Source organism: Pongo abelii, chromosome 3 (assembly GCF_028885655.2).
Source record: "Pongo abelii isolate AG06213 chromosome 3, NHGRI_mPonAbe1-v2.0_pri, whole genome shotgun sequence".
Lineage (NCBI taxonomy): Eukaryota > Metazoa > Chordata > Mammalia > Primates > Hominidae > Pongo > Pongo abelii.
Genome location: NC_071988.2, coordinates 161,433,894 through 161,505,982, shown reverse-complemented (window position 1 = coordinate 161,505,982; position 72,089 = coordinate 161,433,894). Strand labels below are relative to the sequence as shown.

The following is a 72,089-nucleotide window of genomic DNA, read 5'->3' as shown; positions in this document are numbered from 1 at the left end:
ACTCCAGCCTGGGTGACAGAGCGAGATGCTGTCTCGAAAAATAAAAATAAAAATAAAAATAAAAAATAGAGCAGTGGTTCTCAAAGTGTGGTCTCTGAACAAGCAGCATCAGCACATTTTTGGGCCATTCGCTACTGTAATGGACTGAATATCTGTGTCTCCCACAAAATTCATATGACAAAATCGTAATCCTCAAGGTGATGATAGTACTAAGAGGTGGGGCCTTTGGGAGGTGATTGGGTCATGAGGGACGAATTGTCATGAATAGGATCAGTGCCCTTATAAAAGAGGCCCTAGGGAGCTCCCATACCCCTTCTGCCATGTCAGAACATAGTGAGAAGGCATTGCCTATAAACCAGAAAACAGGCCCTCACCAGGCACCAAATCTGCCAGCACTTTGACCCTGGACATCCCAACCTCCAGAACTGTGCGAAATAAATGTTTGTTGTTTAAGCCACCCCATCTATGGTACTTTTTTACAGCAGCCCGACTGGCTAAGATACAGGGTGAATCAGGAACTCTGGGGGTGGAGCCCCGCAATCTGTCTTTCAACAAGCACCTCCAGGTGATTCTGAAACACGCTCGAGTATGATAAGTACTGTAATAAGCTATATTCATGTGATCTCCTTTGGTATCCACCAGAGCCCACTTCCTGTTGGTTGCATCAACCCTACTCAGAAGGAAAAAATTCCATTCCTTTGCAGCCCCCCTCCCGCTATAAATAGTGAACACTTGCTCACCAGCAGCTGGAGTTCCGGCCCATCCTTGCTGGAGCTCTCCAGGCTCTGTGAGGCAGCTGCTGCAGAATACCAATAGCTGAAAGAACAAGGATATTCACATGTGCTGAAAATTTGACAATCTCTTAGGCCTTGCTCAGTAGAGTTATAAGATAGTTTTGCCGTATAGGAAAGCAAGTATTCCACACCCCCTTTTTTTAAGTGATGGAGCCAATTCACAGATATGGCTCCCAATTCTAGCTAAATGTGGGATTTAAAGAGGCAGCAAGATCCAAAGCTGAGGCAACAAAACTAGAAGGACCAGAAACTAGAATCCTTTCTCTGTCTCTGTTCCTAATTCACCATATGACCTTGGGAACATTAGTTTAGCTTTTAATTGTTTAATATTCCTGGATGTGAAATATGAGAGATAATGACCCTTTTTCCTTTTTCACAGACCAGTATTTAGATTCATTACATGATCTAGAAAAACAGGTTTTAAAAAGAGCCACGGGCAGAGCTGGCCCTTGGTCTAGTCTCTACCCACCTTCTCCCAAACTCAGGGAAAGATTGGGAAGGGCTAGTAATTTAAAGACTCCCTCACTCATACACACACATGCATGACATGAGCCATTAACCCAGCACCAAAGTCACCATCAAGACAAATTGGGCCACTGCAGCCCTTGGCTTGTCTCTCTGATTTCAGCGGTATGAGGGAGGTATAGGGTGCATTTTCATGATTATCTTACCCTATGTTCACCCTGATCAAAATTTTGGAGCCCAAAATAGGGACACATAGCCTAACAAATTGAGGCTACCTATGGGGAAACTAGGCAGGATTTTTAAAATCAAAGGACATAGATTGCAATCCTCTCACCACCTGGAAAAATCTCCCAGCACTCACCCTTCCAAGGGGTCTTGTGATCTGCCTCTACCTGCCTCGCCTTGGGAGCACTTTCAGAACCCGAGCCTTTTCTTTGCTGTTCCTTCATGCATTCCAGGTGCTCAATGATTGTTTGTTGAATGAAAGATAAGAGTGTCTGGATGGATTCTTCCCCTTTGAGGGAGTACTTGATGCACATTTTAGCCCACTTTCACCTGCTTGTTACAGATGGCTGCATACTGTTCTGTGTTAATCTCCACCACAGACGCCTGGGGCCATTGCTTCTCAAGATGTAGGATTTGATCACAATCAGAAGCCTTAGTTGTTGCTCCTACAACCTTCTTTCACATGATAAACCAAGGCTCTGAGAGAAGAAATGACCTGGATCTATATTTTGTCTAGAAAATTCATTGTTGATACATTAAGTTATTGAGTGACAACTGCTATATCAAAAACTTGGAAATCTTCAGAAGCTAATAATGGATTTGGGATATAAAGGACAGCTGGATATTGTCTTTGAGGGATGAGGAGCATACTTACACACAATTCGGCACTTACCCCTCTGTTACTACAATCAACTAATTCAGCTACAATCACAAAGAGCAAAAGATAACGCTTTTGAAACTAGGGCTGATACATTTGGCTCCTACAGACCTGCCTGAGTCCTTTCCAGGATTATAGACCTCCCAAAGCTCCAGGCAAGAGGGAATGTGCCCTCAGGGGTTTCTTAATATGTCCCTCAAGGAACACAACCAAGACTTTTATAGTTGCTCTTGATCTATTGCTTACTGTGCCAATCAGTTTATGAGGGAGGCCTTGGGTTTTAAGCATCTTTGTGTTGAAGAAGCTGGCATTTGGAGAGGAGTTTCTGCCCGAGTAGAGGAATCATAATTAGGGAAAGAATTCAAAATTCAAAAGGAAGGTGCAGGCCGTGCACGGTGGCTCACGCCTGTAATCCCACCATTTTGGGAGGCGGAAGAGGGCAGATCACCTGAGGTCAAAAGTTTGAGACCTGCCTGGCCAACATGGTGCAACTCCGTCTCTACTAAAAATACAAAAATTAGCCGGGCATGGTGGCTGGTGCCTATAATCCCAGCTACTCAGGAGGCTGAGGCAGGAGAATCACTTGAACCTGGAAGGCAGAGGTTGCAGTAAGCCGAGACTGTGCCACTGCACTCCAGCCTGGGTGACAGAGTGAGACTCTGTCTCTGTCTCAAAAACTAAAAATAATAAAGTTTAAAATGAAGTCTACCCAGCAGGGTGGGCTTGGGCAGAATTCTAAGAGGCAGGAGCCTGTCCTGTCTTTAGCATCTCCCCCTTCCTCTGCTCATACTTGCCCTGCTTCCTTCACAGAGGCTGTGTCTCCTCAACCTCACGCCTGCCTAACACCTCAGTGTCCCCCTGGCCCCACCATCCCTGGCCTGACTCCATGGTCCTCTCCAGACCCACCTCTGCCTTTGCACCCCAGGCTCTAAATTTAACCTTCTCTCCCAAATGAAAGTTGCTTCTCTTCTGCATTGATCTTATTTGTGCACAGTAAAGTGTTGCTATTTCAGATCTGCCTATGGTAGATCAGAAAGGCGGGTAGATGGACAGAGACAATACCTCCTCCTTTGATAGCAAAGTGACATTATTGTCTGTTCAAGCCCCAAAGGACAGATTCAAATTATACCTTTTCCTCTGCTGATGTAAGTTACAGGCCCACTGTTCTGCCCTTGGAAGGGTATGTGCAGAAGGCCTCAAATAAGTGATAGAAAAGGTCCCCCAAAGTTCCCCAAACATTATTCTTCCATGATAATAGCACCATGATTTGCAGACTGTCTACCAGGCATTAGGCACTCCAAATCTCACCACCAGCCCACGAGGTGTTACCACCCTCATGTTACAGATGAGAAAACTGAGGCTCAGAGACATTAGTATACTAACTGGCTGTTGGTGATACAGCTTGAATCTGAACCCAGGTCTGCTTGGCTTCAATGAGTAAAACAGGGACTTTGCTCTCTAGTGAAGACCAGGGACCATGAGGATAAATTCTGATGACCATTTGAAATCAAGACCCAGTGAGAAGCTCTGCTGCCAGCAAGAGCGGACAGGAGTGTTGTCTTGTGCTTGTCTGGGTGGAAGGCAGAGAACAGTTCACTGGAAATGAGACAGTTTGTAACACGTTCTTGACAGAGTCCTGCCTGAAAGAATGCTTCCCTCTTTAAACAAAACAAATAATTTGTTTTCAAGTTTACTCACAAACAGAACCAACTTAAGTTTTCATATCCAAACATTCTTGATAAGTAACAAACTCTTTGGTGATAACATCTTGCAGGGAAGAGGCTTTAGACAGCAAAATGTAAAACACTTTTCTTACTTTGGAGAATTTTTGAGAGAAAGAACTGTTACTGTTATGGGTTCCATTGTGTCCAAACCCTAACCCCCAGAACCTCAAAATGTGATTTCATTTAGAAATACAGGCTTTGGCCAAGCACAGTGGCTCATACCTGAAATCCCAGGTGGGAGGACTGCTTGAGGCCAGGAGTTTGAGACCGGCCTAGGCAAGAAAAAATAAGAAATAAAAATTAGCCAGGCATTGTGGCACATGCATCTAGTCCCAGCTACTTGAGAGGCTGAGGTGGGAGGATTGTTTGAGCCCAGGAGTTTGAGGCTGCAGTGAGCCCATATTGTGCCACTGCAGAAGGACGAAGGAAGGAAGGAAGGGACGGAGGGAGGGAGGGGAGAGAGCAGAAGGAAGGAAGGAAGGGACAGAGGGAGGGAGGGGAGAGAGAGGAAGGAAGGAATGGACGGAGGGAGGGAGGGAGACAGAGAGAGAGAGAGAAAGAAGGAAGGAAGGAAGGTAGGAAAGAAAGAAAGAAAGAGAAAGAAAGAAAGAAAGAAAGAAAGAGAGAAAGAGCGAGCGAGCTTGGGAGAGGTAATCAAGTTGAAATCAGATGATCAGGGCGGCCCTTAATCCAATATGACTAGTGTCATATTGCAGAAAGTTAGACACAAAGACCGATGTGCACACAGGGAAGGCAATGTAAAGACACAGAAAGAATGTGGTCGTGTGCCGCCCGTGGCTCACGCCTGTAATCCCAGCACTTTGGGAAGCCAAGGTGGGCTGATCACTTGAGGTCAGGAGTTGGAGGCCAGCCTGGCCAACATGGTGAAACCCCATCTCTATTAAAAATACAAAAATTAGCTGGGCGTGGTGGCATACACCTGCAGTCCCAGCTACTCGGGAGGCTGAGGCAGGAGAATCGCTTGAACCCAGGAGGCGGAGGTTGCACTGAGCCTGAGCCAAGATCACGCCATTGCACTCCAGCCTGAGCCACAGAGAGCGACTCCGGCTCAAAAAAAAAAAAAAAAAAAAAAGAGGAAGAAGAAGAAGGCTGTGTGACTGGAGTGATGCATCTACAAGCCAAGGAAACACTAGAAACTTACAAGAAGCAAGAAAGGATTCTCCGCTATGGGTTTCAGTGGGAGCATGGCCCTGCTGACACCTTGATTTCAAACTTCCAGCCTCTTGACCTGTAAGAAAATACTTTTCCACTATGTAAGTCACTTAGCTTGTGGTACTTTCTTTAGAGCAGCCCTAAGAAACTGATGCAATCACCAACCTAGATTTTAAAATAATAACAACAACAGAAGCAATAGTGGTGTGCAATAACACATGTCCTCATTTAATCCTCTCAATAAACCAGTGAAGTGGGTATTATTATTTTCCCCATTTTAGAAAGAGGCAGGCCGGCACAGCTAAGTAAGGCTGATAAATTTGCTAAAAAGGGATGGGGCTTTGATTTGACTCTGGGCCACCTGACCTGGAAGCCTTCTATGTTATACGCCTGCTGACACTGTAGAGTAGGTTCCATGGAAAACCTCAACTGCCTGGAAAGGAAACCCACACAACTCCCCAACCAGGGAGGCCAATATTTATGGCGTTGTCTTATTATTTCAGTTAAAGTAAAATTGTAAGTAGCTACAAAATGTAAGTGCTCCAAACACATTACTAAGTAAAATGTAAAGTAGTTTTAAATTAGTAATCATCTGGGATTATCTAGACACTGCTTCCCACTATTAGTATAAATTAGTCAATAATTGAGTCTCTGTATTTCTAATACAGATAATAAAAGAAGTTATGTAAGAAGTGTGACTGTTTTCATTTTTTCCATTTGATAAAACTGAAATGCGGAGAAACAACTGACTTGTCCAGAAGACGTGGCTGCAGTAATAAATCCAGAACTAGAGCCTAGATCTTTTTATCATACTTTTTTTTTTTTTTGAGATGGAGTCTCCCTCTGTCACCTAGCCTGGAATGCAGTGGCACAGTCTCCGCTTACTGCAACCTCTGCCTCCTGGGTTCAAGCGATTCTCCTGCCTCAGCCTCCTGAGTAGCTGAGATTACAGGCGCATACCACGTCGCCCAGCTAATTTCTGTATTTTTAGTAGAGTCCGGGTTTCACCATGTTGGCCAGGCCAGTCTTGAACTCCTGACCTCAAGTGATACACCCATCTCAGCCTCCCAAAGTGCTGGGATTACAGGTGTGAGCCACTGTGCCAGGCTTTATCATAGTCTTAGTCCAGTATGCTCTGCCTCTTTTAGAAGCAAACTTGTACTGATGTATTCCACATATGCCTGAATGCAAAGAGAGGACATATGTAATACAATTCTTATTTTTCCAATGAGATTCTCCCTCCCCCAAATTAGCCTAATTGGATATATAAACTATTAGGATGTAGACAAGATTCAAATGTCTATGATATTTCAGAGATTAATTTGGTTGCACATATATATTACTTTTTAATTGACACATAATTGTATATATTTATGGAGGACAGAATATTTTGATACACATACACCATGTGTAATAATCAACTCAGGGTAACTAGCATACCATAACCTCAAATATTTATCATTTATTTGTGTTGGTGACATTCAAAATCTCTCTGATAGTTATGTGAAAATACATAGTAAATTACTGTTAACTATAATCCTACAGTGCTATAAAAAATTGGAACTTATTCCTCCTCTCTAGCTGTAATTTTTTTTTTTTTTTTTTTTTTTTTGAGACAGGGTCTCACTCCGTGACTCAGGCTGGAGTGCAGTGGCATGATCTCGGCTCACAGCAAACTCTGCCTCCCGGGTTGGGGTGATCCTCCTGCCTCAGCCTCCCAAGTAGCTGGTATTACAAGTGTGTGCCACCACACTTGGCTAATTTTTGTATTTTTAGTAGAGATGGGGTTTCACCATGTTGGCCAGGCTAGTCTTGAACTCCTGACCTTAAGTGATCCACCCACCTTGGCCTTCCAAAGTGCTGGGATTACAGGTGTGAGCCACCGCACCCAGCCTCTAGCTGTAATTTTGTATGTTAATCAACCTCTCCCTATTCTCCTGCTCCCTCTACCCTTCCCAACCTCTAGTTACCACTATTCTACTCTCTGCTTCTGTGAGCTCAACGTTTTTAGCTCCCACATAAGAGTGAGAGCATGTGTTCTTTATCCTTCTGTGGTTGCACATATGTTTAAATCACATATTACATAAAACAATACCTTAAGAAATATAGCTTTTTAGGCCGGGCGTGGTGGCTCATGCCTGTAATCCCAGCACTTTGGGAGACCGAGGCGGGTGGATCACCCGAGGTCAGTAGTTCCAGACCAGCCTGGCCAACATGGCAAAACCCCATCTGTACTAAAAATACAAAAATTAGCCGGAAATGGTAACATGTGCCTATAATATCAGCTACTCGGGAGGCTGAGGCAGGAGAATCACTTGAACCCAGGAGGCGGAGGTTGCAGTGAGCTGAGATCGTGCCACTGCACTCCAGCCTAGGTGACAGTGAGGCACCGTATCAAAAAAAAAAAGAAAGAAATACAGCTTTTTAAACATTTGTATTAACTTATGAGGTACAAATGTAATTTTGCTACATGCATAGAAATATAGGTATCTTCAATCCCACATTTCGTGAAACAATTTTATTCAAACTCTTCACATATATCTTTGACACTAATGTCTTCATCACTAGACCCCTTTTCAGAATCATCCCATATAATTTTCAAGAGCATACTCTTTTTCCTGCCTAAGCACTTAACATTCCATATAAGACACTCTTGTTGGAAATATTACCCCATTTTGTAATTTGTCCTCTAAATTTAGATTCATCATCTAAAATATAACTATTTACTGCTATTGCTTTTAAGTGATATTTAGGAGTTCATTTACTTGACATAAAACACTTAATAATTATGAAGTACTCCTTGCAGGAATAATTCCTAACTGTGTCTTCAATTTCTTTGCTTCCTTCTTTACCATTTCTACTGGGGTACTCTTTCTACAAGCTTCCAAAATTAGGGTTGATTTCAGGATAATGGGTCTTTCCCAAATAGAACACTTCCTTATTCAAAATAGGAGAAATTTCAAATTCTGGAAAAACGTGAGAAATTTTAGAAGACCTCCTCTATAAGGAGATGGCCCCTGTTTTGGGGGCCTTTTAGGAGATAAAAAGCTTTTGCCTCAAAGTAGCAGCACAAAGATCAGATATAGGGGGAAAATGCCTGAAATTACCATGTGGTAAACACCAATGAAACTAAAACTGAGCCCATTATTTTTTAAGATGTAGTATCATGTTTATACTCACATAACCCAGGCAGAAGCTCTCTGAGGAACTCCATGAGACCCGGGAGCGACCCCCATCACATATTCCAATTTAGGCCTCATGGAAGACTTTCTATAGGTTGACTCCAGCCTCCAGAATTCACTGGGGAGAAGTGTCTGCGTCAGCCCCGCCTGCCCTCTGCATGCTGTGCATCTGCAGGAATGTTCCTCACACAGGCTCAGACCTGCCCAGGCCCAGCTGCTCCAGGACAGATTCGGCTGTCGTCCACAGCCCTGTCAGATGCAGGACTGTGGCCTGGCCGTGACAGCTGGGCTTCCACTCCGCTCTCTGAATCTTCCACACCCCTGACCCTTGCTGCTTCGTTCTTCTTTGTTGGAAGCTGCTTTTCCCCAAGCACTAATATTCAACATAAACATTTAAATTGTATTTCTTATTCATTTTCCCTGTTGTGTTTCCTAGAATTTAAACACATTTTGTTTTCTACTTAGCATAGTGGGTTAAATAGGCTTTTGTGGGCTAGTCTGGGAACATTGTTTCCGATGAAAAATGCATTCTGTGTTGGAAACAAACAACATACACAATGAAACTTTCGGAACACAACCTCTTTGTAGAGTGGGGACTGCCTGTCCTGCCCCATGTATCAGAATTAAAGTCTGCAAAGGTTCTCTTTTCAAATTTCGGCAGCTTTAAAAAAACAAACAAACAAACAAAAAAAACCAAAACAACGATAACAAAAAAAAAACCCAATCTGGGATGGAAAGGTAGGAATCTAGCCACATCTGAAAGAACATGAGAAACAGATGTGCTTTTTTGTTTGTTTGTTTTGTTTTGTTTTGTTTTGTTTTGAGACAGGGTCTTGCTCTGTGGCCCAGGTTGGAGTGTAGTGGCACGATCTCGGTTCACTGCAACCTCCTCCTCCCGCGTTCAAGCGATTCTCCTGCCTCAGCGTCCTGAGTAGCTGGGATTACAGGTGCCTGCCACCACGCCCAGCTAATTTTTGTATTTTTAGTAGAGACAAGGGTTCACCACGTTGGCCAGGGTGGTCTCGAACTCCTGACTTCAGGTAATCCACCTGCCTCGGCCTCCCAAAGTGCTGGGATTACAGGCATGAGCCACCGCACTCACCATTTTTTGTTTTTTTAAATCATCCTCTTTCTAATTGGGGGCAGTGGTGGAGGGTGGGGGATGTAGAAATAAAGTGACATAATTGCCCTCTGCCTCCTTAGGAAAACACCAGACCTCTGAGAAGGAGGTGATTAAACCGTTCAGTCACTTGACAAAGATAATCTAATTAATTAATGAAAGGATTTAACACCCATGTCTGGAGCATTTGCAATGTGCTAGACACCCTTCTGCATATGCCGTGACAGCTCTGACATGACAAACAAGGTCTGTGGAGAAACGCAGACTAGGTAACAGAATAAACAAGAATGTGTAAGGTGGTGACAAATGCTATGATGAAAATTAACAAAGGGAAGTATTAAACCAGAGAAGTATTCAATAGAAGTGTGGCTGGGTAGCTACCCTTGGTTGGGTGGCCAGGGAAGACATCTTTGAGGAAGTGACTTTTATGCTAAGACCAAAAACCAGCTAAGAGAAGATAAGGGGAGGGGAATCCCAGGTAAGGAGGAATTGTGAATGCAAAGGCCCTGAGACAGGATAGAACAAAGCAGTCTCGGCCTCCCAAAGTGCTAGGATTACAGGCGGGAGCCACCGCTCCTGGCTACACTGGAAGGCTTTAAGCAGGGCAAAGCCTTATGTGATCTGACTTGAAAGGCCACTCTCCTACCCGTGAAGAACAGGCAAGAGTAGAGGCAGAAGCACAAATGAATCAGATGGCAGCGGGGATGCTGGTGGCTACCATGTAGTGTACACTCAACTGTGTGCCTGGAGCTCCTTAAAGCCCTTTATCTGCATTATCCATTAATCCACACAACCTCTCTATAGAATAATTTCTAGAATTTCCATATTAACACATACAGAAAATAAAGTCTAGAAAAGTAATGTGCCTCCAGCTGGTAAGGTTTTTTTTTTTAACAACCTCTTTTTATAATATATATATATATATAATATATATAAGTCAATAATAGTCATCATAAGAAACATTTTTTAATGAGCAAAAAGAAAAAATTAAATCACTTGAGATCACATCATCTGTGATAATTACATTTTGGCTTATTTTTACTAGATGTTGTTCCATGCAAGTATATTATCTACTGTTCTCAAAAGCATATGATTGCTTGCTTCTACACGTTAAATAATTTCTAGATTACAAATGTTTACAATTTTATTATTAATTTTAAGAACACTGCCTACACGTTCATTTTTTTTTTCTTTTAAGTAGAGACAGGATTTCGCCACATTGCCCAGGCTGGTCTCAAACTCCTGGGTTCAAGTTATCCACCCACCTCTGCCTCCCAAAGTGCTAGTATTATAGGCGTGAGCCACCACTTCTGGCCTACAAGTTCATCATGAATGACACTATAAAAAAACGGTGGCTCACACCTGTAATCCCAGCACTTTGGGAGGCCAAAGTGGGTGGATCACGAGGTCAGGAGTTCAAGACCAGCCTGGCCAAGATGGTGAAACCCCATCTCTACTAAAAATATACAAAAATTAGCCGGGCGTGGTAGCGGGCACCTATAATCCCAGCTACTTGGGAGGCTGAGGCAGAGAATTGCTTGAACCCGGGAGGCAGAGGTTGCAGTGAGCTGAGATCACACCACTGCACTCCAGCCTGAGCTACAGAGCGAGACTCTGTCTAAAAAACAAACAAACAAACAAACAAACAAACAAAAAACTGTGGCTGGGTGCAGTGGCTCATGCCTGTAATCCTAGCACTTTGGGAGGCTGAGATGGGTGGATCGCTTGGGCTCAGAATTTCAAGGCCAGCCTGGGCAACATGGCGAAACCCCATCTATATAAAAAAATTTAAAAAATAGCCAGGTGTAGTGATGCATGCCTATAGTCCCAGCTACTAAGAGGACACACTTAATCTATGCATATATATATATATGCATATATATATATATTTTTTTTTTTTTTGAGACAGAGTATCGCTGTGTCACCCAGGCTGGAATGCAGTGGCACAATCTCAGCTCACTGCAATCTCTGCCTCCTGGGTTCAAGCGATTCTTCTGCCTCAGCCTCCCAAGTAGCTGGGACTACAGGTGCACACCACCACGCCCAGCTAATTTTTGTATTTTTAGTAGAGACAGCGTTTCACCATGTTGGCCAGGCTGGTCTCGAACTCCTGACCTCATGATCAGCCTGCCTCAGCCTCCCAAAGTGCTGGGATTACAGGCATGAGCCACCATGCCCGGCTATGCTTATACATTTTTATAAAGTGTCTGAAAGGGCATATACCAGATTGTTTATCGTAGTTACTGTTGGTTGTTAGGATTTTGAGTGATTTTTACATTTTCTTTTTTTTTTTATATTAAGTATTTATTGATCATTCTTGGGCGTTTCTCCGAGAGGGGGATATGGGAGGGTCATAGGATAATAGTGGAGAGAAGGTCAGGAGATAAACACATGAACAAAGGTCTCTGGTTTTCCTAGGCAGAGGTCCCTGCGGCCTTCTGCAGTGTTTGTGTCCCTGGGTACTTGAGATTAGGGAGTGGTGATGACTCTTAAAGAGCATGCTGCCTTCAAGCATCTGTTTAACAAAGCACATCTTGCACCGCCCTTAATCCATTTAACCCTGAGTTGACACAGCACATGTTTCAGAGAGCACGGGGCTGGGGGAAAGGCCATAGATCAACAGCATCCCAAGGCAGAAGAATTTCTCCTAGTCAGAACAAAATGGAGTCTCCTATGCCCACCTCTTTCTACACAGACACAGCAACAATCTGATCTCTCCTTCCTTTCCCCACACATCCTCCCCTTCTTTTCAACAAAACCACCATCGTCCTCATGGCCCGCTCCCGATGGTCGCTGTCTCTTCGGAGCTGTTGGGTACACCTCCCAGACAGGGCGGCTGGGCAGAGGCGCTCCTCACCTCCCAGACGGGGCGGCCGGGCAGAGGCGCTCCTCACTTCCCAGACGGGGTGGCAGCCAGGCAGAGGCGCTCCTCACTTCCCAGACGGGGCGGCCGGGCAGAGGCGCTCTTCACTTCCTCCCAGACGGGGTGGCAGCCAGGCAGAGGCACTCTTCACTTCCTCCCAGACGGGGCGGCCGGGCAGAGGTCCTCCTCACTTCCCACCTCTCCAATGAATGTTTTTCTTCTAAAATTAATAAACTAAACGGTGATTTAAAATTATAGATTAAGACTGGATTTTTAAAAAATTAATGAAGTTCGGCTGGGCTCGGTGGCTCACGCCTGTAATTCCAGCACTTTGGGAGGCCGAGCGGGCGGGTCACCTAAGTTCAAGAGTTCGAGACCAGCCTGGCCAACATGTGAAACCCCGTCTCTACTAAAAATACAAAAAACTTAGCCAGGCATGGTATTGGGCACCTGTAATCCCAGCTACTTGGGAGGCTGAGGCAGGAGAATCGCTTGAATCCAGGAGGCGGATGTTGCACTGAGCTGAGACCGTGCCATTGCACTCCAGCCCAGGCAACAAGCAAACTCCATCTCAAAAATAAATAAGTAAATAAAAATTAATGAAGTTCTTCAAAAAGCATTTTTCTGTCTTCCATTTCCACAGCTCAAAAGTCATCTGTCAGCTGTAACTTGCTCCTAAGATGGTCATCCTTATCCATGGCCAGCCAGCCTGCTCATGGTGAGCTTGTTTGCATTGGGCCCTCAATGGTAGAACAGTTTTTCCTGGCAATATGCTTGCCAAACCTCCTGGACACCTGTACATCCAGCAGCATGCTAGGCACTGTGAAGGATGGCACATTTGCTGCAGAGAGAATCTCTGCCCTCCACTCAGCCACCAGAACCAGAAAAACAAACTGAACAACTTGAACCCAAGAAGTATATTGTCTCATATAAGGGATGGGGGTCACTTGGGACACCTCCACAAAAGCATACCCCCAGAGACAAGGCCAAAGCTCTCCTCTGCCACTAGAGGCCAGCCATGTATATGCTTTTGTGATTTTGTCATTTCCCCTGTGATGCAGTTTGGATGTTGTCCCCTCCCAAATCTCATGTTGAAATGTAATCCCCCATATGGGAGGTGGGGCCTGGTGGGAGGTGGTTGGATCATGGGGATGGATTTCTCATGAACGGTTTAGCACCATCCTTCTGGTGCTGTCCTCATGATAGTGAGTGAGTTTTCAAGAGATGTGGTCGTTTAAGTGTGCAGCACCTTCCGCCTCTCTCTCTTGCTCCTGCTCTGTCCATGTGACTGCCTGCTCCCCCTTCACCTTCTGCCATGATTGTAAGTTTGCTGAGGCCTCCCCAGAAGCTGAGCAGATGCCGTCATGCTTACTGTATAGCCTGCAGAGCCGTGAACCAATTAAATCTCTTTTCTTTCTAAATTACCTGGTCTCAGGTATTTCTTTATAGCAATGTGAGAAGAGATTAATACACTCCATAAGTCCATCTTGTATGGCACCATAAAATTGATGTAGAGCTTCTTTAAGAACTTTTCCTTTACTCAATAATCTTCTAGAATTATTTCTCCAAAACTGTCCTGTTACTTCCATTTCCTCTATCTGTGCCTTTTCATGGTTTGCACAGCTGTGGTTCCAATCCCACTCTCACTACTTATGTGACTCCAGACAAGTTATTTGAACTCACAGTCTCGGGTTTCCTCATCTATAAATGGAGATCATATTCTGTAAGGTCATTTTCAGGATGAAATGAAATGATGTGACTCAGTCTCCTGGGAAACAGCAGACTGTCTCTAAATGCCATCTCTTGTTGCTTCACCTCTGCTCTCCAATGCCCACCCTCTGAGGAGTCTTGTCACTCTGCAGGAAGTGTGAGGTATGGCTGAAGAACCAATGGGCCCTGATTTGAGCCTCATTTGGCCACATTTCAGTTGTGGGATCCTGGGAGAGTCCTTAAACATCTCTGGTCTTGGGGATGAATTATTGTGTGGTGCAAATGAGCTCAGAGATGCCAAACTACATTCCATTCAGGATACATTCCATTCAGGATAAACCTTTCCAAATACTTGAAAGGTATATGTCAGCAATAAAAATAGCCCCTTAGATGAAAATAAGCCTATTAACAAGATGACTCTACTTGGATATAACCAATCCCACAATTCTCAATGCACATTTTCAGAAAGATTATTTTGAAATATTAAGGAAAGTTAGTTGCAGATACTCCAAATTCTATAGGATTGGCAAGAAGGGAGAGATCACTGACTTGCCCCTCTCTCTTATCTTGTCTACAACTGAGAATGAACCTGACCTGGTTCAAATCACAACCTTTGCCACACCATCTTGGGGGAGAGCACAGAGCAGGGGACACAGGTGAGGTCGAGGTGCCAAGACTTTACAGCTGAGTAATAACCAGGCTCCCTGCTCTGCTGAACTCACACTATCTCAGACTTAAGACATTCCCCAGATGCCAGGTTGGGAAGTGATGCTTATAACTTCAGAAGACCTACTCTCAACTGGCATTTTTCTCCAAGGAGACAGTACAAGGCCTACCACAGGGCTGCTTTCTTTTTGGTCCTCTATCTTGAGCACAGGAGCATTTGAGCAGGGCTCTTTAAATTTGTCTGAAAGACATTCCAAAAGTTGGCCACAGCATCTTTTCCCAAGAATTGATCTATGGACTCAGCAAGGAGGATCAATAAGACCTTAAATGACCTGAAAGGACATGCCAGATCCAAAGAGGCTGCAAGACAGGTCTCCAGAAAATACATACAGGAAGGGATGGCTTAGCATCAAGCCCCTCCGGGTGAGGGCTTGCCTGTAGATCGAGGGTTGTCATTTCAATGCCAGGTCCCAGAAACACTTTAATCAATCTGTCTTTGTTTGTGACTGAGTGAAGAGGACCACATGGATATTTTCATTTCTGGATATTGGATTCAAAGCCAGAGAGTCCCATTTGGAAAATGAAGAGGACACTTTGCCCTCCATCTATGTTATAGTAGATGGAATCTGCATCCTCAAGGTGGCGTTCTGTTGCCTAAGCCATCATAGCAAAGAGCCAACCTCTCCACTCCTGCACAGAATAGAAATATCTTTGAGCTGAGTGCCCAGGAAAACTTGGATGACTGTATCACAGGACAGGCCAGATGGGTCTTAATATGTCTCCGGTCTCTTTCTCAGAAATCATGGTAGCCTAAGAAGGTTGGCCCACTGTTGATGGCTCGTGAAGCAGAAATGAGGTGCTTTCCCAAGAACTTGAGAACCAGGTTGCTCTCAGAAAGTTTGACTACCAAAATCTGCACACTCAATGGTTTTGGCTAGAATTCAGTGGGCATAAACCAAGAGAGTGACTCAATTTGTGACTGAAAAGTTTGAGGTTTACCTCAAATTCCCATTAGAGTGACTTGGCTGTAATGCCAGGAAGATAGAGAATGTCATTATGACTTAGAAACTGCATATCTGCCTAGTGGGTTGTATAGGACGCTGCGTGGAGAAACAGGTTTGAAGAAACTATAGCACGGAGAAAGAAGCTTGAAGCCTCAGAAGCCATAGGGCCATCTAAGCAGAGGTGAGTGGGATGGGTGGGCAGGCTCATTCTTTCAGAACACTGTATCAGGAGTATTTGTCTTGTGGACCACACAACTAACGTCCTTCATTCTACTCCAGATAACTAAGCAAACTTTTGGATGGAATTTGTCTTCTCAAGTGCATTTATTTATATAGAGAGATCTTTTGCGCTGACAATGTGAGTGTTCTGATCTGTCCATCATAATTCAGGCATACATCTCAGTCTCTCGGGGTCTAGTTAACGTGAGTCCACTTGAGGAAGGTCAAGAGCTGACCCTTGATGAATGTTATGACATTTGTGGTAAATAGGTCAACTGGAAATACTCCTCTGCCCATCCTGGGTATCGTAGTGTCAAAAGAGTATACCATGTACCTGCCCTCTGCAATGTCTACTTTTGCAGAGGACCAATTGCAGGACCCAATAATCTTAATTTTAGCCTAGTAAAGTAATTTTTCAAAAGCAATTAGAGAAAATAATATCTAAGAAAACACATTTGGTTTTGGTGGTGGTTTATCTTTATTTTTCAAGTTTCTGCAATCCTATTGTTTTTCTAAAGTAATTTCTAAAACAGATGCCCCTTTGAAAACTATTTCCAATTTTTCTTTGTGTGTGTATGTGTGTGTGTGTGTGAGGTTTTTTTTTTGAGATGGAGTCTCACTCTGTGGCCCAGGCTGGAGTGCAGTGCAGTGGTGCCATCTCGGCTCATTGCAACCTCCGCCTCCCAGGTTCAAGTGATTCTCCTTCCTCAGCCTCCCAAGTAGCTGGGACTACAGGCATGCACCACCAATTTTTGAATTTTTGTAATTTTTGTATTTTTAATAGAGACAGGGTTTTACCATGTTGGTCAGGCTGGTCGTGAACTCCTGACCGCAGGTGATCCACCTGCCTCTGTCTCCCAAAGCGCTGGAATTACAGGCGTGAGCCACTGCACCTGGCCTCATTTTTTTTTTTTTTTAAATCATTTCACTCAGCAGCTTCACTAGGCCCAAGCCTGACATAAGAGTTTTCATATACCATAATGCAAAAAACCCTAAGAACTCTGTAAAGGAACAATATTGGCCCAGAGTCGACCCAAACAGGGAGATCTGGGCTGCATCTTCCCTCCCCTCCCCGCCCCAGAAAGTCTAAATTTAGTTTACTGGATACCCTGCAATGACATTAACATGTTGCAAAAACAAGAATCAAGCAAAAGAGAAAGAGGAAGCTTAATGTGGCATGAGGTATTTTAATACCATGGCAACTGTGGTGTCTTCTCTATTATTTAATTCACTTCCTTAGGTCAGGTTATTCTGCCCTCTCTCTCCTGCACTTCCTGTTTCTGTAATCAAATCAGGTCACCCTGAATCTGTAAGTCTTCTTCCTGACTGCAGTCATGTCTATTTCCAGCAGAAGGAATTTTCTCCATTTCTTTCTTTGCTCCCTGGACCTTTATTTGGTGCTCTTGATGTCCCTGCTCTTCCCAGTGCTCCACAAGCTGCAAACGCTTCCCTTTCATCCCCATCTCCTCCCCCACCCATCTCCTCCTCGCTGCTCCTCACCCAGCCCCTCCCTCCAGCTTCTGCAGTTGTCACTAACACAGTTAGCCACTTGATTAGTGACTCAGTGATTCAGAACCCAGGAATCTTGGTTCTCCTAAAACTTCCATGCTTCCCTCCCTAGAGTCAAGATAAAGGTTCTCCCCTCACCTGCCTGGCCAGATAGAGCCATTAACGTAAGAGGACTTGAGTATTCAGTTTGTTAGAGTTGCCCTGGCTTCTTCCCATTTCCTTTTTATGTGCCTTTTCCTGGGGCTTCTCAGGCTCTATTTACCTTTTCTCCAGAAAAGGTGGACAGAGAAGGTTTGAGCTTCGAATTTATGTAGCCCAATTCTTCATTTACAGATGGGAAAACAAAGGCCCCCCAGAACTGAATTGCCCAGTTGCTTGGCTAGTTCTTGGTGGAACCAAAACAGACAAAGTAAAAACTTAATCAAACTGGCTAATTTGGTGGGAAAAAATCTTGTGAAGGAGTGAGCAGTGCCAAAATGAGACTTGATGATTATTTAAAAGCTCTTTCACTAATTCTATCCTTGCCTTCCTGCTGGCGGTGTAAGCAAGTGTTTGGAAACCAGAGCCAGGCCAGCAATCATAAAGCCACCAGGGCATCTGGAGAGGCTCTGATGCGACTTCCTACTGCTGAGGTCTCAGAGGCTCCTCCCTCCCAAATACATGGAGACCCAGAAGACTGCTTGGGCCCCTCCACTCCCTGCCAGCGGGGAGGATGAGGAGTCAGTAACAGCCAACAGTAGTGAATCCCACATAAGTTCCACATTCACTACTTGTTTCACAATTCACTTAGCATGCATAGCAGCAAATTGACAGAATTGTTTCCCCTAAATGTAGGAAGGTGCATAAAATACAAGAAGCTTGTAAAAATATATTTATTGCAAAAGTTATATCAGTCTTGTATGTAAGCACCAGCCTTCTCCAGGGAAAGACAGGGGTGGTAGAATGAATAAAATTAACTCAGTATTTTGACTGCTTGCTGCAATGGAAGAGGGAATTATGTTTCCCAAGCTGGGTATGAAGAGAAGGAATATAGCCTTGGAGGCAATGGAAACTAAGCCAGAGCAGCTTAGAAAAGTCACCCCTCCTGATTCAAGACCAAAGACAGGGGAAAAAAAGTCACTCTTGGTGTGAACATGAAAGCAAGTCTCACCCAGCCTAGATGTTGGATGTCCTGTGCGGTCCCGTTCCTCCCTGGTAGAGCTTGTTCTGTCTCACTGGGATCTGCCAAGTCAGGAGCGGAGCCACACTACTGCTGCTGCTGCTGCTGCTGCAGCACATTGTTTGTGATTAAGAGTTTTATTGATTTTCTAGCCCATGACCACATTGGTGGGGACAGAGTACGACAGGGGAAACTGGTGGAAAGCCAAATAGAAAGAGAGTTTATGAAATCAGCTCTCAATGAAGAAAACTGTGGGAAAGAATGCGATGGAAGCAGATTTGGGGCCAGTCGATGTGGGAAAGTAGAACAACTCAAAAATGCTCTTCAGATTTGAACTGAAACAAAGCACTTTGCCAAAACATAGGAGGAGAATCCAGTCTGTGAGAAAGACTCAGCACTGTTTATATAAAACAGAATATTCCTATCTGCAAAATCATTGCTGACAATGCTTAACCCACATTCTGTACCAGGCACTGTGTTGTGTTCTAGGACCGTAAATAAGAATCAGTCTGTCCAGAGAAGGAGACTCGAAACATACACAACATGATTTGTAAAGATACAAGTGGATCTTAAGAGAGTCATAAAAACATTTTGCCCCAGCTTTGGGCCCAGAGCCAGCAGGAATGAATGGTGGGGGAAGAGGGATGGGACTGTGTCCCTGCTGCTGCCTGCCTCATGTGCAGATCTGGTGAAGGTTCTCTGTAGTTTCACCCCGCATCACTACTGACTTTGCTAGAAAGACCCTGCTCCCTTCCTGTTCCTGCCTCTTGCAGGTCCGGAGGACCCCTGCTTCACCGACAGCGGGGGCGGGGTGGGGGGATGGTGGGGGAGCCGTAGGCAGGGTTTCAGGTGTTCTCAAGGTAGTAGGTAGAAAGGGAGCGCTTGACAGTTTGGGTGCTTAGTACAGGCTGGGAAAACCTCACAGCACCAAGGGGACAGTTGGACACTCTCCTTCCTCCCCTCTCCTTCACTCCCACACGTACCCACCCACCATGAACCTGTGTCTTCTGTGCGTCTGGAGAGGAGATTTCTTCTAGCCTTCCAGCCCTGCCTCACTTACTCCCTTTGAGTAAGAGAATAGTCTTTTTGCTGCTTCCTTCAGCTTTCAGCATTGTTTTTGCCCCTGAAAATCAACTGGAAACTGGGGAAGACGAGTATCTGGTATGTTCTAGTGCACCAGTATAATATGCAAGGGAGGAGGTGACATGTAAAAAGGTTAAATGAGAAAAAAAATCATATAATTCAAAACCAGTGAGTGACCGAGCCCAGTAAATGGCTTTTAAAAAATCAGATATAAAATCCTGTTTCTGTGGTTTATGTTTGAAAATGATGTAAACTAAAGTGACTCTTTCATCTTCCACTGCACGTACACCTTCTCTGTTTAGCCTTGGACTCCCAGTATCTGCACTGGAGGACTTTAAGGAGGTCAAACCTAAGCCAAGAGACTTCAGAGAGGTCTAGACTAAGCTAGAGGGTGTCTTGCTGGAGCCAGAGAACCTCAGAGTGGTCTAGCCTAAGCCCCAAGGACCTTATGTCAATGTAGACTAAGCCTCTAATCTGGAGGAATTCAGGCTGGCTGGCTGGGCTCCCAAGACACCTCTGCAGGTGAGCAGCACCAGGACTCAAGTCTCCCAACTTCTGGTCCAGGGCCCGCCCCTTTCTAAAACAGTCAAAGGGGCTGAAATTCCTGGAAGTGTGTGGGGCTAATGTCCCTAGCATTGTTCTCTTTTTTATAGAGGAAAAGCTGACTTTAAGAAACAAGCCGGCAATACTTGACAAAAATATCTACCATTTAAGCACAGAGCCAAAAGCAAGGAGTAGTCTCCTGGGCGCTGGAAGTATTTTGAAATCCCCAAAGTCTCATTCATTGATCAGAAAACAAAATGGAACTACTTTTTTTGCTCCCTCCTCCCCTCCATGCAGTAGCTGTTCTTGGCAGGTGCCCAGAGCGGCACCCGGTAATTCCACGGTACATTGTGTACATTTGCATCTGTTTAATCGGCTGTTTACAGTCGCCCTTTACCGCCACCTGTAAGAGGCAGCGCCATAACGACACTAAGTGGCGGGGCCGGAAGCCGGGTGCCCAGTGGTTTTCTCCACTTGAGGACGCCTGAATCTGTGAAGTGGTTGGCACTTGGAGAAACAGAGAGACAGCTGGGGACATCACACGTACAGGGCGGGAGGCGCGGGAAAGAGGCGCGCCAGACGGAGGGTCCTTCCTTCCTCTTTAGCTCCACTCGGCGGCTCCTTTTCCATTACCACAGCCGCGAGGAGGAACCTGCCGAGCCTTCGGTGCGGCTTGTTTCCTGCCTGACAGAGAGCCCACTGCCATTTGGATTTGATGAATTTCTGAATCACCCGAGGGCCTGGCGACCCGAAGGAGGGCGGGGAGTGGAGGCGCTGGGGTGGACTCGCCATCCTGCGGAATCCGGGCCAGATAACAGCCCCCGAGCTGGGGAAAACGGCTTGCGGATGTGATGCGGGACCGCGAGGACACCTGCGCTCCCTTGCGTGTCGCACTCGTGCAGCTCCCGGTGGCGAACGGGGTGATGTGGGGGCGAGGGTGAGAGGAAGTCCAGGCGCCAGAGCGTCAGAAACGCTTCCTTAGCTTCCCTGGCACTTTGGAGGTTGTCTCGAGGGAACACGGACAGTGCACGACGGACTTTCAAGTTGCTCCCGGCTCAACGGGAGGTCGGGAGCTCGGAGCCCCCACGGGCGGCCCAAGTGTCCGCGAGAAGCCCGCAGCGCCCAGGACCGCGTTGAGCGCTCGGGGCGCGCCAAGCCGCACCTAAGCAAAAGAGAAACGCTGACGGGCCGGAGGCGGGTTGGCTGGGACGCGGAATACGCGCGGCCCCGGAGCGCCTTTCGTTTTAAGGAGCCTTACTTCTGGAAAGGGACAGGGAACTGTCAATCAGCGAGGGAGGGAGCGCACCGGCGCTGGGTGATGTCAGCGGATCAGCTGCTCGATAACAAAGAGGGGGTATTACAGGAGAAAGTTGCAGCAGCGGCAGCGGCCAAGGCGGCACACCGGAGCCTCCGAGGCGAGGGGCAAGTGGGCGAAGGGAGGGGGGACGACGGCTGCTGCCGCAGCAGCTGAAGGCCAAGGAATTGAAAGGGCTGTAGGGGGAGGCAGTGCGAGCCAGCCCCGACTGCTCCTCCTCTTCCTCCTCCTCCTCCAAACTCGCGAGCCCCAGAGCTCGCTCAGCCGCTGGGAGCACCCGGAGGGACGGGAGGCAGCCGCGCAGTCCCGAGCTGGGCAGGGTCCCCAGCCGCCATGGATAGCGACGACGAGATGGTGGAGGAAGCGGTGGAAGGTACAAGCATTTCTCCGGGGCCGGGGGAGGAGGCGCAGAGGGCCTGGAGCGCGGAAGGAGTGGCGGGCTGCGAGCAGCGCGGCGCCGGGCCCCGCGGCCGCCACTGTCCCCTACACGGGTGGCCGGTTGCCCGGCTCGGGCGGGGGCCCGACAGCCACGGTCACGCCGCCGGGAGCGCGCACTGCGCGGCGGGGCGCAGGCCGAGAATGGGGCTCCGCCAGGCCGGGGGCGCTGGAAAGGCACGGCCGCTCCATCCCGCCCGGCCACAGCCTGCATCCACCCTTGGAGTTGCGAAACCTGCCCCGCGCTCTGGCCTTTCCGCCTTCGGGCGCGGAGGGTGGGTGCACTCCGCAGGGCAGCCCCTTGAGGCCAGCGGACTCCGCGGAGCAACCCCCTAGCCCAGTTTTGGCCACCCCGATCCCCTCCCGGCCGCCAGCTCTTCCCTTCTGCAGCCTCTGCGCCCCGCGGCGGCCGCGGCCGCGGCAGGGTAGGTCCCCCGGCGCAGCGCACGGGGCCAGACCAGGCACGTGGCAGCCGCGGCCCAGGCGGCAGCTCTTCCGAAAAGATGAAATCATTGTCGGGCGACGGACAAGTCTCCCGACCCGGGACTCGAACGTGCGCAGTCCGGGAGGCGGGCAGCCCTCCCCTCCGCTGCCCCCGAACGAACTCAGTCAGGCCTCCCCTTCCCCCTTCCTGCTTGGCTGGGATGCAGCCGCCACGCTGTGCAGGCGCGCCGCGAGTCCGCACCGAAATTGCTGGGTGACACTTAACTTTCTGAATTCCATGCCGTTGGCTGTGGGTGATATCACCGCCTCGGTGTCGTGTTTCTCCGCCCCTTCTCTTCTACCGCCCCTCCCCCGACTTTTCTCGCCACTTTGTTTTGCTGAGTTTCTCCACCTTTTTTTTTTTTTTTTTTTGCTAGTTCTAAAAAAACGATATGGGGACGTTATACAATCTCGTTGTTTGTATCATAGGATGTTATGATTTTGTAACAGCGAATACTGGAAAATACTCTTTAGCGTATTTATTTGGTTCCACTACATACAGTACGTCGTGATGTTTTTCAGTGTGGTGTGGTATGATACCAGGATGTTTTAAACTAAGCATGTGAGTAAATAATTTTTAGCTGTTGGTTGAATCTGGTTTCTGTCTGATTTGTATAAACACAAGTTCTGACGAACGGTAAAGAAAAAAAGTGGCGACACTACAAATGCATAAGGATACATGGTTATTGTTACACTGGGAAAAATCAGTTTTAATGTTTTCATAAACATAACTCCCTTTGCAGTGCTTCTGAGATCTTAAGGGGAGATTAAGCAGACTAATATTTCTGAACTCTTGAAAAGTATCCAATGTAATGCCAATATTAAAACTTATTTCTTCATCTAACTTCGAAGCCAGTTAAAGAGTGTGTGGTTTTTGTTAAGAAAATTTTCACCATGTTGTGAACTCACAGAGCTATTTATCTCTCTAATAAATAAAGCCAATGTTGGGGCTTACTGGAGTAAGGCCCAGATACATTGATTGAGTTGATCCACAGGGAGCCTTCTGAGAAGTTAAAAGTTGTTGACTTCTTGTGCCTCCATGTTGTGAAAGATAAAGGAAAAATGATCTCAGATTGTTAGGGCTTGCTCTCTTTCTTCAACGTTTACTTTTACTTGTAAAAATTAAATACAAACCCTTAATTGCTGGTACTGTTCTCCATGTTAAACCACATCCATTCCCATTTGAAGCTGTTTACAAACATATGTCCAGTTGTCCATAGTCCTCAGGCTCCTTTGCAGACTGTGACCAAGAGCTTTAGAAATGGCAGTATTTTTTTTGAGACCATCCACTGGATTCGAAAACAGGGAAGTTTATATAAACAGGGATGGTTTTGTTTTATAGGGTAATTATGTACATTATTGTCCAAAATCAGAACCCCCTTGAGAATGAGAGGGCACACTATTAATAATGATGCTGGGGCAAGTAGCTTAAGCCTTGAATGTCTGGGGCAATCTGGGACACATGGTCACTCAGTTGTAGCTAACTAAACAATTAGAGCAGCACAGAATCTTTAAAAGCCCCTAGAAGCATCTCAGGCTCTAACTTGCACAGTGCCAGGAGTGTGTGTTTGCACATGCAGTAAACTGTACCTGTGCGTGCGCTCTTGTCCAGCCATTCTTGGCCTTTTTAGTGCTGTTTGCAATAGTCTTTACATAACATCTAACACTTACATAGGGGACTGGTATAAACTGCTTCTGCTCTTTCCCAAAGAGAAGCTAGTCTGAATATCTTAGTGTTTAAGTACCAACTAATCTACCTCTTTCCATAAACAGAGCCTCTGTTCTCAGTAGTTTCATTGTCATAGCTATTATTATCATTGCTATAATTGTTTAGTTCTTATTAAGTGCAGGCTCTGTGCTAAGTGTTTCACAGACATTATCCATTCAGTCATATTCAGTCTTATGAGGTGGGTACTAATATTATCCTAATTTTACAGAGACAGGAACTGAGGCATACAGAAGTTAAGGACTAATCCAAGAACACTCAGTGAGGTGGAGAGACTGGCTTCGACTTCCAAAACGGCCCTCCACCAGACCAAACTGTCTTCCTACATTTTTTATTTTTAATGAGTTAGGCAAATTTATGAAACACTTGATAACTGAGTTTGGAAGCAACAGTTAAATATTATGTCAGTGCCATTTTTTATCAGTGTAACTCTGTAGAGGCTGGTTCTGATAGAGTTCAGTGACTTTCAGAAAAATGTATTTGGGGAAAAAGAACTTAACCTGTGTCCTCTGCAATAGCTATCTTTTTTCTTCTTCATTAGAGATTTACCCTGGGGAAGAAATTAGTCTCTTCAGGATTGAGTTTAAATGTCTTATATATCATGTGCATTTGGTTCTCTGTCAGGGTATGATTGTAACTCTGAGAAAGTTCTGAACTCAGAGTGGACAAATCCCTGAGGTGAGGGGAGTGGCGGAGGCTGTGTGGAGAGAGTGTTCTGTGTACTGTGTTGGCTGTGCTCTTGTGGGAAGAAGGCAGCAAGCCCTGGGCCTCAGAGGGCCTCAGAGGGCCTCAGAGCTCCACCTGAGCTCTGGTGTGGCTTTTGGAAAACACTTTGAGACACACTGGTTCAGTGAAGAGTGATGTTTAGTTTTCCAGTGTTATTCCTCTGGGCATCTGGAAACAGAATTTTATTACAGCATCTATTTCTTTGTCTACCCATAGATACAAAGATGAATATGATGTGGTCTCTAATATGATTTCAAATAAATATATCTATACAGATGAATTGTGATGGTTGAGAGGAAGTAAAAATTAGTTCCAGCTTAGGGAAGTCAAAGGGGAAAGATTTTCCAGAAGAGGTGCCATAGAACTGAGTCAGGTTGAGAGGGGAACTTTGTGAGTGAAGACACGGAGGCATGGAATTCTGCGGGTGCACCCGGAGAACAGTCATTTGATTTTGCTGCAACATGGAGCTTACAAGGAGAAAAGTGGAGGGGAAGACAGGGAAGGGAGGCTGGGTAGCAGGCTGAGAGCATGGACTGTGTGCTGGAAGCCATGGAAGCCGTGGGGGCTCTTTAGAAAAGGGAATGACAGGATCAAGGCTCCGCTCCGGGAAGATGAACAGGCAGTGGCCAGCAGGACAGTCAGAGGGGCTGACACAGCAGATGAGGTACCTTGAAGTCTCTTTGCAGTGGTCCAGATGCACAGTTATGATGGCAGGAAAAACAGAAGGGCCTGGAAATGTGTAGGAGACATGGAGGAAGAATGATCAGAAAGGGGAAATAGCAGAACAAGGGGCCAGAATGAAAATAAGCAGCTCAGTGTTCCACTGCCACAACCCCTTCAAAATATTAAGAATATTTTTTATTAACACTCCCCCTAATATCAGATTCCACTTGTCTGTACTAAGACTGCTCATGCCCTGTATCTAGGGAAAATGCATATGAAGTGTATTCGTAGCACCCGTTCTGTGTGGGCCACACATTAAAATTATGACCCTGACAACTAATAGATGAACCCTTGCCAACAATTACCCTTAAAAAAAAAAATTATCCAGGTAACAAACTTGCATATGTACCCCCGGATCTAAAATAAAAGTTGAAATAATTTTTTAAAAACCTAAAAAAATAAAAAATTTTAAAAAGATCAAAACATCAAGCTATGTTTTTAAGAGTCGGTGATTGAATGCATCACCAGGAGGGCATGTTCTTTAAACAGAATAAGCTTGCCTTTTATTATAGTTGTTTTTTGTTTTTCAATTTATTTATTTATTTAATGAGATGGGGTCTCACTGTATTGCCCAGACTGGTCTCCTGGGCTCAAGAGATCCACCTTGGCTTCCCAAAGTGCTGGGATTACAGGCGTGAGCCACCGCGCCCGGCCTATTAATTGTTGTTTTTTAAAGCAATGTTCTAGTCTACAAAACCAACAGTGTGTGTGTAGGTTCTCTGGTTCTAAGGGAAATACTCACACGCCAATCTCAGATCTCTTGTGAGTAAGCCTGAGACATTAAGCAGCTGGGTGTCTGATCCAGAGGGAATTTCCTTTGCTGAGATTGAGATGTACATTGCTGCTTAGAATATAGGCCTGGCTCTTATCAGATTCAGGAAGAAGCTCCCTCAGAAGTAACTAGAGGGGAAAATTGTAACTTTCTATCTGTTCAATAGATAATGACCATAGAACAAAGTGAAAAAGTAGACTTGTGAACTGATACTTTTTTCCTTTCTCTAACTTCTGTAAATATTTAAAATCATGCTACAGACAGATACACAGAACATTAGCTCGGATAACCTTAAAAACACAGGGCAGTCATTGAAGTTAATTTTCCCTGTTGCTTGGGCCTGGTATTCACCCTCTGTTCAGTGCGAACTCGCCTGGAAGGCTGTTGGCTGACTTGGCGCATTTTACAAATTGACCTCATGCAGAGCAAGGAGGACTAGTGTTTCCCTTCAAGTTAGATAACACTTGGAAGAGACAGGACTTTGCAACCGGGATATGCTGTTGGAAACCTGGTGGTTCTGTGTGAATGATCTTAACCACAAAGGCTTCTTCCACTTCCCTGCCAGGGACCTGGGGGTTCCTACCTTTTTAGAGGTACCTTCTTACCATCACCAAGGAAGAGTGTGTTCAACTAGTTTGCCAGTGTCTAGAATGGGAATTAAAGGATTTGGAGAAGGGGCTTTCAGTATTCATCAGCACACTCAGAGTGGCAATGTCTCTTGGGCAAGTCTCATAAAGCATTGGTGTCTTCATCTGTAAGATGAGAATATGGGAGACTGTTTTGAGGCTTACATTTGATAACAGGAAAGCATATAACCCAATGCCAGATCATAGTAGATTCATACACTTTTTTTCTCCTCTGTTTATCAGTACCCCTGTGCATTAAATTGACTTACTGACATGACAAAATATTACATGATCTGATTGTCCAAATATTACATGATCTTATTGGCATTTGAAAAAGAGTTATATCAGACTCTGTTCTAGCACTAATGTTGAAAGAAGATGTAAGAGCACTGCAACCCAGTCTCTTCCCTTTCTCATGGAAAGTCTCTGTTATTGTTTTGGTTGTGGCTGCTGTTTTAGACATAAAGTTCTACTGCTAGGAAAACTACTCTGGGATATTAAATATTCAGAGTGGAAGTCTCGAATGATCACAACCCTTAATCTCTAGTTCCTTTAATTGATCACACCCTAAGGATGTAAAGAAAACAAAACAAGCCAGGAAGGGGCTCTTGCTGTCGTCTAATAGATTTCAGAACTCTCTCACAACCAGCAATCTAAAAGCCTTTAGAATGACAGGGAGTGGTCACATGTCCAAGCACCCCCTTAATGTGCAAGGTCACCCAGAGTAATGGCCATCATTTGGTAGCTCTCCCCTGTCCTTGTCTCTCCCAAGAGATTAAGATGATGATAGGGCTCCTCTTCATTTGCCTGTTGAAAGGCATTGAGGCCAGGTGTGGTGGCTCTTGCCTATAATCGCCTATAATCCCAGCACCCAAAGTGGGTGGATCACTTGAGCTCAGGAGTTGGAAACCAGCCTGGGCAACACAGTGAGACCCTATCTCTATAAAAAAATTTTTTTAATTAGCTGTTTGGGAGGCTGAGGTGGGTAGATTGCCTGAGGTCAGAAGTTCAAGACCATCCTGGTCAATATAGTGAAACCTCGTCTCTACTAAAAATACAAAAAAATTAGCTGGGTGTGGTGGCAGGTGCCTGTAATCCCAGCTACTAGGGAGTCTGAGGCAGGACAATGCTTGCACCTGGGAGGCGGAGGTTGCAGTGAGCCAAGACTGCACCATTGCACTCCAGGCTGGGCAAAAAGAGTAAAACTCTGTTTCAAAAAAAAAAAAAAAAATTTTTTTTTTAATTAGCCGGTTGTGGTGATGTCTACCTATAGTCCCAGCTACATGGGAGGCAGAAGGATTACTTGAGCCTACAAGTTGAGGTTACAGTGAACTATGGTCTCATCACTGCACTCCAGCCTGAGTAACAGGGTGAGACCCTGTCTCTAAAAAATAAAGGAACTAGGAAGAGAAAGAGGGAAGGAGGGAGTGAGGTAAGAAAGGAAGAAAAGGAGGGAAGGAGGGAGGGAGGCAAGGAGGAAGGAAGGAAGGAAGGAAGGAAGGAAGGAAGGAAGGAAGAATTCTTCATGGAGTGGAGTTGACATTTTTGTTGTCATCTCAACTGGGATCAGTACTATCCTCCAAGGGCTTACAGTATGTTATATGACACTTTCAATTTTCCCTAATATCTAAATTCCATTGCTGAGGGTGCACCTTCAGTGTTTTATTCAGAAATAGGACAGGGCTGAAGGAAGGTGGAAATTAATTTATATTGGAAATTTTTTTCTTAGTGTTCAGATTTATTATAATTCTCTCAATCTAAAGTGGAATAACAAATTTTATCAAACATAAGCTTTTAAAACTCTGAAATATGTGAACTGTTTTCTATGGTGAAAGCATTTTCAACAAGTTAATAAATGCTCTAGTATGAGGCTAAACTGATTATTTGGATATTAATACCTAAATCAAAAGTAGGACACTGAATTTATATGCCTAAATTTAACTTGATCGCAACAACATTTCACTAAAAAAAGCTCTTAGCAATACACTGAGTGGCTTTTTTTAATGAAAAGAAAAAAGCAAATTTAATTTATTTCAATGAGAAAAATGGCATCAGATATTTAGAAAATGATTGTCCAAGTGATTTCATATGACTCAAATGTCATTGAATTTATGTCATGTACAGTTAGTTTTTGAGCGAGAAGAAAGCAATTATGGCCTAGTTCCCTTCTGACCATTAATTTCCTGGTCCTTTCCTCTTTTGTGTTAAGAGGAAGGGATCCATATTGATTATGATTTATTTAAGTAGATATGTCTTATTGTAAGATGTTCTCGGTAACCCATTGTGTACAGTCAGATGTAGCAATAAAACACTGTAGTTGTTTGCAGCTATTTTATGTTTATGTAATTAATAATACAAATAAAGAGCATATTTATTCTTTTTGTTGTTGTTGTTGAGGTGGAGTTTCACTGTTGTTGCCCAGGCTGGGGTGCAGTGGCACAATCTTGGCTCACTGCAACCTCTGCTTCCTGGGTTCAAGCGATTCTCCTGCCTCAGCCTCCTGAGTAGCTGAGATTACAGACGTCCGCCACCATGCCTGGCTAATTTTTTGTATTTTTAGTAAAGATGGGGTTTCACTGTGTTGGCCAGGCTGGTCTCAGACTCTGGCCCTCAGGTGATCCACCCACCTCAGCCTCCCAAAGTGCTGGGATTATAGGCGTGAGCCACCACCCCCGGCCGCATATTTATTCTTTATAAGAGTGTGTACTTACCATCTTTTCCAAGGGCTAATATTCTTTTATCATGTTAGAATAAATTATTTGAGGAGACTAAAGCTTTCATTGTGGTAGCATGGTTTGTGTTTCCTTTTATGTCTGTGAGGCATCTGGAAGCTACATTTCAATGTTTAATGTCCCTGCATTAGACACAGTGTTTAATGTTTTCATACCTTTTCTCTCCATGACCCAGGTTGTTACCCCAAGAAAAAGCCAGTAGAATAACTACTGCCTTCATTTTCACCCACCTCTGCAAAATCAGCTCACCAGAATGATTGGGAAGACACCAATAAGGTGATTCCTGGGTTTTCTAAAACATGCAGATAGTAATACAAAGCATAAACATTGACTGTAAATGCCAATATTAAACTATACCAATCTTTGACCTAGGAAGAACCAGTGACTTAAAGGTCCATCTAATAACTTCTGCTGATGTTCACAATCGTTGCTTAAATGACCATGTGTATACTCTGGCTCCATTTAAAATACAAGCCGTCTGAGACACAGTGGTGGATGGTATATGATAAGGTTATTACTAAACATTCAAAGCTGAAAGATTTTGTAAAGTAAAGCAGTAGGTTTAAGGTTAAGCTTAAGTTTAAGGTGAGAAGGACTCTGGGTTTCTGTTTGTACAATGAGCTATATAAATCTTAGGGCAGTTTTAAAGATATGACTATGTTCCTCGTGTGAATATAACAATAGCAGTGAGATTTTCAGACTGGCTAGCAGTCCTCCACATCATATTATAGAATGATATATAAAATCATATTGCATACTTAATGTTCTAGAATTAGATAATTTATTCCAAAGACTGTGTATGTGGCAATTGACTATAAAACAGTGGAATCTCAACCACACTTCAGTTAAGCATGAGAGATTAGAGGCATCAATTCCAAATATGAGGACTCTCGGGAGTGTACTTGGTAAACTGTGACATGCCCTGCAGATAATATTACTGATAATGACTCTCAGTTCCAGGTAAAAAGCAAGCTTATTTAAAGTTCATATTCTGGAATGTGTCTAAGTCTGTTCTGGACCTATCAGTTCACAAAGTGTACATAACAATCAATTTGGTACTGCTGGTGCTGATGAGGTGAGAAACCTTTGCACGCTGACTACCCTTTCGTGCCAGGGAGGGGACACTTTGGCAGCTGGAGGGGAGTTGGGTGGGGGACTTGTCCGGCAGCATCTGAATGCTTAGATGTCAGATGGGAGGAGCACTGAAGATGTTAAGGTTTGCCTTGTGGTTCCCTTTCTCCAGGGCACCTGGATGATGACGGATTACCGCACGGGTTCTGCACAGTCACCTACTCCTCCACAGACAGATTTGAGGGGAACTTTGTTCATGGAGAAAAGAACGGACGGGGGAAGTTCTTCTTCTTTGATGGCAGGTAGCACTCACAGTTTTATTTTGTTCTTTGGGGGTACTGAATTATTTTTTGTTAAGGAATAATACAAACGAAAGAATTCAAGTGGAAGTTTTTCTACAATTTATTCAATGGGTAAAATTAACCCCTACCTGTAGGCACTGCTGTGGTGACTGGGGAAGTCACCCTGTGGTTATGGGAAAGCCAGCCTAAGGCTTAGCTCTTGTCATCACTGTCTCCCAGAGTGTGCTTGGCCAAAAGATACCAGATTTGGGGCCTCCCATCTTGCATAAGTTGGCTACATGGTCACCCAATTCTTTGATGGATTTCACTTGATCATTCCGGTAGCGCATCTCCCTGAAGTCACACAAGTGGGGATCGTTTTTGTCAGTGGCCAGTTTGCACAGTTCCAGTAGAGTCAGATTCACACTTTTTTCCAAGGGTCACACACACTGTGTTGCATTCAGCACACTCTCCCAGATGTCGTGGTCTGGCATCTTAGTACCCCGAAGGAAGATTCTGCCACCTTGTTGGTTCTTCTGCTTCATCGATTTCTCAGCTTGTTGCCTCTCCTCATGAGACTGATGAAAAAATGCCTGGCAAAGTTCTTCAAAGTCACATCATTGCAGTCCCAGTAATAAGACATAAACAGGTACACACAGGAGGGCAACTTTCTAGACTTCAATTTTTTAAATGCCTGTCTTTGGGATAATTGGTCTTTTTGTGTGATAATTTAATACTAATGTCAGAACTATGATTTTCCACAGTGTACCTCTAGTTACAGTATTTTTCACAACAGGATTTCTTTTATTTTACTCTCATCCCCTGTCTGAGGACGCTGAGAGGCAGAGGCTCCTTAGTCTCTTGTGATAGATAGGAATGACTATAGGACGTTTTTCTTTCAAGAAGAGATGGGGTTGCCCAGGCCCAGCTTCCCAACAATGATTTTTAGGCCCTGTCAGCTTCAGGAGCAAAGAGTGACCACGTGAATTTCTCAAGCATTTAGTGGAATTCAGAGCCGCAAAAGGGCTAGCTATTTTCAGACCCGTTGATTGGGTAAAATGGAAACGGACTTCACCAAAACAGGTTATAGGATTCTGTAAGATACTGTACCACTTACTAAACTCCTGACATTGGTAATAGGCCAGAGCTTCCTTTGGGAAAGAAAATGTGTAAGCTGACAACTGAAGAGTGATGGCAGGGACTGGTATGTGACCCAGAATCCCTTTTCTGTAGGCGAAGTGGGTGGTTTTAAAGGGGGTAACATTTCTCAGGCTCTCAATGATCTGATGCAATGAGGGGTGAGAAAAGCAATAAAAACCCTCTAAATAACTTTTGTAAAATTTCATTTTAGTTATAATTCCAACCTTCATTTTCCCATTGCCCCCAACCCCACCTTTTTGTAAAGCAGAGTTTTGCTTACAAACTGTAAATTTTAAATTGTCAGATATTTTACTTCCTTTCTTTTGGGTGGATACTTGAGTGCCACAGAGGCCCGTTTCAATATGTTGGTATTGGCCTGGGCATGTTGGCTCACATCGGTAATCCCAGCACTTTGGGAGGCTGAGGTAGGAGGATTGTTTGAGCCCGGGAATTTGAGAACTGACTGGGGCAACATAGTAAGACCCTGTCTCTGCCACCAGGTGTAGAGACCCTGGGACCTGTGGTCCCAGCTGCTGGGGAGCTGAGGCAGGAAGATTGCTTGAGCACTCCAGCCTGGGTGACAGAGCAAGACCCTGTTTCAAAAAAAAAAGTTGGTATCACTGCTTTTCTTTCCTATGACTCCTTTAACCTGTCCAGAGGGAAACTTTTCCTGCCCCATTTCCACTGCAATTTTTTTATAGCTCTTTTTTCTGAAAAGTGTCACTTTTAACCTCATTCTGCAAATTTTTTTATTCATTCAACAAGTACATATTTATGTAAATGTCTCCTTCATCTCCAAGGACAGAGGTTTCCTTGAGGGCAGAATCTGTGTATATTATATCTTTTATGCTTCATGGCACTTTCTCTTAATCTGATACTAAAAAGAAGTCCTTGCTAAGTGAGAGTGGGAGCTGAAACGGTAGAATTCACCCAGAACACCCCCCACCCGCCCCCTCCCCACACACACACAAACACCCACACACACTTTAAACCTGGTAGTTTGATGATGATAGCCAGTAACTGATTGACTCTTTGGGAAAACAGTCCAGCAGATTTGTTTGAATTTGGTGTTGGTTACCTGCTTGCTTTATGAGGCTGATACACAGAGTACTGATGGGCTAGATTAAAATTCTGAACCAGTGTGCCGAGAATGAGCTACTTGTTAGCTTCAAGACGCTGATCCCCTCAACCCTAGGGTAAGATAACAAAGTGGGGCCTGAGACTTCCTGGGCACCTGTCTTCTCATATCCAGCTATAACTTCTAGCCCCAAAGAGCTTTATCCGCTTACCCCAGTGTGTCAGACAAATGCATTAATTTGCAGGTGTGTCATGATATGAAAAAGCTGAAGCACCAGGCCAAGTTGCAGCACTAGCCCAGTAACTATCTATAGGCTAGAAATACATTCATTGATTTTTTTTTTTCCTTTTGAGGCAGTAATTCACCATTCTTTTTATTTTATTTTTTTAATTAATTTATTTTTTTTAAATGGGTTCTCACTCCATTGCCCAGGCTGGAGTGCAGTGCCATGATCACGGCTCACTGCAGCCTCAACCTCCCTGGACTCAGGTGATCCTCCCACCTCAGCTGAGTAGCTGTGACTACAGGTGCATGCCACCACGCCAGGCTAATTTGTTTTGTATTTTTTATAGAGATGGAGTTTTGCTATGTTGCCCAGGCTGGTCTCAAACTCATGAGCTCAAGTGATCCACCCGCCTCAGCCTCTCAAGTGCTGGGGTTACAGGCGTGAGCCATTGTGCCCAGCCTAACCAATTCACTAATTTTTGTTTGTTTGTTTGTTTGTTTTGAGATGGAGTCTTGCTCTGTCTGCCAGGCTGGAGTGCAGTGGCGCGATCTCGGCTCACTGCAAGCTCCGCCTCCTGGGTTCACGCCATTCTCCTACCTCAGCCTCCTGAGTAGCTGGGACTACAGGCGCCCACCACTACGCCCGGCTAATTTTTTTTTTTTTTTTTTTTGTATTTTTTTAGTAGAGACGGGGTTTCACCTTGTTAGCCAGGATGGTCTCGATCTCCTGACCTCGTGATCCGCCCGCCTTGGCCTTCCAAAGTTCTGGGATTAGGGGTGTGAGCCCCTATGCCCACCCAATTCACTAATTTTTATATCTACCACTCAAACACCTGTGGAGATGTTGATTAAATAGAATCAAGGAAAAATAGTGCTAGCGAGGACCTCAAGAGATTATCTTGGTTATCTTGAGATAGATGGGAGTTAATACCTTAAGGGGAAAATGTCAGTATCATTGGTTTTATTACACGTGATGGAGCAGTGTGGTGACAGGATCTCAAAAGGTCGTCCTCGTCTTCTTAAACCCAAATACTGATCATGTTACGAGACATCTGCTAAAAGGATTTGCTGTAAAAATTAGTAAGAGAGTCTTACAACTGAATAAAAGGTTGAGAATCTACCAGGGTTTTCTAAGGCAGATGTGGGATTTGATTATGGATAAGTCAGTTGTTTCTACATGAAGCAGTTTTTATTTATATTTGTCTATTACTTTTTCTCCCTGTTCCCATCCCCGGCTTTTAGGGCTTGATGTGTTGGGTAAAATTAAGTGGGAATGCTTTGCCTTTATTGTCAGTCATCAACCTTTGGTCTGGAAAAATTCCTTACAAAAGGCTGGCATTAGGTTTTGAATAACAAGCGAGGAGACAAAAACTTTGTATTGAAGAAAGTTGTTGAAACCTGTTATGCTGGTTTGTGTCCCCATCAAAGAGTTTGTCTGCAATTGTGGGAACCCATGTTCCGACAAGGAAAGAGACAAGGAAAATCACAGTGTAGTAATAGAAGAGTTGGCCTAAATATTCGAATTTTATATGAAAACTGAACCCCAGAATATGATTTATGAGAAGTATCCAAACAAATATGAACTTATCAAGAAAATTCTAGAATCAGTGTTTCCCTTGACATCGAATGAGATAAATCTGAATAAGAATTTCAAATATCCAGATAACTAGGAAAAATAGCCCTGTGAAATTTTAAAACCAAATTTGTAAATAGAAGCAGAATATTTTATTTTATTTTTAAATTGCAAACACAACAAATGCTTAGTGGAATAAAACAAAACTTCAAGAAATTCAGAAATGTAAAAAGTGAAAGTGCTTCCCCCTCTTTTTTTAACCCCAACCCATGCCATAGAAGTAATTACTATTGGCAGAGAATTTGCACATCTTAACTAAACATATTCAAGGTAAAATATAGAAATAGCTATTTTTAAAGTTTTATTTTAATTGACACATAATTCTACATTTTTCTGGGGTAAAGTGTGATTTTTGATACATAAATACATTGTGTAATGATCAATCAGGGTAATTAGCATATCCATCACCTCAAAGATTCATCATTTCTTTGTGGTGAGAACATTCAAAATCCCTTCTTCTAGTTATTTTGAAGTATACAATGTATTACTGTTGACTGTAGTCACCCTATTATGTAATAGAACACCAGAACTTATTCCTGCTATCTAACTGTAACTTTGTACCTGTTGACCAACCTCTCCCCATCCTTCCCTCCTGCCTTCTACTCCCCAGCCTCTGTTAACCACTGTTCTATTCTCTACTTCTGTAAGATCAGCTTTTTCAGATTCCCCACATACAAATGAGATCATGCAGTATTTGTCCTTTTGTGCTTGGCTTATTTTATTTTACATGATGTCCTCCAGGATCATTCATATTGTCACAAATGACAGGATTTCGTTTTGGTTTTATGCTGAATAGTATACCATTGTGTACATATATACCACATTTTCTTTATCCATTCATCTGTTAATGGAAACTTGGGTTGATTTCATATCTTGGCTGTTGAGAATAGTGCAATAAACATGGGAGTGCAGATACCTCTTCAACATATGGAAGAAATAGCTATCTATTTCTAAATCAGTTTAAATAGCCAAAATGTACATTGTTTACCTGTTCACAACTGTCTCAGATTCAGAATGTTTTCTAGTTTTGAGATCATAATACTTAGTCTTTTCTTCATTATATGACAAAATGTGGAACAGAAAAGCTAAGTTACTACAACCAGCTTATTAAGTCAGAAACCTAAAATCAGAATACTCATGCTTTACCAGATGGTTTGCCCTACAAATAAGGAATGAATGAGAACATAACCTTATTTTAAAAATTGTTTTTAAAGCAGCTATTGTGTCCATTCCTGCCTCCTCTATTAAAAGAGAAGAAGAAATTATCCTGAGATTCAGTAACTGGGACTTCTTTACATCCACTCTGGTCCCGAGATAAAGGAATTTATGCAGCACGGTGACAGGAATCTTGAGGCTTTGTTGGTGTGGATCTGGAGTCTGTCTGGCACCAGTGGATTTGCTGGAGTACCATGGGGTGTGATGAAAACGTGTAGTGTTCAAAATACTTTGATACACACATCTCTAATTTTTATACTAATCCTCAATTCTGGATTAGTATAATCCAGATGTTTATTTTCATGTATCTTTCTTTAATTGTTCTATTTTGACCATGATTTATGAACCTAAAGGCAAGACTTTTCACAGTCCTAGAATGGTGAACAAGAAGGAAATATTTCTTCAGGTTGGCTTTGCGGGGGCTGTGGAATATTAGGGTCAAGTGGTTTTTAGCCTAATTATGAGGTGGAGATTAGGTCATTCATTCAGCTTTATTTGTTTATATTGTTGATGCCTCTCCTTCACATGCCAACTTGATTTTAAAGGATTTACTACTCCATGGCTTCTTTCTCCTGTGCCCAAGTCCTTTTCTGATGTTGCTTGGCTACATTTGCCAAAAGGGCTCCTTGTAATGTATCACTGGCCAAATAACCTAAGCAAGGTCACCCGTCTGATGAGCCACTGAGAAAGGATGGCATTCTCCAGGTGTCAAGTCTATGCAGGATTTCTTGTGTTTAGTTTTCAGAAAGTGCTTGATCACAATTCAGAGAAATTGGAGTTGGATCGGACTTCTGAAGTCATGCATTCCAACCTCCCACATGCGGCAAAGTTTCTTTTGTGTTCCTGAAAGTCCTCTAGCTTTTGTTGGAACCAGACCCAGCAAATATATTCATCTGTATTCCAACAAACAGTTCTGATTGAGGCCAAAAATTTTTGTGACATGCAAGAAGAGAGTGCAAATGAAATGGGTAACACTGAATAACTACCATTTCTTCAACACTGGACACATGGTCTTCATAACAATCTGGGAGGTGGGTTTTATAATCCCATTTGACATACGAAGAAACTAAGGCACAGAGTGGCTAAATAACTTGCCCCAGGTGACCTAGTTAAAAATGATTGGAGCTGAGACTCACATCAAGGCGAATTCAATTCTAGAACCAACCCACTTTTTCACTACATCTGCCTCCGTCTTCCAACTTGAAACAGGGAAATAGCTGTGGGCCTGACTGCCTTTCTTCCATTCTTTAATTTTCCTTGAAGTTACTCATCAGCCATAGTTGTGAAATGTTAAAAGGAGTTCTGGAGTGAATTCAGTTATGTTCTTGTAGGGGCCTTAACAACTTGGGAAGAGCTTGGAAGATTGACAGAAGGTTTTCCTGAGGAATCAATTCAGAAGAATTCTGTTCTAGCTGTTTGGCCTCCCTGAACTTCTGTTTACTTAATTTGTAAAATGGAGATAATTATACCTGCTTTTCAGGATTGCTGTGATTGAATGAGAAAACCTGTAAAGACCCTTAAAGTGTAGGACACCCAGAAGGTGCTTAGGGGAAAAGATGGATTATTTTACCATTGTTGTTGTTACTATTATTATTAATTAATAATTATTAGGAGAGTGGCTTAGTTTGGGCTGCTATAACAAATTCCATAGACTGGGTGGCTTAGACAACAGAAATTTATTTCTCACAGTTCTGGAGGCTGGGAAGTCCAAGATCAGGGCACCGGTACACTTTGTGTCTGTCGAGGGCCCACTTCCTGGTTTGCAGATGTCCATCTTCTCCTGATATCCTCACATGGTGGAGAGTAAGGGGAGAGGAAACAAGCTTTCTAATGTCTTTTTATAAGGGCATTAATCCCATTCAAGAGGGCTCTGCCCTTGGGACCAAATTACCTCCCAAAGGGCCCACCTCTTAATACCATCATATTGGGTGTTAGGAGTTCAACACAGGAATTTGGGGAGACACAAACATTTAGTCCGTAGCAGAAAGTTTTCTTGAGGTTTGCTTTTAGAAAGCAAAACTAAATTTCATTATTCACTCTTCAAATATTTTACTGTTACTTTGAGGCTTTGTAATAATTAGATCTATAGTAGACTCATAGATCTTCTCTTAAAGGACAGAAAAAGAAAACCTTCAAAGATAGACAGTACATTATATTATATGGAAGCATTAGAGTTCTCCATCAAACTTGCTCCACCACCTTGGGAGAAGTTGAAGTTTCTGGCTGGAAATAGTTCTAGCAGATGGGTTGGATCTCCTGGTTGCTGCTCTTTGCTTAGTTTGCAGTGTTTCAAAAGATAATATATATTGTCATATAAAATAATTCCTAAAATAATGTTTATACTAAGGGTCACAATTCAATTTGGTTAGAGATGGGAGTTTAAGGAGTGATGATTCATTTTTTAAATTTCCTCTCAGTTATTGTATTGCTATGGCTGGCAAAAGGAAGGGAACACAGTGGAAGGAAGGGAACAGAATTTAGGCCCCAGGAGGCAGAAAGTCCAAAACCTTCTAGACCCCAGAACCATGAAGAAAAGCCAAAACTGTTAAGTCTCTAAGAGCAGTTTTCTATATTCAAATACTAACAGGAATTTTTAATGAAAATACAGCAATATCTGAATAAAATGCAGATATGTAAGTCTAGGAAAACAACTATAAAATTTCTCTATTTCTTTGTAAGTTAGATTTCTTAACTGATTTCTCGAAATTTAACTCTTAAGTACAAGAGGTTGGATAAAACAGGCAAAATTGGTCTATGTGCAGAAAAAGAAATTTAATTAAAATTTATGTTTTAATTTCCTCAACATTTTCCAGTTGTTTGATTCAGATGATGGTACCAGAAAAATCAAACAATTGCAAGACCATTTTTGTAATTTCTTAACATACTAAAGAATTTGCCAAGATGTTGAAAGGAACTTTAAGAAAATACAAGTTAAGCATGTTATGAACATTATGTATAGTATGATCCCATTTTTATTAAAATAACAAAAGCAGAAGGTAGGAAAATGCATGGTATAGAAATGAAAAGAGTGGCCAGGAGCGGTGGCTCACACCTGTAATCCTAGCACAGGCTGAGGCGGGTGGATCACTTGAGGTCAGGAGTTCGAGACCAGCTTAGCCAACGTGGTGAAACCCCATCTCTACTAAAAATACAAACATTAAACAGCCTTGGTGGCACACACCTGTAATCCCAGCTACTCAGGAGGCTGAGGCAGGAGAATCGCTTGAACCCAGGAGGTGGAGGTTTTAGCGAGCCGAGATCGCACCACTGTATTCCAGCCTAGGCGACAGCAAGACTTCATCTTAAAAAAAAGAAATGAAAAAGTCTTAAATACTGTATGTGAAATTGGGGAAGAGGACTGAGAATTTCTACTTTCTGCATCTTAGTATTGCTTGGATTGCTTTTTATGTGTTTGTTTTACAACGAACACATATTGCTTTTTTTTAGAGGCATTTATTTTCTTCTGGTCAATTGGATCACTCATAAATTACTGCAGATAGGAATTTTTCTTGCTTGTTCTTTAAAAATAGATTTAATGCAGTTTTATAAATTTCTTTATCTATTTCAGTGTTTCATAACTGTTTCTTTGATGATGCTTTTTTTGATGATGCTTTTTAAACCCAGTTTTTTAGTAGAAAGTTTGCCATCATACACATGAATATGCATGCTTAATAATAATAGCTGTTCTTTATTTAAGCAATCACTATGTGCCAGACCATATTCTAAGCATTTGATATACATTAACCCATCTAACCATTATAACAACGCTCTGAGTAGTCCAGTTTACAAATGAAGAAATGAAGCATAGGAAGTTTAAGAAACTTTCCTCACGTACAGCCTATATGCATATCGAATTCATATAAGGGTGCTCCCTGCACTTGAATAACACTGTTATGTTCCTTCTCAGTCTTCTCTTCTCAATGCAAAATGATCCCAGTTTCCATTTCTGTTCTTTTGCTTAGGAATTATCAGCATGAAGTTTATATGTTAGGGGAGGGATACATGGATGCATATTTCCTAATTTGTTCCCATAAAGGGCTTACAATCTAGTTAGAGAAATAGGACATGTAAATTTAACATCGATAAAGACATGGAGTGTTCTGTAATAGCACATGCCTAGGCTCCGATGAATAATGTGCATGGCAGGTCTGCCAATATCAGGATAGATTTACTTTGTAGGAAAACAAGGTTCCCCGCGGATGATGAGTAGGCTCTGTTTAAGACAGTGACCAGCAGACTTGCTCTGAAACCCAGCTCTCAATCCAATTTCACCAAAAAACATTAGAAGGCTATTTCTATGTATCAGCTTTTCAAATATGACCTGATATTAACATTTTAATGGAGATAAGTCTCGCTCTGTTGCCCAGGTTAGAGGGCAGTGGTGCAGCCAGGCGCGGTAGCTCATGCCTGTAATCCCAGCACTTTGGGAGGCTGAGGTGGGCAGATCACTTGAGGTCAGGAGTTCGAGAACAGCCTGACCAACATGAAGAAACCCCGTCTCTACTAAAAATACAAAATTAGCTGGGCGTGTTGGCACATGCCTGTAATTCCAGCTACTTGGGAGGCTGAGGCAGGAGAATCACTTGAACCTAGGAGGCAGAGGTTGCAGTGAGCCAAGATTGCGCCATTGCACTCCAGCCTCGGCAATAAGAGTGAAACTCCGTCTCAAAAAAATAAAAAATAAAAAAGATTGCAGTGGTGCAATCTCGGCTCACTGCAACCTCTGCCTCCTTGGCTCGAGCGATTCTTGTGCCTCAGCCTTTCGAGTAGCTGTGGTTACAGATGCCTGCCACCATGTCCGGCTAATTTTTGTATTTTTAGTAGAGACAGGGTTTCACCATGTTGGCCAGGCTAGTTTCAAACTCCTGACGTCAGGTGATCCTCCTGCCTCGGCCTCCAAAGGGCTGGGATTACAGGCATGAACCACCATGCCCAGTCTATTTTTTTTTTTTTAAGACAGAGTCTCGCTGTCACCCAGGCTGGAGTGCAGTGGCACGATTTCAGCTCACTGCAACCTCTGCCTCCTGGGTTCAAGTGATTCTTGTGCCTCCCCCTCCTGAGTAGCTGCGATTACAAGCATATGCTACCACCCCTGGCTAATTTTTGTATTTTTAGTAGAGCTGGGGTTTCACCATGTTGGCCAGGCTAGTCTTAAACTCCTGGCCTCAAGTGATCCACCTACCTCGGCCTCCCAAAGTGCTGGGATTACAGGCATGAGCCACTACACCCGGTGGCTTCTTTCTTTTTTGATAGAAAAATGCCAGAGATTTCAGAATATTCATTATTAGTCCACGATTATTTTTGTTTTCAATGAAGAAAAAAGAAAAGAAAAAAAAGTCATAACTTTTTTTCCCCCTGGCTGGCCTTAAGGATTTTAAAAGTTTGCTCACATATGTTTTATGGAAAGCAAGGAAAAATATAGTGTGGAAGCTAAGCTAAATAAAGGTCAGTGAGTAAACTTTCAATATGAGCAGAGCTTTTTAGAGCAGGGATTAGCAAACTTTTTCTGTATGTGGTGAGAGTAAAATCGAGGCTCTGTGGGCCACATACGGTCTCTGCTGCAGCAATTCAGCACTGCTGTTGTAGTATGAAAGCAGCCATAGATGATGTAGAAAGGAACATGCATGGCTTTGTTCCAGTAAAACTTTATTTACAAAAACAGTCGGCAGGCCATAGTTTGCCAACCTTCTCTGGAAAGAACAGTTAGAGAGAAAGGTAGTGCCTTGAATGCCAGTCTAAGAAACGTATATTTTATTTCCTCAATGACAGAGGATTTTTAAAACATCACTTTTATCACCCTGGAGAACCCAGTTTATGTGTATAATATGCCCCCTTTTGTCATCAGATTTCATCCAACTTACTATTAAAAGTTGCCAAGAAAGCTAAGCTGTGGCCTCAAGCAGATGGCTGAAAAAATAACGCAGTAAGATTTGCTTTCCAATGCCTTAAGAATTTGCATTTGTGTACTTTGAGTCAGTTGGGCTAAGAGGGAAATAGCAGTTTGTTCTTTGTACTCTGATAGATGGGACGATGGGCTCCACGGGTAAGGGAGGTTAGGACAAGCCGTTGAATACAGTTGGGGGAAATGTCTGCAAGTCCATATTATTTTTTGTCTGATTTGCAAGACCTATGTCTTGTAGATTTGATCATAACCCTGAGAAATATTGGCAGACTAGTCTGTCAGGGAGTAATATTCTACCCAAACTCACACAGGAACATTTTGAATGCTGCTGAGAGTCCAAAGTCAATAGGGTTGCCAGGATGAGCAAATAAAAATCTAGTTAAATCCAGGACACCCAGTTAAATTGGAATTTGCTCAACCAAAAAATGTAAGTATAATTATATCCCATTCACTATTTGGGACGTTCATAAACTAAAAAATTATTTGTTGTTTATCTGAAATTCAGACTTAGCTGGGAATCCTGTATTATACCTGGCAATCCTAAAAATGAAGATAAATGAATACATAGCTTCTTGCACTACATAAATTACATCATTATGTCACTTGATTAGTACCCTTCACCAAGGATTTTTTTTTTAATTGTGGGAGTCTAATGACAGTTGAATCTCATTACTTCCAACCTCATTGTTTTAGAATTTTGATTATTTATGCAAGAGCTATGCTAAAGTGCACTTTATTCTCTTCATGAATTTAGGAAGCCTATTTGTCATTGATAGTACAAATAAAACAGAAAGAAAACTATTTATCTCCTTGGGAGACTACAAATAGAATAATTACCTTTTAACCAGAAGCTATCATTATTTAGAATCTGCTTTTCATTTAATAATTATAGATCATTCACGGTTGTTCATTGAAATAAGTCAAGACATTACCAGACAGAGTCAGGTGCAGCCACGTAAGTCCTGATGGCCCGCTTTGCGTCCCATCTGCTCCAGTTCGCAGTGTGTCTTGCCAGTCTCTCCTATACCATTGTGTTTGTTTTGTGCCTCATCCTCTCTAGAGCCTCACATAATGCTTGCTACTGAGAAGGCACACTGTAAATGTTGACTAGTTGTGGCTGAGAGGCCGAGTTGGATGGATCCCTTGAGCCCAGGAGTTTGAGACCAGCCTACGTAACATGACAAAACCTCATCTCTACAAAAAAATACAAAAATTAACCAGGTGTGGTGACACATACCTGTGGTCCCAGCTACTTGGGAGGCTGAGGTGGGAAGATGGCTTGAGCCCCAGGAGGTCGAGGCTGCAGTGAGCCATGATCATGCCACTGCACTCCAGCCTGGGCAATAGAGCAAGATCCTCTCTCGAAAAAGAAAATTTACTAGTTGAATTAATGAATAAATGCTATCTGCCTATGTTAAAATAATCAAGCTGTCTTTGTTTCAAAATTTTCTTACATTTTAAATTTTAAAAATAATTTGAGTTGGTCTTTCCCTGTTCCAAATTTTAGTACTTAAAGGGAATTTTGGGTCGTTTCATTGCATAGGGGCTTTCAGAGGATAACAATGAAAACATGTTCCTGAACTTGCAAATATGTATTACAAGGAGAGAGATGGAGAAGTGCTGGTAAAATCACGTGAGCATCCCTGTGAGCTTTCTTCTGGTATAGGACCATAGGTCTCAAACTATCAGGATGCTAATGATATCAGCAGGGTGGAGCCTTCAGTCTTCCTTACTTGCCCCTACTGGCCATGATCATGGATGTATGTATACGTACACACACACACATACACATGTATATACATAGATATACGTACATACATAGATATGCAGATATACTTAAATAAATCCCCATATGTCTTCCAAGGAGATGGAAGGGATTTCATTTGACTGGATACCAATTATGGCTATCACTGATAAATAATACATTAGTGATTTGAAACAAATGTGTAGACATTCACACACTTTAAGCCACATTTGTATCATTAGAGATTACTATAAACAAGCCATCTGAAAGACCCTTGAGAACTACCAGTGAATTCTGGAGCACTCTTGAGGGAAATTAGACATGAATGGTTTGCGTGTGGAACAGGTAACACCAGAATTTCTATTGCCTGGAAACATACTCAAGTGAACTTGTTCTCAGTTTCCATCAGTAGCTTTTTTCTTCTCTATTTTCTCCAGCAGAGTAAAAGGATTCCCAGGAACCATGAGATTGGGTATTAAATCTCCGTCTTTCTTCTCAGTCTTACCCACATCCCTGAAGCATCTTTTCCTAGCAGTCGATGATAATTTAGGAGGCTGCACTGAATCCATGTCAGGGCTGACACAGCTGGGCATGCAGTTCCTTGGATATGATCCTTTCTTCTAAGAGAGTCGAGTCATGGTCTGACTATTCCTTTTTGTTTTTCCTTTCCTCACAGCACCCTGGAGGGGTATTACGTGGATGATGCCTTGCAGGGCCAGGGAGTTTACACTTACGAAGATGGGGGAGTTCTCCAGGGCACGTATGTAGACGGAGAGCTGAATGGTCCAGCCCAGGAATACGACACAGATGGGAGACTGATCTTCAAGGGGCAGTATAAAGATAACATTCGGCATGGAGTGTGCTGGATATATTACCCAGTAAGCCGTGTGACTGTTCACTCTGCTGGAAAGTAACATACTGTGACTCTTCACAATGAAGAGTAAAATGTATTCTGTGTTAGAACTTGGGAGCTGTGAAACCTGAGAGTCACCACAGCTGACGCCAAGAGTTTATGAGGCATGCCCTCTCACTGTTACTCACTATTGGCTTAGATTGTTGGCCCTTGAATCCATTATTAATTATTTTTCAGCGTTGTTTTGGCAAGGAGTAATTAATCATGATTAAAACAAATTGAGACAAATTGGTTTTATTGTATCACTAATAAAGGCAAATATATTGCTTTTAATTCTTTTGGCACATAGAGGGAGATAGTGGAAAATTTCATTGTTGCTATTAGTTTTATTCCCTGTTTCTCATATGTAAAAACCAGTCCAGCAATTTTTAATTTGGGGGAGCTTACTGCACTGTTGTTACTTGATTTTACAATTCCACTAACTGCTTTTTAAGGTGTTTTATGGTTTATATTGTTTAAATTAAGGTAATTAAAATTAACTTACCTTTGAGTATTTGATAGCATTTTATGATATTTCTGGAGTCTATTAAAGTAAAAAGATATGGCAGAACCCATAGTTGGAAATTAATGCTCTAATTTTTGTTTGCATTTCAAATGTCCCATCTGTTGTTACTGAATTTCCAGAAAATGTTTCAGAAAATACACCTTAGAAAACACTTTATCTTTATTTTATTTTATTTTTTGTTTATTGAGACAGGGTCTTGTTCTGTTGCCCAGGCTGGAGTGCAGTGGCACGATCTTGGCTCACTACAACCTCCATCTCCCAGATTCAAGACATCTTCCCACCTCAGCCTCCTTAGTAGCTGGTATTACAGGCATATGCCATCACATCTGGCTAATATTTTTGTGTTTTCTTTTTAGAGACAGGGTTTCTCTAAAACCTAGTCTCAAACTCCTGGGCTCAAGCAATCCACCTGCCTTGGCCTCCTGAAATGCTGAAATTACAGGCATGAGCCATTGCGCCTGGCCAGAAAATATTTTGCTTAATATTTTATTTTGTTCATAACTTAAGTCAAAATACTTTTTTTTGTTTTGAGACAGAGTCTCGCTCTGTTGCCCAGGATGGGGTGCAGTGGTGCCATGTCAGCTTATTGCAACCTCCGCCTCCTGGGTTCAAGTGATTCTTCTGCCTCAGCCTCCCAAGTAGCTGGGATTGCAGGCACATGCCACCACGCCCAGCTAATTTTTTGTATTTTTAGTAAAGATGGGGTTTCACCATGTTGGCCAGGCACTGGTCTCAAACTCCCGACCTCAGGTGATTTCCTTGCCTCGGCCTCCCAAAGTGCTGGGATTACAGGTGCGAGCCACCGCGCCAAGCTGAAAATACATTTTTTACTCTGAAACCTTATGATTAAAAAATGCTAATAAAAAGAAACGATCAGTTACATATATAACAAGAAAAGTAACCCCAGCTAAATCCACTTACACATCATTGTTCTTAAAAAATAAGTTATAATCTAGGAATAGGGCATAAGAAAAGAATGTTGTAAAACATTTTGTAAGAATTGCTAAAGCGTTTAAATATCCTCTTGGTAGGATCTGTGATAGATCAAAAGTTGTAACATGTACTGCTTAGGAGAAGAGAAGCAGAAAGATCAGAAGCAGTGGAGGTGCTGCCCAGGGTAGGAAGACTGAAACCTGGCCTTGTGAGTAGCCAGGGTGGGCATCTTGCTGCCCAGTGCTGGGGCGCTGCTGATGTGACAGTGCATCTTGAAGTCAGGGTAAGTGGAACTCTCTACATAGAGATGAGTATAGGAAAGAGGCAAAGTGTTGGATTGCCAGATTCTCCTACTACCTGTCATTTTACTTGTGACATTGTCAATTAAAGTCCCTAGATGGGATCAAAGATGTGCCAAGATTGGTGAATGGATTGGCCTCGCTCAATGTGGTTGCATTTTGAAAACCAAAAATATAGCTACATTTTAACCTTTAGCCTTAATTATCTTATTAAATCTCAAAGAAGACTCTGCCTTAGGAAGGAGCATTGGTGAGCAAAAAAGCAGCCTTTGTCCTCTTAACCCCCACCCGGTAGAGAAATGGGTGTCAGTAGGTGTCAGACCCTGGCTGCTCACCAGTCAAATGAACAATTTCTCCCCCCCACGAGGAGGAGCCAGTGAGCAGAGGAGAGAAAGCAGCCGTTTCTCCCCCCACACTCCCTGATACCTGATACAGCAGAGGAGGAAATTTCTGTAACGGGCCAAAGCAGGAACAAGGGGAGAAAAAAGTGATGATTTTCCCTACAGTCCATATTTGTAAGCTCACTCTAAGGACAGTGTATTTCTTTCAAAAATTTACCGTGAAAAAGTTTTTCATATAAGGTTTTTAATTAAAAATGTGTAACTCCTTTTGGAAATGAAAGAAGAATTTCTACTGTATCATTCTGGACAAATAAATTCACTCCCTCTGAAACCAGAAATTTAAACATTTAAGGGGAAAGGTGTGAGACCCTGGAAAGACAGACTTCTGTTTTAAATAAATAGTAATGTTATCTTATGTTAGTCATGGAGTATAAGAAGCACAAATGTACTATACCCTTCCATTCAATAATCGTCACTAAAAGCTTGAAGGCAGATCTTGCAGGAAGTATCATCTCCATTTATGCTCAATTATTAAGAATTAACTTGAAGAGAAGAAAGAGCAATGACTATATCCCTAGTGCACTTTCTATCCATTAAAAATGCTTCTAAGTATTTTTCTTTCTATGTAAGTGCCATGATTCATTTTTAAATTTACAGCCCTTTTCCTAGAAGGCAAAAAAAAAAAAAAGTCAGCATTTGGGATCACTCAAAAGTCATCCTACATCACTGACTTTGAGTAGCCAGCTGTTCCTAGATCCTCAAGTTGGAGAAATTAACCAAGCTTTTAAAAGATGTCATGGCATTACTATCGTTAAATCAAACTCCCTAAGGTCTTAAGTTTTCAAAGTTATACCATGAGGACCTTCTAGATGGAAAAAAAAGGAAGAAAGAAAGAAACATCTCTGGCACCCTAGCTTAAATTATTCATTACTTTTTGGTAACCCTGTTCAATTTAAAAAGCGTTTATGAATCACCTAGTGTGTCCCTAACACTTATCAAGATATAGAATTATATGATAGCCTCTGCCCTAAAGTACTCAATGACCCTTAGGAATGAAGTAAATGAAAGAGTTAAGCATGAAGCTAAGTGGGCTTCTCTGCTAAAAGGAGGCAAGAGGGAGCAGGAAATAGAGTGGAAAGAGAATTGAGATGGAAGTGGAATTTAGTTGATCTTTTTTCACTTTTCCTTCTAATTCCAAAAAAGGTGATGGTATAGGAGTCTCAGAAAGGCAGTGTCCAGACATCCTTTTGTTTGCCTCTGAAAAAGTGCAGATAGCTCTCTTTACTTGTGTACACTAAATTAATTCTTAAGTAAATTTGAACTGAATATTTTCCTAACACACTGGAAATCCAAAATTTAACATTGAGAAGGGAGATCATATGAATAGTGGGTAGGAGTGTCTTGCTAAAGATCATCATCATATTTGATTTTGGCCAAAAATAACACCTAGTTACACTTCCTTTAAATATTGGTAATTGATGTTACAAATATCAAAGAAACATTATTTATTTCTTAGATAGTAAACCAAGATAGAGTATCAGTAACTTGTCCCGGATTACAAACTGGAACGGAATCTCCCACTCTCTAAATCAGGCATACATGCCCCAAATGCATATGACTTTCTAGCAGTATATTTGTATGGAGCTGGATGAGGAGCTATGCATCATGTTTTTCTTACCCAGGTGAAAAGCTCTGGGTTCCTAAACTGTTATTATCCCTACTGGTACTATATTAATAATGGGAGTGCAGAAGAGAAATTTCTTGGAACTCATGTCCTAGACATACTATATATAATATTTTCTGGTTTTTGGTTTCTCCCATCAGGATGGAGGAAGCCTTGTAGGAGATGTAAATGAAGATGGGGAGATGACTGGAGAGAAGATAGCCTATGTGTACCCTGATGAGAGGACCGCACTTTATGGGAAATTTATTGATGGAGAGATGATAGAAGGCAAACTGGCCACCCTTACGTCCACTGAAGAAGGGAGGCCTCACTTTGAACTGATGCCTGGAAGTAAGTTGAATCTGCTTCAGATGGGTTGCTCCAATTCCAAAGCAGGTTGTTAGGGCTGATTTGAGAGAAGCTTCTTTTCTTTTCCTCTCTGTATAGTTCTCTTTAATCGTGTATTAGTCAGGTTTTATTGCATAGCAGACACTGCACCTCCCCAGTGGTTTACAACAGCAACCACAGCTCTGCCGAGCAGCTGTACTCCAGCTGGCTGAGGCTGGGCTTAGGAGGCCAGGCCAGACTTGAGGCTTCTGGTCAGGTTTGAGTCAGCTCTCTTCGTCTTAATTCTGGGGTCTAATCTGAAGGGACAATGGCAATGTGGGGCAAGATTTTCCCACAGTGGATCACAGAAGTGTCAGAGCATAAGCAGATACCTGCAATGCCTTTTGAAACCTCACCTTGGAACTGACATGGTGGCACTTTACTCACTTTTCACTGGTCAAAGCAAGTCATATGGCCAAGCCAGACATCAGTGAGACAGGGAAATTACACCATACACATTAGTGGGAGATACTGAAAAGTCATGTGACAAAGGGCCTAGGTATATAATTCTCATATAGGGAGGGAATAAAGAAATGACAGCAGTAATTCAATTGATTTCAAATGGTTATCTCTCCAAAAAACTGTACTATGATAATAAAGAACCAAATCAAGTAGATCTCTAAACTGTAAAGTTGATTGAGCCTGAGCTGTGACTGGAAAATATAAATGCGTATTGGCATCTCAAGCCCAACATCTTGCGTGGAGCACAATGTATGAGTGAACCCAATGGAATCCATATTTGAAAAAAGTATTATTTTCCTTTTAGAAGTACACATGTCAAACTAAACATTTTTTCTGAGTATAAAATTACTAAGTGTAGAAAATCTGGAAAATGTACAAAGAAAAATCAAGATTTTGCATTTTGAGTGGCACAGCTTAAGAAAGCTATTTGAATTGGTCTGAAAACAATATATGCATGTATTTCTGATCCAGGTTTGGTTATAGGGAGAAAAAAATAGAAAAGACAATAAATCTAGGCATTAATACGCTTAAATAGTATTTAGTTATTTGGGATCTGAACAAGAATCTCCAAAGGAAGCTTGTCCAAAAGTGGAAAATTTAGCATTTATATTTAGGTCCAATTTGGGTTGCTTTAAATGTCTTTTTTGTTTTTTTAAGTTAAAAATGGAGACAGTCTAAATGCAATGTGGGATTCTGGATTGGATCCTGGAAGAGAAAAAGGACATTAGTGGAAAAACTGGTGAAATCTAAATAAAGTCTAGAGTTTTGTACATAGTAATGTATCTGTGTTGGTTTCTTAATTTTGACAAATGTACCATGCACTGTAAGAAGTTAACATTAGGAGAAACAGTGAGGATGCTCTGTGCTTTCTTTGCGACTTTTCTGTATACAGTCATGGGCCCATAACAAGTGTGGTACCATAAGATTATGCCATATTTTTGTTTTTATTTTGTTTTATTTTTTAAGGGACAGGATTTCACTCTGTTGCCCAGACCGGAGTGGACTGGTGTTATCCTAGCCCACTGCAGCCTTGAGCTCCTGGGCTCAAGCAATCCTCCTGCCTCAGCCTCCCCAGTAGCTAAGACTACAGGCATGCACCACAATGCCCAGCTAAATATTTTTAAATTTTTTTAGAAACAGGGTCTTGCTGTATTGCTCAGGCTGGTCTCAAACTCCTGGCCTCAAGCAATCCTCCTGCCTGAGACTCTCATAGTGCTGGGATTACAGACATAAACTACTGCACCCAGCTAAGATTACATCATATTTTTTCTGCATCTTTTCTATGTATAGATATGTTTAGATACACAAATCCTTCCCATTAGGTGACTATTGTCTATGGTATTCCCTATAGTAACATGCTGTACAGGTTTGGAGCCTAGGAGCAATAGGCTCTACCATTTATTAATAGCCTAGGTGTGTAGTTGGCTATACCATCTAGGTTTGTGTGAGTACACTCTCTGGTGTTTGCATAATGACCAACTCGCCTCACGACACATTTCTCAGAATGTATCCCCTTCATTAAGTGATGCATGTCGTATATTTGAAATTACTCCAAAATGAAAAGTTTATTCTTTTAAAAAAAGGAAGCAGTAATCTTTGAACTACAAACTCTGATATCTATGCCTTTGATCTATGTTCTGAAAGGAGACACTGTTGTAATGTTTAGAAATGAGGAGGCTCGAAACAAGGGAGGATCCCAATTGGTGATGCCAATTTTAAAACATTTTTAGTGGCAGGTGCCTAAACTTAAGAATCACCTAATTTGAGACCTAGCTTTAACATTTACTATATTATCCTTGGGCAAGTTATTTATTTTTTCAGAACCTGTTTCCTCATTACCAAATGTGGATATTAGCACCTACCAGAAAACACCATAATGAAAGTTGTTGTTATTACATTCTTCTTGCTATAAATAAGAAACAGTAGGCCAGGCCTGATGGCTCACAGCTGTAATCCTAGCACTTTGGGAGGCTGAGCCAGGTGGATCACTTGAGCCCAGAAGTTCAAGATCAGCCTAGGCAGCATGGTAAGATCCTGTCTCTAGTAAAAATACAAAAAAAAAAAATTAGCTGGGCATGGTGGCGTGTGTCTGTAATCTCAGCTACTTGGGAGACTGAGGTGGGAGGATCACCAGAGCTCAGGAAGTCAAGCCTGCAGTGAGCTGAGTGCACTGCACTGCAGCCTAGGCAACAGGAATGAGACCCTGTCTTTAAAAAAAATAAATAAAAATAAAATAAAAATGTTGAGAGTGAGAATTCTCAAGGGAATTATTATTTTTTTAGAATTTCTGGTTGCTTTAGCTGGGTGTGGTGGTGTGTGCCTGCAGTCCCAGCTACTCAGGAGGCTGAGGCACAAGAACCGCTTGAACCCAGGAAATGGAGGTTACAGTGAGCCAAGATAGCACCACTGTACTCCAGCCTGGGTGACACAGAGATACTCTGTCTCAAAAAAACAAAACAAACAACAACAACAACAACAACTTCTGCTTGCAAATAAACATTCACTTCAAATTAACTTAAGGCAGGAAAGAAAGGGGGGATTTATTGGCAAGATTCCTGCAGACCTCAGGTATTTTGAAATGTTGAGTAGTTTGAGCCTCAAAAGGGCCAGGAATTATGGCTGCTCTGGCACTCTGAAGATCTCATGGAGAGATCTTTAGTCTAATGTTCTGCCATGTTTGTGTCTCTCCTCTGCCCCTTCCAGTTATAATTATTGACCTGCTGACTAGCCAGTGGGTTAGGGGGTACAGGGTGCTGTGACTGTAGGGTCCAATGGTTGGGGAAGGAGAGAAATTAATGCAAATATCTCACATAAAACTCTCCTTGACCTGTCGCCTCACCAGCTTCTCCGCTTCTCTGTGTGCTTTTGTAACCACAAACTACTTCTAGTTCTCTACTTACTTCCTGTGGAGTTTCTCACTTATGCCACTGCTTCTCACCTGGTCAGCCTTACTCCACATAGTAACTGCTTTCCTTGGCTAATTCCTACCCCATCTTTGAGGCTTAACTCACTTTTTATAATGAATGTTTGTCCATTGAATAAATGAATTCTAGTCAAAGGGCATAGCATACTATAGAGGAAAGGAGGGAAAGTAAAGGATGTGTAAAATCTGTAAAAGTAAAGGTTGTGCCTGCAGCCTGGGCATGTCTAAGGGAGCAGAAGAAGGGACAGTAGGCATTGGAAGAGATAGTGCGCACTCCCTGAAAGCAGCAACAGAGGTTAATCCTTTTTGTATCTACACAGTCCCTAGTGTTGTACATGTAGTTGGCACTCAGTAAATTTGTCATAAAAATTTTAGTCTAAGGAGCTAGATGGAATTCATAGGAAAATTTCCACTCAATAGAACATATATTCCATGCACAATTTTGGTTATTTATAAAAAGTGATGGCTGGGCACAGCAGCTCATGCGTATAATACCCACACTTTGGGAGGCTGAGCCAGGTGGATCACTAGAGGTCAGAAGTTCGAGACCAGCCTGGCCAACAGGGTGAAACCCCATCTCTACTGAAAATACAAAAATTAGCCAGGCATGGTGACAGGCACCTGTAATCCCAGCTGCTTGGGAGGCTGAGGCAGGAGACTCGCTTAAACCCAGGAGGAGGAGGTTGCAGTGAGCTGAGATCACACCATTGCTCTCCAGCCTGAGTGACAGAGCAAGACTGTCTCAAAAGAAAAAAAAAGTGGGGGAGGGTGGTTTAAATTCTTTTCATGGATTGTTTGGTGGTCTGTTACCACTTTGCTCTCAGATCCAATCCATTCATCATTCTTTCACTGCCCGCTATTATTGCAAGAGGCTGTTGCCCCTTGCGGCCTGCATTTTTCAGGCTCCTGTGCGTCTGACTTCTGTCTGAGTTTGGCCAAAGGGAGGGCAGTGGCTGGCTGGGGACAAAGCAGGAGAAGGCAACAGGAAGAAGCCCTCTCTGTGTCAACCAGCATCTCCGGCAGTGGCCCCATCACCTCCTGATTCCATCTCCCATGAGGAAGGCCCAGGCTAGTTCCAACTACCCCAGCTCCAGAGCTCCAGGAGCACCACTGTGCCCTCTGTCCCTCTGGCCTCCAGTGGCAGCTTCCTGCTCTTGCCAGTGTCTGGGCTCTTCATGGCTCCATCTGGCTTGTCAGCTTTCCATCCCCTGTATGACCAATTCCCTGAACTGAATTCTCTTTGAAACACTCAAATGGTCTGTTTCTGTTGCAGACACTGACTGATTTAGATTGGTTTCTGACTTTTAGTTTGAGGCATTTATTGGGGTTTTGGTTGTACAAAAAAAGCCACTCACAAACAAACAGAAAGAGGACCTAGTAATCATTGGTAACTACTGAAGAATTGCTTAATGGGATTATGAGTTTTCCCTTAGTGTATATAATCATTTACTTTGCAGGAGTAAGCCCTCTGATTCTAAATCTTGTTTCTTTACCTATCAGTCTTCAGAGCATCTATCTTCAGTGCTGTCTGTGAGGATTCTCTAAGGCTAATCCTTCACAGAGAGCCAGTGTTCATTCTAGGGTGGTTGTGTGCCTTGATTTCTAGAGTAAATTACTAATTGGCTTCTGAACCACCGTAATAGAAAGGAGATTACTTTGTTAATGCTTTATCAAAAGCAGTGCTGTTCTCCTTAATTCTGGTGAGGCAGAATTTTATTCTTAGTGAAGGAGACAACTGCCAGGGTTCAGTTGTTGGATTCTGTAGACTGTATCTGTAATGAAGAAAACCACCAGAAAAATTTAAAACCATCATCAAATTTGATCTGAGCCAAGAGATCTCAGATTTCATGACAAAGCATTTTATTGATTCCCAAGCATCCTTTAAGTCATTTTAATAAGGAAAATTCAAGAGTGAATTGGAATGTTAAGAGATGCATCCGATGGCTGTTCATGAAGGCCTGAAAATAAAACTGAAGAGTAAATCTAAAATGTATCCATTTAAATTGAAGAACTTCATTCTAGTTGGTATAACTTGATTAAGATTTTTGGTTTTTTAACTCTTTGTTGTCCCATGAATAGAGAGAAGTGTTATAAATGCTCTTCCCTAACTCTGCACCTGTACTGGTATTTTTGTTTGCTTTTCAGATTCAGTGTACCACTTTGATAAGTCGACTTCATCTTGCATTTCTACCAATGCTCTTCTTCCAGATCCTTATGAATCAGAAAGGTAATTTCCTCCTTGTGGTTTTCATTGCACTGTTTATGTGAGGTTAAATAAGCCTAGTGGTAGGAACTTATGTGCCTCTGTCGCTCTCTGCCCAGGCTGGGTTCCAGCTCAGACCAAGCTCCTCATTAAAGTGTCCTTTTCCTTTGCAAACCCTCAAATAAATATTTCTATATTCTGAGGAAGAGTGTTTTTATTCTTATGTAGAATCTGACCCTATAAGAGAGTTTCCTCACCCATAAATCACAGAACAGCTTGTGTGTCTGTCCTAGAGTAAAACCTCCAGGTAGAAAGAGCAGTTGAGGCCGGGCATGGTGGCTCATGCCTGTAATCCCAGCACTTTGGGAGGCCAAGGCGGGCGGATCACTTGAGGTCAGGAGTTCAAGACCAGCCTGGCCAACATGGCGAAACCCCATCTCTACTAAAAATACAAAAATTAGGTGGGTGTCGTGGCGTATGCCTGTAATCCCAGCTACTCGGGAAGCTGAGGCACAAGAATTGCTTCAAGCTGGGAGGCAAAGCTGAGATCATGCCACCGCACTCCAGCCTGGGCAACAGAGCAAGACTCCATCTAAAAAGAAAAAAAAAAAAAAAAAAAGAGCAGCTGGGCCAGGCAGCCAGCTATGTCCTGGCCGAGCATTCCCTTTCTTAGTGTCTGTGCTGCAGTCACATGCTGGCCCTCTAGGGGAACATTTCATGCTCTTTAAAGCTCTAGCCTGTGCACACAGGATGCCTCCATTTCATCTTAGTCCAGCTGAGGTGTTCTGGAACACAAGACAATTTCTTTTTTCACAAACAGAAGACAAGAGTGAAACAAAGAAAGTGTAAGAGGCATAAAAACATTCTAGCTTATAAATGACAAGTTTCTGGTTTGTAAGCCCACTCCCAGAGGGTCACGTCCTGTTCCACTTCATGTCTTATTTATGAGGATGGCTAAACTCTAGCTCTTGAGTCTTGATTTGGCTTTTTCTGGTACCCTCTCTGGGATTCTTCTTATTCCTTAGCAACAGATCTGTTTATGAATAAGCATACTATCTGAAATTGGTTTTCTCTTTGCCTCGTGTTTTGTAAGCATGGCTTACCTCCCATTCAGTTTCTGTTCCCATCTGAGAAATAGGCCTCTTCCTCCATTCAACTGACAGGGCTGACCCCACAATGTCACAATGATGAATGGACTCTTTTTTGACATGAGGCTCTGACCCAGTTACAAAGGGAAGGGTTTAGCTTCTTTGTTAGCTCCGAAACACAAGACCGTAGCCATACGTGTTAGTCTTTTCTGTTATTATTGTTGTGATGAGGCTGCATAATGATGCCCTCAGAACTTTCAGTAATTTACAGAATCAAACATTTTGTTTTACACTCATAGTTCTGTAGGTTGGCTGAGGTTCAGCCACTTTTGACTGGAATCAGGTAAGCTCAGCTGGCCTAGGCTGGACGCCAGGTTTCAAGTTGGGTTCAAGTCTGTTTCACATGTTTTCTTTACAAGAGAAACGGAGCAACAGCCCCCTAGGGCATATTCTTCTAGTGGAGACAGTGAAAAGTCTGGAGGAGGCCAGCAGAAATTTGCCCCAGCCCTTCACACGTGAGACTTGCCTGCAGCCACTTCTGCCTGTGTTCTACCAGCAAAGCAGATCAGATGGCCAAGCGAGAAGTCAGTAGGGCAGGATGTATCCTCCACCCACCCTGAGGGAGGCACTACAAGGTCACATGGCAAAGTAGCAGGATATATATAATTCTATCCAGGGAAGAAGTAAAGAGTTGAAAGCAATAAGTCAGTCTTCCAGTTCATGAATAAGCATAAGAGCCATGTAACTAAAATTACAGATGATCAGTTCCTGTAGGGTCATTCCATCCCAGTGTCTGATTAAATCCAGTTCCATAATTATGAGGGCTTTTTTCTTTTTTTTTAAGACAGAATCTTGCTCTTGTCATCCAGGCTGGAGTGCAATGGCGCGATTTTAGCTCACTGCAATCTCCACCGCCTGGGTTCAAGCGATTCTCCTGCCTCAGCCTCCCGAGTAACTGGGATTACAGGCACCTGCCACCACACCCAGCTAATTTTTGTATTTTTAGTAGAGACAGGGTTTCACCATGTTGGCCAGGGGGCTCTTGAACTCCTGACCTCAGGTGATCCACCCGCCTCAGCCTCCCAAAGTGCTGGCATTACAGGCATCAGCTACCACACCCGACCAGCTGTTTTCTTATAAACCAGTGGTTGGCAAACTTTTTCTGTAAAGGGCCACATAGTAAATATTTTAGGCTTTGCAAGCCGTATAATATCTGTTGCAACTACTCAATTCTGCTTTTGTAGAGCTAAAGCAGTCATAGGCAATACTAAGCAAATGAGTATGGCTGTGTCCCAATAAAACTTTACTTACAAAAATGAGCAGCAGCCAGATTGGACCCTCAGGCCGTAGTTAACTGACCCCTGTTATGAACCCTTTTGCTGGGAAATGCGTATTGGATATATCTTATTAATTGTTTGTCACTGTTGCATATAGAAGATACATCTTGAGGCTTAACTAAAACAGCCTCCTTTCCCTCCCATCTAACACTGACAAACTTAGATATAGCTTTAATTAACTTTGAAAAAATGTTTACTTGTCCAGTAAGACAGTGAAAATTGTCATCAACTAAAAACATAAAATTCTTCCAAAAAATACCTCATTGAGCATCTTTATGAAAATATAATGATAATTTCTATATTAGAAAGCAAATTTTAAACACCACTCTTAAAAGAGACGTAACTACAGTTTGTTTAATTTCCAATGCCAAAATATTGTGGTTTAACTTTTTCTTCCTCCCTCCCTTCTTAGTTGGGTTGTGAATTGACATTTTGGATTCAGTAGCCTTAATGATATTTTGGCAGTTGATGTAAGGAATGACATATTAAGCTGAAAAGGTCACTATTCAACTCTTTTTTCGATTTAGGGTTTATGTTGCTGAATCTCTCATTTCCAGTGCTGGAGAAGGACTTTTTTCAAAGGTAGCTGTGGGACCTAATACTGTTATGTCTTTTTATAATGGAGTTCGAATTACACACCAAGAGGTGAGTGGGGCTGACCGTGGAAAATCAACTTTGTTGGTTAAAGGGCTTTGCTTCAAACAAAATCCGTTTACCTTAGTACTCACTAGAAAGTTAAAGAAACAGATTGGCTTTTTTGTAAAATTGATTGGACATTTTCCTCCTCTTTATTTTAAGCCTTAATACGATTTTTTTTAAAGTTCCACAGCTATTTTATAGAGAGTGGGGTGATGCCATCAATAGGACAGTAATTGGTATATTAGACTATACCAATGTCCTAAAAATTGAGATCCAGTCAGACTCTGTAAATAACTAACTCATGACCTTGGGTGGGGTGCTTTATAGGAAGGCCTCCTACATCTTCTTGTGCAAAAGCCATGCCATACTATAGCCTACATTTTGTCAGGAAGAGTTCTTTTGTCAAAAAAAATTAAAAACAAAATGTTAAAGAGTTGAATCACCTCTTACCTTTAAGATACAATCTTTGATATATTTCAAAGGCTTCATATATGTTTTCTGTTTTTGTTTCTTCACTTTACAGTTAATTTCCCTAAGTGTCTGCCTAAGGGCAGAAGTTCAATGTTTTTAGCACAGCTTATGCGCTCCTTCCTTGTCTGACTTATATTACGTGTATGGGACTTTAAGCTTATGGCTAATATTCCACATTTATGTTCACCTTTGCATTTATTCCTATGGAGCAGTAAGAGGGAAAATGCTGTGAAATAATAAAGTTATTACACTTTCAAAGCAGTTGCACAGGCAAAAGAGGGCGATGTTTTCAAACTGCACTGTGGTCTGTCAGACTGTGTCCCATGCAAAGGCCAGACTTCTGTCAGCAATCCAGAGAAATACAGCATACAAAAGGTGACTTTGGGATATTGATATATTATTTACTTACTCATTTTACAGATAGGGAAACGGAAGCCTAGAGAGATTACACAACTTGCTTAAAGTCAAAAATACAGCAAATAGCAGAGTTCAAGTAAGATTTCAAACTGCAGAATCTGGCTTTGTGCTGATCTTATGCTCTATTGTATAAATGAATGTGACACCCTTCTTGCCCTAATGAAATTTAGATTCTGTTGGGAAGATAAGAAAAATACACAACTAATGGCAGCATAAGGTAGATGGTACCAAGTGCCACATATCGGTATCACATGACTAGTTTTGAATATTAAGGTCCATGAGGCTTTTTTTCCACTTTTGATCACTGTTGTATCCCCTGCACCTAGAACAGTGCCTGGCACATGGTACCACTTAGTAAACATCAGTTGAGGGAGTATCACATATGAATAAAAGCACAATTACAATTTAACAGTGGGGGAAATGGTATACCTTGAGAGTCAACAGTTTTGTATGAAAATGTCATCCTGTTGGCTTCGAAAGGCTGGGCTGCTGTCATCACCAGCTCCTGGGGTGAGTTGGTCAGGAGTGGTTTGGAGAAGAGAAGCCTGATGGTTACACTGTTAGTAACCCCTGTTGTAGATAAGAAGGCATGCCGGTAACTGATGGCTGCCTCCTGGTCACAGTGATTTCCCACCTGTAACAAAGGTGGAGGACTTTCCTTGAGTACATTCTTGCATCCCTTACATTTCTGGTTCCATTTGTGTTCTTACTTTGTTTTTTTCTTTTGCCTCCTCTTCTTTATCTACTTTTAATTCAAGTTATCTAGTTATATTTGTGTGTGTATTCATCAGGGACTTTAAATCCTTTTTTTTCATATAGAATAAGGAAAAATGAACAAATAGTAAGTCGAGCTGCCTGGCACTGACCACACATGTCATTTGCACTCTCAGTGTGTGGAGACATGCCTTGTTTTGTTTTGTTTTATTTCATTTTGTAGTGCTCAAACCCTGAAGTTTTGGCTGAGTGTGGTGGCTCACACCTGTAATCCCAACACTTTGGGAGGCCGAGGTGGGCAAATCACCTGAGGTCAGCAGTTTGAGACCAGCCTGGCCAACATGGTGAAACCCCGTCTCTACAAAAAATACAAAAACTAGCCAGGCGCGGTGGTGCACACCTGTAATTCCAGCTACTCAGGAGGCTGAGGCACAAGAGTCGCTTGAACCTGGGAGGCAGAGGTTGTGCTGAGCCAAGATCACGCTGCTTGCACTCCAGCCTAGGTGATGGAGTGAGACCCTGTCTCAAAAACAAAAATAATAATAAGATAAATGAGTTAATATCTCTGATGTCCTTTGAACTTTGGGGAGAAAGGTCCTCTCTAAGGCTCACTTTCTTGTTTTCTGCAGGTTGACAGCAGGGACTGGGCCCTTAATGGGAACACCCTCTCCCTCGATGAAGAAACGGTCATTGATGTGCCTGAGCCCTATAACCACGTATCCAAGTACTGTGCCTCCTTGGGACACAAGGCAAATCACTCCTTCACTCCAAACTGCATCTACGATATGTAAGTATTACCCGCAGCTGCTGGGGCGGATCTATGCTTCAGGGCCCTGAGACGGAGGAGGGGAGTAAAAGGTGTTATTCTGCCTCAGATAAAGGCTGCTTCATCCGAATGACCATGGGTCCTCTGCCATTGGCCTCAGGGTTATGACTTGAAACTCAAAATCTAAACAGCCTCACTCTGTGGCTTTGGCAATCTAAGAAATGAAAAGTGCTTTGAAGAGGAGAAATGGTATGGAAATAGTATACCATACTGAGGGGTTGCTGTTTTATAGCTGCTTTTTTTGTCCTTCAGTTTTCTCATTCTGGACAATTAAAGATAGTGTTATTTGAAATAATAGTAAAAATTTAAATTACTCTGGACAGTGGAGAAAATGAAGGAGCCCTTTTTTTTTTTTTTTTTTTTGAGATGGATTTTCTTTCTTGATGCCCAGGCTGGAGTGCAATGGCGAGATCTCAGCTCAGCTCACCGCAACCTCTGCTTCCCAGGTTCAAGCAATTCTCCTGCCTCAGCCTCCCAAGTAGCTGGGATTACAGGCATGAGCCACCACACCTGGCTAATTTTTTTGTATTTTTAGTAGAGATGAGTTTTCACCATGTCAGTCAGGCTGATCTCGAACTTCTGACCTCAGGTGATCCACCCGCCTCGGCCTCCCAAAGTGTTGGGATTACAGGCGTGAGCCACCACGCCCGGCCAGGAGCCCTTTTATGATGTGAAAGGAAGAAGGAAAATAAAGTCCTAAGCCTAGGGCATGACATCTCAGCGTTGGAAAAGACCTATAAAATCAGAGTCCCTATTATTTGATAGTAAAAAGGAATGAAGTACTGACATATGCTACCACATGGATGAGAATTGTAGACACTATGCTAAGTGAAAGAATGTATGACTCCATTTATATGAAATGTCCAAAATGTAGGAAATCCACAGAGATAGAAAGTAGATTAGTGGTTCCCTAGGGCTGGGGAGGGGGGATGAGGAGTGTGTGCTAATGGGTATGGGATCTCACTGCGGTCTCATTTTGGGCTGATTATAATGTTCTAAGGCGAGTGTTCTAAAATTAGATGATGGTGATGGTTGCCGAATTTTGTGTGTATTTGTGATATTCAGTGGTTGAAAAGCCACTGAATTATCTACTTCAAAAGGTAAATATATATAAAAGAGTACATATATTTACACTCTGTATATAAATTATATATTAACAAAGCTTTTTTTTTTTTAAATCAAATAATCCTCTTAGAGTTTGAGCCTTCTCTTCCATCTGCTCATTGAACCTCTTCTTGGAAACATCCATTGGTGTGGAGCTTACATTAACCACAAAGGTCCAGACAAATAGACAAATGGAATAGACATTACAAAATTAGCTTCTGGGCTCTGATGACTAGAAAGTTCTTTTTCATTGTTGTTTTTCTTTTTTTTTGAGACGGAGTCTCGCTCAGTCTCCCAAGCTGGAGTGCAATGGTGAGACCTCGGCTCACTGCAACCTCTGCCTCCCAGGTTCAAGCAATTCTCCCACCTCAGCCTCCCGAATAGCTGGGATTACAGGCACCTGCCATCATGCATGGCTAATTGTTGTATTTTTGTAGAGATGGGGTTTCACCATGTTGGCCAGGCTGGTCTTGAACTCCTGACCTCAGGAGATCCGCCCACCTCAGCCTCCCAAAGTGCTAGGATTACAGGTGTGAGCCACCGCCCCCAGCCTAGAAAGTTCTTTATAATGAGCCCAAATGGGTTTCCCTGAAATATTCAGCCCTTGGCCCTAATTGTCTCCCTTTTTTTCCTGTGTCCCATGTCAGACTGTCTTACATGGTAGCCCTACAAACACTATAGTAGTTTTTATATGACCCCTGAACGTGTTCTTCCCAAAGCCAAACATCTCCGACTGTTCTCTAGAGGATATAATTGGGATTCTTTGTGCCATCATCATTGCTCTCCTTAGCTTGGCCTGAGAATGCCAGTTCTTCTTGGGAGCCAGTGAGCTGCCTGCAACCTTTTCTGTTCAGTTATAGCTTGCAGTCCCTCAGTCATCTTGCTTGTTAGCATAAGTAGAATCAGATCATGTGCATTTAATCTGCAGGAAAATTGCCAGGATTTGGAGGTTCCTCAAGAATGTCCATCCCTGCATCCTTGAAATGGCTTAAAAATTTTCCTGGCAACGACTTGCTCTCCTTGGCAGCCCATAACAAGCACTGAAGCTACAACTTCTGTTTAAAGGACGGGTAGAAATGGCAAAGGACATGTGTCATGTGAAATGAAACTGACACTGTGATTAACTCCAAGGCTTTCATGGCCAGGATGAATTAGGCCAAAGCGTCATTCCAAGCTGCACACAGCTTAACAACAACCCTTTAAAGGGGTGGTAACAAACAATCATAAATGCTACTGAAGGCTACTCCTTTAAAACAAACCAGGTTGTTGATTTCATTGCAAGGACATGATTTTTCTCACCAAAAGGAAGACAGCACAGGAGACAAGAGAAGGTTTCATTTGTACAAAACCAAGTCCCTGTACTCTGCAGGTTTTCATTTTGTTTATTGTTGTTTGTTAGTTTGTTTGCAAGCAAGCCCAGGGTGACCAAATCTTAGTTACTTGGGGTAATGAGAAGACTACTTGAATAATAACCAAATATGAAATTCAGATACCAATTCATGGTATTCATTTGTTTCAAAAATCATTGGTATTGCTATGTACCCTTTTTTTTTTTTTGAAATGGAGTTTCGCTCTTGTTGCCCAGGCTAGAGGTGCAATGGTGCAATCTCAGCTCACTGTAACCTCTGCCTCCCAGGTTCAAGTGGTTATCCTGCCTCAGCCTCCCGAGTAGCTGGGATTACAGGCATGCGCCACCATGCCTGGCTAATTTTTGTATTTTTAGTAGAGACGGGTTTTTGCCATGTTGGTAAGGCTGGTCTCAAACTCCTGACCTCAGGTGATCCACCTGCCTCGGCCTCCCAAAGTGCTGGGATTACAGGCTTGAGCCACCGCGCCTGGCCCTGATATGTACACTTTAACATAAACAAAACACTTCCATAAGCTGTTTGAAATGCAATCTAGTACAAAATGCCAAGTGGACAAATAGATAAGAGCTGCTTTCCTAGACAACCTGTAGACAAGAGGATAAGCCACTTGGCACAGAGGTTTGGTTTGACTGCTTATCATGTAGCTCATGCTTATAGACCACTCACTCCGGGCTGGTGTTGTGCTAGATGCTCTTCATGCATTGTCTCATTCAGTCCTCCCAGTAACTCAGTGAGGCCACTGCTATCACCATCGAGATCACAGACAGGAAAAGCAGGTCTCCAAGGCAGAGCAGTTAAGGCTCTGAACCACTGTGCCTTCGGGTCATCTTCAACAATCAACACCTGAAATTGAATTCTTTCTTTTCAGTCTGTCCATTATCTACACTCTGAAAATGATGATGATAATGAACAGGAAAATGAAAATAAAAGAGGATTATAAGAGAAGCTTTAGGCCCGGAAATTCAACACAGCGTCTGTTTTTTGTTTTTTTCAGTGTACCAGAGGTTAACCAACCTGTATTTCAGGAACTTTTTTTTTAGTGAAATATGTTAATTTACTTTAATTTTTTTTTCTGAGATGGGGTCTCTGTCATCCAAGCTGGAGTGCAGTGACATAATGTCAGCTCACTGTAACCTCTGCCTCCCAGTCTCAAGTGATCCTCCCACCTTAGCCTCCCAAGTAGCTGGTACCAACAGGTGCGCACCACCACCCTTGGCTAATTTTTTGTATTTTTGGTAGAGGTGGGGTTTCGCCATGTTGCCCAGGCTAGTCTCGAACTCCAGAGCTCAGGTGATCTATCCGCCTCAGCCTCCCAAAGTGGTGGGATTACAGGCATGGGCCACTGCACCCAGCCAAGGGAAATATTTTAATTTAAGCAAAGAGTTGTGATTTTCATAAGGAATTCCTGAATCCGCAGTCCAGGCATCTCCTTTGTGGTGGAGTACAGGCTGATAACTCTGTTCACTTGTGTGTTCACACATGCATGCTCACAGGCAGGCAGTAACCAATATTAGTTGAATCCTACTTTGTGCCAGGCACTGTATAAGGTGCTTTCTATATGTGACCCCATTTTGTCATGACAAAGACCCTGTGGGATAACTGTTACTAGTATTATCATGATTTTGCAGATGAGGAAAGTGACATTCAGAGATATGAGGTGGACTTTCCAAGAGGACGCAGTAAAAATGTGTTGAATCAGGACTCACACCAAAGTCTTCTGACACCAAGTGTCCTTTCCACAAAACATGATATGATAACCAAGAGGGTGGGCATAGAGGCCCCTTTGGTATGAGGTAAAGGTTGTTCCTTTTTACTCCACATAAAAGAAGCCCCAAAGCTACAGACATGCCCATTCCTCCACCACTGATAGAAGGAACCAGCCGAGTACTTACTATCATGCCCCAAGCAGCAATCTTTTTTTTTTTTCTGAGACAAAGTCTCACTCTGTCATCCAGGCTGGAGTGCATTGGAGCAATCTCAGCTCACTGCAATCTCCACCTCTTGGGTCCAAGCGATTCTTGTGCCTCAGCCTCCTGAATAGCTGGGATTACAGGTATGCGCCACCACACCCAGCTAATTTTTGTATTTTTAGTAGAGACGGGGTTTCACCATGTTGGCCAGACTGGTCTCCAACTCCTGACCTCAAGTGATCCACCCACCTCAGCCTCCCAAAGTGGTAGGATTACAGATGTGAGCCACCATGTCCAGCCGCCAAGCACCAATCTACCTTACGGCCTGGAACCTTCTCCTTTGCTGTTTCACCAACCCTTTGTTCAAAATATAACTATAAACTGGGCACAGTGGCTCACACCTGTAATCCCAGCACTTTAGGAGGCCAAGGTGGGCCAATCACTTGAGGCCAGGAGTTCAAGACCAGCCTGGCCAACATAGCAAAACCCTGTCTGTACTAAAAATACAAAAAATCAGCTGGCCATGGTAGCGCACACCTGTAATCCCAGCTGCTTGGGAGGCTGAGACATGAGAATTGCTGGAACCTGGAAGGTGGAGGTTGCAGTGGGCCGAGATCATGCCACTGCACTCCCTCCTGGGCAACAGAGCAAGACTGTGTCTCAAAAAAAAAAAAAAAAAAAAAAAAAGAATAAGAAAAAAAAAAGACTCTAAATGAATGAGATTGATTTGACCAGATGCATATAAAAATAAAGCTGATTTCTTCCTGGCCATGCCTTACATATATCCATTTCAGCAGCTGTTAGGTGAGCTAAGTCTATTTATTGCTTATTTATCTGTCTGTTCTGCAGGGAGCTGTGCAGATGAACAGGATTGGGAGCCTTTGGCAAATGAACATAGCCATAGTGTTAACCTCATTTCTGGTCCCAAGAGGACTTGTAGGAAGGAGATACTGCTCCCTTCATAGGATGCTTCACAGGGAAATACTAAATAAGCAGGTTGGCAGAGAGGTCTAGACTTCCCTCTTGGGAAGAAATCTTCATCTACTTTCATGCTAGAAAATAATATTTCCTCTCTATGTATAGGGTGGAATACAGAGTTTTTGCCTTTGAAAATCCACAGGGCTCTTTCTTACAACTCCAAAAGCACTCTGGTAAAGCCTTCTCTCTGAGATACAGCCAGGTAATCTGATGCTGCTGGCCAGACAAGCTCAAATGCTGGCGGGCTGCACTGGATCTGAGTTCTCATTAACGACAGATTTTTGTTGTTGATCATGATTGTTGGTTTATAAATGCAAGGTGCCAAATATGCTTTAAAAAACAGAGCAGTGCTTTTCAAACTTTAATACACCAGTGGATCACCTGGGGGTGTCGCTAAAATGCAGATTCCAATCCAGCAGGTCTGGGATGGGGCCGAGATGCTCCATGTCTAATAAACTCTCGGGTGAAACTGATGCTGGGTGACCACACTTTGGGCACATACCAGGCGTGCCCAGGGAAGAGTGCCTGCGGGTGGTTCCTGTATCAGCCCCTCCCTAGCCTTTGCTTCCGACCTCCTGGTCTGGCCCGGGAATGACTGTGTGCATCTTGATGTTTAGGTTTGTCCACCCCCGTTTTGGGCCCATCAAATGCATCCGCACCCTGAGAGCAGTGGAGGCCGATGAAGAGCTCACCGTTGCCTATGGCTATGACCACAGCCCCCCCGGGAAGAGTGGGCCTGAAGCCCCTGAGTGGTACCAGGTGGAGCTGAAGGCCTTCCAGGCCACCCAGCAAAAGTGAAAGGCCTGGCTTTGGGGTTCAGAGACCTGGAATAGAAACTTGGATCTATGCACTACGTTTATCCGACAATGGGACAACCAGGGACTGCTCATGCTGTGATGTCACATCCTCTCACCATGCGTTAGCAACGACTTTCTCGCATACTAACTAGGTTTGACTGTATTACTCATACCAGATTTAAAATTAGCTAGCCTTGCAACAACGTCCTACTGAGAGGTATTGTCGAGCATTTGACATAAGACAGCGTGATGTTCTTTGGTGGTTCAAGTCTAAATCTGTACCACATTCAGAGATGCCAAATGATTAGACTGAAACAGGGAAACGGGGTTTTTCAGTCATTTTTTGTCAGTGGTTTTTCCATAGTGCTTTTTTCCTATGGCCAGTGCAAATTGTGTTACCACACTTGCATATGTGCCGTATTAAGGGTTGACAATTACTACATCTTTATTCTCTAAATGTAGTATAATTTGCCTTTTAACCTTTGATCTGTATCTTGCAATAGAATGGCTTTGTTTTTTTCTTAGTGAATAGAAGCCCACTTCTAAAGTCATTTCACCCCTCAGCCCTATTCTCTTTCTTAGATACCCTTTACAAGAGAAAACTTCCAAATGGATTTTTGCATCAATAGCAGTGTGTAGGTCTCTCTGGTTCTTTCTATATCATCATTTTATTATTATGTCCTAATATAAAGTACTGGCTCATAGGGCCAGGGTATTACTATAGAATATTATTCTCGCATGTAAACAAAGATATCTTTGCTTTAAGATGTGAGAAGAAATGAATTTACTTTGTTTGCATTAAGTTATGGAAGAGTTGTAATATATACTTTAAGAAAGAAGAGAAGAAGACTAGTATTTCTAAGCGGTAACTATGGCAATTTTGCAATATTTTCAATAGTGCTAGTAATTTTTTCCCCCTTGAGTACACATTAAATGTACATAACATAGCGCGGTCAGGCTTGTGGCACAGTGCATTGAATTCAAAAGTCAAATAGCAAATTTGAATTCTAACAGAATTCAAAAAAAAAATTTTTTTTAGTCAGTACTACTAAGGCAGACACACTGATTACTAGGTACAAATCAAACCTTGATGCTAAAACTCTTCATCATTGTAATTTCAAAGCACTTACCTGCTTCAAAACATTGTAAACTAAGACTGAACACCTGTATAGTTTAAAAGCAACACTATCAATAGCATTTCAGCCATTTTGCCAGCCATGTGTAATCACAACTGCAGAAATAAGGAGAAAACCTCTGTTTTTTTAGTTTAGCTAATTAGATCTGTAACATCACTGGGATTGCTCTGAATGAATTCTGAGAGTTTTGTTTTTTATAAGCACCCTCACCACATGCCATAGCTATGTCTCTTTTAGACACCTCGATGCAGCGGCTGGAAGGACTGGAGAGCAGCTGTTGTGCTGATCTGCAGCTGTCAGCTGTGATTCCTGTCACCTGAGTCAGTTTGGTCTGGAAAGCTAAGGCCTTCCAAGCTGTAGCAGATAGTGAGCTCCAGCTGATGAGAGAAGGCTTCAGTGGAAGAAGAGTGAGGAAATAGGCAGAAGAAAGTTTGCTATTTCTTGTCAGTTGCACATTGCTTTATGAGGACTACAACAAAAGTGCTTAATCCCAGGCTGCTCATGGCTTTCATTTCAGGTGGCCCCTGGGCACATTGACAGAGTTGCTCTTCCCTTCTTTGCAAGGCCAGGCTTCCTAGAGCACCCGGTTGCATGCTTTGCAGCTAGGTGGCAGTGGTTTCAGGGAGATCCAGTTGGATCCCTGCTTGAAAGCTTAAGCCAGTGGTTCACCCATGAGAGGAAGTTGTCCGTGCTTCCAGGAAGATTGCCCACCAAAGGAACTGAATAGAGTTTTTAGATTTAAAGGCACCAGGATAGGGTCACTCTTACTCTGTAGAAAGAGACCGTTCTATACACTGTGACAGATGGGCCAGGGCCTCTGGACTTGCATTCCGATAGGTGCTTTAATTTAAATGTGCCCAAAGGGAGTGACTGTCTTCAGGAGAAAGATGGCTTGCATTAACCTCGCTCAGGTGGGTTGTGCAGCCAGGTCAGGGAATGCGGTCAGGGAGAGGATAGTGCTGGTCATGCCCCCGATGCAGCTATGCTCTGAATGATTTCATTCCTGAGAGTGATAGCATTCTGGTCCTGGCTGCAGTGGGGTACAATTTACATCCTAAGTGGGGGCTACTCTAATTATCCCATTCAAATGGAATTTTTTTCAAAATTGGATAAAAGGAATTGAAGAGTTGTAAGTAGTGATTAGTCTGCTAATCAGTTCTTCAGATGAGATATTGAATGGTAACACTCTGAGCTTAAAACTCAGCAGTGTGTCTGTGACCTCCACGCAAATCAGAGGAAGCAATGCACCCACGCTGAGCCTCACTGTGTCTTCCTCCCAACTCTCTTCATACTCTCTGTGTCTTCCAGCTCTTCTTTCTCCTGCCGGCTCTCTTTCCTCTTCTCTCTGCATATGTGAGAACACCTGGGCGTCCTGGGTAACAGCAGCCCCAGCTGCCCTCTCCTGTTCCCTGTTCCGAGTCCTCTGCAGTGTCCTTTCTTGAGTCTCTCTGGCTCTGTGCATGTCTTTGGGACCCTCCTCATCTGGCTTTTCCTCTGTGTGTGCCTCTCCGTTTGCTTATGTCTCTGGCTCTGTCTTCCCCACCCCTCCCCTCACACACACACATACTCCCAAATGTAAGGCTCCGTTGCAGGTTGGAATCGAGTGGGGCTTGAGATTCACTGAGTTCTGTAGGTAGGGAAAGAAGTCAAGGGAGTGGAGGTTCTATAAGGAATTAACAGCTGAGGACGGAAGGGTTTGTTTCCTGTTTGAACCTAAACGCAAGTGGAAAAGAATACTCAGAATGTATTTTTCTACTTCACATCTGCTGGGGAAGGAAATATGTCGGGAAGCCGCTGCATCTGGTCATTTCATCAGCATCAGAATCACAGCAGACATGGAAGATTCCATGTGGTGGGGAATAAAGAAATAACTTTATGCTCTCCTGAAAAACAGCGGGAGCCTATGTGTGTGTGCGACACCGTAATCTCAAGGAGATTCACTCAGAGCTGTTTCAGTCCATCTCCTGCATGACCAGATCTTCCCTTAGCATCTTTTCTGTGATGAAATATTATCTTGTGTTAGAGTTAGGAATAGGAACTAACCTGTAGGAGCATGTCCCCAAATGGACATTTGAATGGACTAACAAAAACAACTGGAAAGATTGAATTTCCGGCACAAAGGAATGATGAGATCAAAAAGAAAGCAGTGAGGAGTTCTTGAGTCTTGTAGTACCTATTCTTATTTTAACTTGCTTCATCCTTGATCTACCTGAGACACTAAGAAGGAAATTAGTTTTCCAAGAGCTCTTTGAACCTGTCTAGGACTGTAGTTAAACCTATTTGCCCTATGGGGGTTCTTCACACTCGAAAAACTATTTCCTTATCACCAATGACCCACCCAGAAAGGCCAATGAGGCCAAATGTAACCATTTTTAACATTTAAATATAACTGTTAAAATTGCATTAATTGTGAACAGTGAATTAAAGGGTTGTCTTCTCCGGGAGACAGTATGTGGCACTTTTAGTAAATTTCATTTAATATATAAAAATTTAAATCACTCACTGCAACATGCATTTAAAATCTTCCAAAGAAGGTAGATGTATCGTTTTCTGTTTTGCTTTGTTTTAAAACAGTTGCCTCAAGCTTCTGTCTTAAGAGTAGTGACTTAGAATCCAGATATCTTTTGTTTTAGAAAAACAAGCAAAACTATGTTGCAAGACTGACAGTTGTAATGTTTATTTGCCACAGATCAAAGGTTCACAAAGTATATCAAATTTACATCTACTTGGGGTACCTTGATAGATTATTATTGTTTTTCTTTTATCTTTCCCTTCAGGAATTTGGAAACTCGTTGTCACTTTTTTTAATTTTAAAAATACTAAATTGTAATAGTTTTCTTTTGCCAAATGTGTGCATACATATTCAAAGCAATGAAACTATTTCAAGCCATACAACCACAGGGGTGGGAACCCTTTTCACAAATTTTAATGTGTTTGTATGTAAATAGATGTTTGTATGAAATATTTTCATGATAGAATGAATATATTTAAATGAAGTTGAATTATTCCAGTGCTACTTAAACACATTACAAAAATTTTGGTGAGAATTATCTGAGTCTATTGAGATGTAATGCAGATCAATTTTGATTTTTAAAAATCAAAAGCCTACAATAACTCTGACTCTCAGCAACTTCCTCAGCGTTGTTGCACCTGACGTGGAGAGAGCTCGTAGGCTTCCCCAGTGCCTCAGCCGCTTCCTGGTGGAAGTTAGGTGCTAATGGAGGTGTGTTCACCTTTTAGTGATATCACTGCAGGCCTTTGAGGGGCCTGAGAGTGAATCAGAGGCATTAGAGACACCGGTGCAGTTATCTGGAGCACAATTTCTTTGCAGGGCAGCAGAATCAGAAGCCAGACTTGGCCATGTGAACCTTGAAACTCGGTTTCCCGGCCGCCATCAACCGCCACCCTTACTGCCTAGTCACACACGTCAGGGAGGCTGCCCTCAGTGGAGTTGGGGTTCAAACCCCAGGGTGGGACTTCACAGTTTTGCCAGCAATCTCTACCTTCTGACTTCCACCTCACAGAGAGGAAGGAGAAGGGAGCATCTGGCAAGGGGCCCATTTCTCAGCACAGTACATTTCCTGTCTCAGCTCTGGAAGACTATGCACCCAAGCACCAAACTTCCAACCAGAGAGAGAGACGTCCTCCGATAACAAAAATCCTTGCTTCCTCTGTCTGTGACTTTACACACAGTTGTTCAAAGTTGTTAAATATCAAGAGTCAATCACATCCCTAGGACATACCTCCCAACTCTCCTGACTCTTATGTTATTGAAAAAACAAACAAACAAAAACTCCTTTATGATGATATTCAACTTGAGTGGGGTTTTTTTTTCCACTTTGGTCCTGGGTATAATGAAATGATACATATTAGGATAAATTTTCACTGTGTATAGTAGCAATACGAACACACATGCCAATGTATCAACATATCTACTTGGTTACATTTTGGGTTACGATAATCAACCTTGATTCATGTATTGGGAAGCTACAGGGACTACATAATGCCTGCTTATCACATAGGAAAATTATGTCCATGATTCTGAGCTCCCTTCTTCAAAAGTTTCCTCCTGGGTTTTCTATGTTCTCTCTTTATCCTGAAATACATTTATTAGGTCGTGAGGTATGTTTAAGAAGTAGAAGCCAGGGGTATGCTTTCAGCATTTATTGCAACCAAAAGTTAACCCCATCACAGTTAACGAGCATCTTTGGTCTCTTGTGGAATTTGAACTAAAACTATGAGCCTTATTCAATATCTATAATTCTATGATTTTTTTAAATTATGGGAAATTAATGAAAGATGTTTACATGAATAATGTTTGCCCTTACTGTGTTATGAATGAGTTTTTTGTAGTGTGTCTGGGTGCATGATGCAAGAGAGTAGGAAAAATGTTTCTGAAACAAAACTTGACAAATATTTGTAATGAAAGTAAATTTAAAGATTGCTATAATTGCGCTATAGAAACAATGCAAGTATTAAACAAAATATACAATCATCTGTCATTGTCTTCCTTCGGTCATCTAAGTTAGAAAAGCAATAATGGTTTTCTTATAATGTGTCTACCTGTATATTTAAATTACTAAGTGAACTTTACATTTTAAGTTGTTTTAAAATATTATTAGCCATTTATCATTTTCAGAGCATTCTAATAAGAGCTGAGGATTTGATATGATTCCACATACACCCATAAATCCAGAAGGATTAGCCACACCAACAGAAAGTGTCAGATTGAATACATACATGGTAAGGGTA

General features: G+C 42.7%; 1 protein-coding gene across 1 annotated transcript; it reads left to right on the top strand.

Annotated features, from left to right (window-relative positions):
* The first annotated feature begins 21,089 nt into the window (after nt 1-21,089).
* SETD7 (SET domain containing 7, histone lysine methyltransferase) lies at nt 21,090-71,832 on the top strand. The gene is made up of 8 exons (XM_002815156.5): nt 21,090-21,785; nt 30,879-31,008; nt 44,601-44,802; nt 48,740-48,929; nt 54,496-54,577; nt 57,506-57,623; nt 59,849-60,006; nt 66,022-71,832. The coding sequence occupies exons 1-8, from the start codon at nt 21,746-21,748 to the stop codon at nt 66,200-66,202; spliced, it is 1,101 nt and encodes a 366-aa protein (XP_002815202.1). The 5' UTR covers nt 21,090-21,745; the 3' UTR covers nt 66,203-71,832.
* The last annotated feature ends 257 nt before the right edge of the window (nt 71,833-72,089 follow it).

Bases quoted from the DNA above. Each gene is read 5' to 3' on its own strand.
- SETD7 (XM_002815156.5), top strand. From the start codon at position 21,746: ATGGATAGCGACGACGAGATGGTGGAGGAAGCGGTGGAAG. The intron at 54,578-57,505 runs GTAATTTCCTCC...TTTTCGATTTAG, and splicing joins GATCCTTATGAATCAGAAAG to GGTTTATGTTGCTGAATCTC. The intron at 60,007-66,021 runs GTAAGTATTACC...CTTGATGTTTAG, and splicing joins CCAAACTGCATCTACGATAT to GTTTGTCCACCCCCGTTTTG.